General features: G+C 49.5%; 1 protein-coding gene across 1 annotated transcript; it reads right to left on the minus strand.

Moving 5' to 3' along the window:
* Window positions 1-16,181: 16,181 nt before the first annotated feature.
* LOC132079896 (gamma-aminobutyric acid receptor subunit gamma-4) lies at window positions 16,182-59,378 on the minus strand. The gene is made up of 9 exons (XM_059482764.1): window positions 59,237-59,378; window positions 53,292-53,440; window positions 53,021-53,088; window positions 30,667-30,887; window positions 30,173-30,255; window positions 28,498-28,635; window positions 26,904-27,056; window positions 22,641-22,843; window positions 16,182-21,582 (listed from the first exon to the last, which is right to left on the minus strand). The coding sequence occupies exons 1-9, from the start codon at window positions 59,290-59,292 to the stop codon at window positions 21,289-21,291; spliced, it is 1,365 nt and encodes a 454-aa protein (XP_059338747.1). The 5' UTR covers window positions 59,293-59,378; the 3' UTR covers window positions 16,182-21,288.
* Between the last annotated feature and the right edge of the window lie 1,570 nt (window positions 59,379-60,948).

A 60,948-nucleotide genomic window follows, 5' to 3' on the forward strand; every position in this document is an offset into this window, starting at 1 on the left:
ACCTGCAGCAGTGCCCCCATTCTGCAGGGATTTTACTGCAGAATTCCCAGGCTCAAGTCTCCACACCAAGCCCAACCAGCCCAGAAAAAGCCCCAGAGTTCCACAGAACCCCATTTTTGCTGGTGCTGCTGAACAGGGCAGGCTGTGGCTGTTTTACAAACGTCTCCCACCCTCCTACACTGCAGGGTGACCAAGTGACCTCCTTATGGTGAGGGAAGGGCTCTGCTGCAGAGACCATCCTGGACCCATACATGCACAAGGCACTGAGCAAGAAGTTGGGGATTTTCCCATGTTTTAAACAAGCCCAGCCTTGCAATGTCCAGCCAGCAGCAACCACTGAGGCAGAGCTGTGCTCTGAGCCTGACTGTGCAGGGGACAGAAGAAAAGCCTGTCGCAGGGATTTGGCTCCGAATTGGACGTGCTGATGTGGCCATCCAGGCTGGGGGTGAAAGGGTGGGTGGCTTGTAAACGTTCCCTGCATCTTTCTAAATCCCTTTTCATCCTGAGTCACACGCAGAAGAGCGTGGGTGAGCGTGAGTAGGCAGAGGGAGAGGGGTGGTGGGGCTGCATGAATTTGGATATGCACATCAGCTATCAAACACAGTGTAAAATTGCTGTGAAAGCAATGAAAAAAGATAAATTTCGTGTCACAGTATTCAGATGATGAGCTACTGCTGCTACTGCTTTCTGTGTTAGTGGAGTTAAAGTGGGATTTGCTTGTTGAGATTAGCAAGGAGTCTTTCCTCTTCTCTTCTCTTCTCTTCTCTTCTCTCCTCTCCTCTCCTCTCCTCTCCTCTCCTCTCCTCTCCTCTCCTCTCCTCTCCTCTCCTCTCCTCTCCTCTCCTCTCCTCTCCTCTCCTCTCCTCTCCTCTCCTCTCCTCTCCTCTCCTCTCCTCTCCTCTCCTCTCCTCTCCTCTCCTCTCCTCTCCTCTCCTCTCCTCTCCTCTCCTCTCCTCTCCTCTCCTCTCCTCTCCTCTCCTCTCCTCTCCTCTCCTCTCCTCTCCTCTCTCTTTTTTCCTCTTTCCCCTTTCTCTCCCCACTGCTCCACAGTTGCATTTCCCAGTGGATCTCAGCCAGGTGTGCAGGACTGCTGCTGCTGCCTCAAATCCTTTCAGATCAGTCATGGGTTTGGCTGTAGAAAGTTGAAACAAAGAAAACAAGACCTAGGTGACCTTTATGTCTGTCTGACTCCAGTTCATGCTTCAAAAACATTTTATGGCAACAGCTAATTCCACCTAGAGCTGGAACTGTGTGCTTAAAAACATCAGGAAAATGAAGAATCAAGGGAGAGACTTTATCAGTGGTCCTGTTGGCCTCACTTTGAGCTCAGCCCGAAATCAGACCTCAGAGATTTTCATCCCAGAAACTCCACAGCAACCCCAGCTTCTCTCACAAAGCAGCTCACTGCCTTTCCTGGGGCCACCTGGAATTGCAGCAGAGCCAGTCCCTGGCTGTTCCCTGTAAATCCCATTGCCTTTTCAGCCTGTGTGACAGTTTTCACAGAAAACAAGTCTAGTCCAAAGAGCCACTTCAGATTTAATCTATGAATAATGACTTGAATTAAAAACCAGCTCCAGCAGCCCAGCTAACACCAGGAAGGCTGGTCTATGGAAGCCCTGGTCTGGCTGTGTGAGACCTGCAGGGCTCTGCACACCTGCCCAGGGAGCCCTGTCCCAGCTAGAGAGCCCTGGGGAGGAGCCCTGCAGCCTCGTGGATCATCTAAAGAGTCATTCCATTCCAGACAGCAGGCAGCAGCTCCCGTGTGGGCTACACCTCAGCACTCATAATTCCTCCCAGTTTATAAATAAGATGCTTTTCCTGGACTGCCAGGTCCCAGTGACATCTACAAGGCAAGCTGTGATCTCTGTGGCCTGTGAATCATCCCTGATAATGGAGATCTGCTTCCTGACTCCTGCTTTTGTCAGCTGTGCAGAGTTTGTGGATGCACCCAGGGAGAGCTCCCTGGCACTATGGCAAAGGAAATGATTTCTTCCCTCTGGAGCAGAGCCCTGGAGGTGGAGGTCACCTGGGAGGGATGCTCTTAGGGTCAGAACAAGGTGGTACTGTTCACCTTTGCTTTCCCTGAGAGGGTTTCCCACCTCCCTGACCCAGCCTGGGGAAGATGCGGCCTTTTCCTTCCTCTCACCTCACTTTCATGCCTTTTCCTAGCACCAAGGCCATGTTAAGGCTGAATTTTCCCCTCCCTTGCCCTTGGAACTGTTCAATGCCTGGCTCATGTGCAATAGCCTCCAGCAATAAGGGGAAAACTTTGGATCTCAGCATCTATTGCTGCTTCTCCCTCTGGAGCATCAGCACCCTGGCCTCCATCCCTGGAATCAGTTCAGAGCCCAGATAAATCTGCTCTGTGCACCACTGTGCTCTTTACTGTGCTCACAGGAGTGGTGCCCTTTGTCAAAGTGAAGATGGCATCAAAAACTGGGGGAATCAGTAATTCCCACTAAAAACAGTGGGAATTAGGAATGGGCATGAGCTACACCCTGAGGGTGAGAGCCCTTGCTGGGAGCAGCTCTCAGTGATGGTGCTGGAGGCATTGCTGGTGGGTGAAGTGTCTGGGTGCTCTGCCTGCCTCCACCCGTCTGGCACAGCTGCCAGGGTGCTGCTTCCTCACTCTGCATCTCCTTTGCACCAGGATAACAACGCCTTGTGGGGGTGAGGTGCATGTTCTTTGGCATTTGTCATCCACTCGCCCTGGGGAGCCCTATAAATAAGTGAGGGGCTGTGATTCAGCAGCCACTGGAGGAGCAGCAGCTGCCACCGTGGCCATTTCATGATCAAAAGCCTCGAGTTTTTATTTGATTTGTGGTTTTGCATGGCATTTGCAAGAGCCCCCTGCAAGGTGCCCTGCTGGGAGGGTGGGGAGGATGCTGTGGAGGGAGCCCTGTGGTGACTCTGCAGCCCTGGCAGGGGTTGCAGGCTCCCTCCTCATTGATCTGCACCTGCTTTCATGTTTCTCTCCCCTTCTGTTTGCTCTGGTGGGTTTTCCTGATGGCTGTTATTGCTGGGCACAGAGAGGCAGTAAAAGAAATTGTTCAGGCCTGGATTGTGGAGAAACAAGCAGGTGTCTGGCTGTGTCATCGAGGTAACAACACTTTTGCATCTCAGTGATGGGACTAAAATGAGCCTGAGTGATCACAGCAAAAAGCACAACTGTGTTCACCTCGAGGCTCTGAGCAGCAAAATTGCAGCTTGGATTTAGGTTCAGGTTGCTGAGCTGAACTTTATTTATTTAATTCACCCAGTGCTTTGGGGCTTCATTGGCAGTCATGATTCTGTGGGGTTGTGTGGGGCTGCCCCTGCTGGGACATGCTGAGGTGAAGGTCCTTTCCTGGATGAAACTGAACTGAACTGAACGGAACTGAAGCTGTGACGGTCTTCACAGGGGTCTTAGGATGAAGGAAGAGATGAGGATTTGACTCCATATTTCAAAAGGCTTGATTTATTATTTTATGATATATATGACATTAAAACTAAACTAAAAGAATAGAAGAAAAGGTTTCATCTCAGAAGGCTGGCTAAGCTAAGAATAGAATAAGAAAATGATAACAAAGGCTTGTGGCTCGGACACTGTGTCCAAGCCAGCTGACTGTGATTGGCCATTAATTCCAAACAACCACATGAGACCAATCACAGATGCACCTGTTGCATTCCACAGCAGCAGATAATCATTGTTTACATTTTGTTCCTGAGGCCTCTCAGCTTCTCAGGAGGAAAAAAATCTGAAGGAAAGGATTTCTCATAAAAAGATGTCTGCGACAGAAGCAGCTCTATTTTCTGCAGGATTTCTGTGGTCTGCCCCGTGCTAAAACAGCCCTGATGGAGGCCGTGGCTCTGTGTCTGTTTGGGAGGGAGGGTGTTTGTCTGTCCCTTGTGTCAGGGTGGGTTACAGTGTGCTGAGCAGGGCTGTCCATCTCCACATTGATGTTGTGTGGCAAGGGGAATCAGCTGGCCCACAAGGGGAATCAGCTGGGAGGTGAACAGTGACCACAGGAGCATGCCTGCCCTAGGAGATCCCACTGAGTCCATGTCAGAGCTCCACTGTTGGCTCAGAGCCACCTGAGTGTCATTTCTGTGACGTGTGTGCAGCTCAGTGAGTGACAGCCCCCTGTGTGCCCTGGTGTCAGTGTGGCAACAGCCACAGAGGCACCACAGGCTGCTTGTGAAGCACAGCCAGCATGGAGGGGAGATCCCTGAGCCAGCTCACCCTGCAGCTCTCCCTGTTTCTAATGAAGCCTCCCTCCTGATGGCCACTCACCCCTTCTGCTTTCAAGTCAACAAATTAAAAAAATAAAAAAGAAAAAGTAAAAAGCAAAGAGGAGGAGAAAAAGACAGAATGATATATTTTTGTTCACTCTCCCTCTCCTTCCTCATTCCTTTGAGCCATTTTTAACCCAAGCTAATTCAGCTGGAAATATTAATAACCCCATAAGGACGCCACCTCCTTGTAATGAAGTGTAAAGGTCACTTCTGCTCAAATCACACAACTCTTTCATTTTGTTCTCTGCAAGGAACAGCTCCTCTCTTTAATTATTCAGTTTGCTTTTATATTGCAGCTGCTGCTCTCTCGTCTCTAATCCCTGACACTTCCCCATTATGCAAGTGCCCATGAGGCTGGGCAGTGTCACCTGCTGGTCACCCCCAGGGCCTGGATGTTGTGAGCAGCAGTTGGGGGGAGAGGGGCTGGATGTGGAGGAGAAGAAGAGCTCACTCTTGGGTTTCAGTGTTGTTTCTTTGCTGGTGTTTCTTCAGGGTGTGGGCATTGCAAAATGTGTTCATTTTTGGTGGAGTTGAAGCCCAGTGCATGAGGTGCCAGTTGATGGGATGGATGGCAGAGGGGCTGGAGGGGGTTTGGGGCATTCCTGTCCTCCTGATTTACCTGGTGGGTGGATGGAGGTGGGAGGCTGTGGGATGGGCAGTGGCCTCTGTGTGATCACTCCTCACTGAGGGAGGTAATTGCTTGTGAAGCCCTAAGGTGAAACAAAACCTCTTAAATCAGTGCAATGCCCTCCATTCTGAGATGTCTCTTGGTCCATGATGTCCACAGCCAGAGAGAAGAGAGGGAGAAATCACAGAGGGAGAAATCAGCATCCCGCTGCAAGTGTGAGCACTCCTGGGACAGCCCATGGGGGCACCAGCACAGAAATGGGCAGTGGATTTGGGGGAATCCATCCTCTAGGGATGAATTTGGGGTCACATGGAGGTTCTCCCTGGACAGAGAGAGGGCTGAGGAACAGAGCAGTAGGACCACACTGGGGAAGGGAAGGCTCAAGGGAGACTAGAGGGGCTCCAAAAGAGCTTGAGAGGGAATTTGGACAAGGATTTTTAGTGATGAGACAAGGGGTAATGGGTTTAAAATGGCAGAGGGCAGGTTTAGATTAGATTTGAGGAAGCAATTCTCCCTTGTGAGGGTGGGCAGGCCCTGGCACAGGGTGCCCAGAGCAGCTGTGGCTGCCCCTGGATCCCTGGCAGTGCCCAAGGCCAGGCTGGACAGGGCTTGGAGCAGCCTGGGATGGTGAAAAGTGTCCCTGCCCATGGCAGAGGGGTTGGACAAGATCATCTTTAAGGTCCCTCCCAACCCAGATAATTCTGTGATAATTCTACAATTTCAGTGGCTGAGGTGATTATAGCACTAATTATTACTTATTTATGTAACATCATAAATAATTAATAACCATAATTAATTGTATGGACCCAAGAGAACGGAAACAACTTCAGTGGTGGCTGTAACCCCTCCCTCCCTCGAGCACTGCTCACTCCAGACCCTCTCTGCAGTGTTTTATCTCCCCGAATGTTTAAATGACTGGAGCAATTTGGGGTTTCCTCTGTTTGCCCATGGGATCCTCCCTCTGTGCTCTATTTCTGACACCACAGCAGCTGCAAATGCCCACAAACAAACACAGCTCCTCAGGAGCTGCAAGGAGTTAAGGTTTATATAATCATGGGAAGATTTCAGAGCTGAAAAGCCTTTCTCTGTGCGCTGCATTAATCATTTAAAAGGAGACTGACTGATGATTTTTGCATGTGTGTGTGGTTATTTCCTTTTTTCCCCTGTGGAGTCCAGCTGTTGCTGGCTATACTTGGTGTGCTCATCACCAGCCAAACCACTGCCAAAGCCACCACGGCCTCTGAAAACTCCTGCTCATTATAGTTGTGAATATTTTACTAATAAGTTATAAAATGCACTTTAATTTATAAGGTTTTTAAGGTTAAATTATTTAATTAAGACATGACACTTAAATTATTTTTATTTTTAATTTAATAATTAGTTACTCAAAGTTTGCAATGTGGACTTTTTGGTTTAATTACAAAATATTACTGAAAATTATGAAGAAGGTGAAGAGGAAGGATTGGTTACTGCTTTAAGACTTTTATTTAAGTTTTATATATATTATTATATTCTAAAACTAAGATTTAGGTGTTTATTATTTTTTATTTATTTTATAAGTTGTGAGTTTTATAGTATTTTACTAATAAGTTATAAAATGGTTTACTATTTTTATCAGTTTTTTAAAGGTTAAATTATTTAAGAAATTATACTTAAATTATATTTATTTGTAATTTAATAATTAATTACTTAAAGTTTGTCATATGGACTTTTTTGTTTAATCACAAAAAATTACTTAAACTTATGAAGAAGACTGTGAAGAGGAAGGATCAGTTACTGCTTTAAAACTTTTATTTTAGTTTTATATATATGATTATACTCTAAAACGTTAAACTTTGAATTTTCTACTTTGTGATATTACACACTTCTAATTAACTACACACTTGTAATCTTAGTGTTATTCATTAAGTTTGGAAGTTTTCTCTATGGCTTTAGGTTAAATGTAGTGTTTCATTGGGAGTTAGAGTTTGTTAGCATAGAAAGTCTAAAATTCTCAACACCCAGAACTCCAACATCACAGAACTGACATGGTCATTTCCAAATTACAGCTGGCAAAGGCAGCACAGAGACGTGGGAGGTGTAACCAGGAGCACAGCACTGATCAGCTCTTGGGCCAAGCATGGAGAAATCCTTTTCCAAGCTGTGCCCATGCCCGGGGTTTTCCCTCTCAGAGCCCCTCTTGGACATGCTTTGGTGTGAAAACCCCCCTGAGGATCCCCTGATGTGGAGACCCCTAATTAGTTCTGTGCCAGGATTGAGAGATGAACAGACTTTGGGTTTTTTCAGTCTTCAGGTTGTTGTTTATTTTTTTCTCTTATCAACACTGTCTGCACACCAGACTTAGCGCACAAAGAGAGAGGCACCAAGAAGTCACAAGACGCACAGATTTAAGGTCTTTTAAAATTATTTTGTCCAACTAACTCTTAGAACTAATTTTATTTCTACCTTTCTACCAATAATTAATTATTTGTCTGTTCACACAACATCTGCATTGGGGCTCTTTCTAACAATCCCTCTGTGCCACCAGCACTGCAGAAAATGGAGCAGATGAAGAGCAAGAAGGAGATCAGACAACACCCAAAATCCTCCATCTTGTCTCCCAAAACTCACCCTGTGATGAACTACACCACTATCTATTTCACACACTCGTATATTCCAATTAATTCCAAAGCCTTGGAAGCTTTCTCCATGGGTGAAGGTTAAAAGCAGTTCTCCTGGGGGTCAGGACTTCTCAGAGAAACATTCCCCATGCCTTGGGTTCCAACACTTTGGGAGCAATGGGGCCAGGGTACCTGTTGCCGATTCCTCGACTTCTGGATCCCAGGCTGGGCCCTCCCTGGTGGCTCCCCTGTCTGGGGAGACCCTCCTGGAGTGGTTTTGTGTCAGGAAAGGAGTTGCACTGGATTTTTTTGGTCTTAACATTCTTGTTTATTATTACCTTATCTAGAGTTTTGCATGCTACCCACACCAGGCTCAGCATGCTGGAAAAGCACCTCAAAAATGGCCAACAATCTCTTGTTCCAAGGTATTTTAAAGCTAAACTGACACCTGGATTATTTCTCCTTTTAACCCAATAACTGATCCCAAAGAACTGCAATGGGGACTTTTCTGCCCAATTACAAAATGCCACCCAGACCCATGGAGAAGGAGGAAGAAGAAGCATGAAGAAGAAACCCAGGACAACACCCTGTGCCCTCCAACTTGCTTCCATCCACAACACATTAAAAATCCCAAAACCTCAATTTCTCACCAAGTGATTCACCTACACTGCTCTCTATAATCTATTTCACACTTTTGTGGATTCCAGTCTATCTTGCAGTCTAGGAAACTTTCTCCATGGATGAGGGTCAGAGTCAGTGCAGGGCACCCCAGAGCAGACACAGAAATATTCCCCGTGTGCCCTGGGTTTGCACACAATGGTATCATGGTTAAATCAAGCTACCAATTTCAGCTTTGAAGATGTTTGTTCTGATGTTTGCCTGAACACTGGGCAGCTGTCCCTCCCACAAGTGGCTCCAGAAGGAAACTGCTGTCCACAGTTCCTGTGCCAGAATCATCCCTCCCTCCCTCCCTCCCTCCCTCCCTCCCTCCCTCCCTCCCTCCCTCCCTCCCTCCCTTCTGTCCCTTCTCCCTCCCCTCCCCTCCACTCCAGTGGATCATTAGCAGCAGTGGCACAGTTTGCTCTGTGTGCAGCCACAGTTGTAGCTTGGTTCCAGCTGACAGGCTTATATGACCTCATATCTATCAAACCTGATCTTAAAACATTCATTTGAAAAGCTCACATGGACATAAAGCCCAGAGTTCAAAAGTTGCAAGTTTTCAGACACAGGGGAGGGGAAAAATAGCTGTGAGGTTTTAGGTTAAAAGGCAGAAACATTGGGCTGTGGCTTTGCAGACGTGATTTCCATGCTGCCACCATCAGTGGTGGGGACAGTTCAGCACCTCTGCTGCCACCATCCTCCTTACAAGCCCCTAAGCATGGCTCAAAGTAATGAGAATTAAGGATGTGAAAAATTTCTGGAAGAGCTAAGAAAAGACAATCAGGGCTAGTGTGCTGACAGTGAGGGAAAAGGCTGAAAGTGACAGGGGGCTATGGACTGGGTGGTTGAAATTTGTGAAAAACGCCAATCACTTGTTTTTAAAATTTTAAAAGTTTAATAGTAATACAATTGTTATAAAAATAGTAATACAATTAGAGTACTAATGATTTGGACAATTGTAATTAGGACAATATGAGACAATAGAGACAAAGAGTTATGGACAGTCTGGGTACCTCTTTCTGGGCAAAATAAGCCTGAAAAGGACCCACGTTAACAGAGGATCAACCCTTAAAAACAATAACCTGTTGCATATTCATACACCTCATACATGATGCATAAATTCCATTCAAACACAGGATTCTGTCTGGTCAGTGTCAACTTCTTCCTCTGAATCCTAACAGTGCCTTCGAGGCGGGAAGAAGTTTGCTTCTTCTGATAAGAGAGCAATAAATTCTCTTTCTCTGCAAGATTTGGGTATCCTGTGGCTGCCATCTCACTGTGAGTCCTTTCTTTAAAACAGCATAGTTTCTATTTTAACATTATGTTATAACCTAAAACTGTATTTAACAGACTACTTAAGAGAATTAATACAGCATTACTTTCTAACACAACACATATAATATTTATTTTAATATTTGCAAAAAGCCAATCATAAAATTCATGCATTTCCCACAAAATTCCACTTTCCAGAAGAATTAAGGCAAATCAAGTCTTCTGGCTGAAGATGTGGCTGCTTTAATAATTAGAAAGAGGAGCTAAGACAAGGAGGATTGCTCAGGCCTATAGGCAGCAGTGCTGTGAGTGGTTGCTGTCCCAGCCCTGTTTATTTGAGAGCATCTCTGCAGATACCAGCAGGAATTTATCATTGACCAGGTGTGGTGGAGCCTTCTGCCCCTAACCAAAGGCACTGGAATTAAGGAAAATAAATGCCAGGTATTTCTCCTGGCCTTCCTGAATCCCCGAGGTGCCTGGAGCAGGCTGTCCTGCCCTGTGGTGGATGCTGTGTGCTGCTCCTCACCTGGGAGCAGGCACTGAGCTCTCCGCAGCCCCGGGAACAGATGGCTCCCCTGACAAATGCACCCTTTCCCGCACTCCCCTGCTCCTTTCCTCTGCAAATTGAGGCCTTAAAAAGGATTGATGGTGCTAACAACAACCTCATCTAGGAGGACTTTGGGAGGGATTAATGAGGAGTCGCTGGGGAAAGGTTTAATGGTGCAAAGAGATCAGCAGTCTCAAGCCAGTTTATTAATCAGCTCAGGCCATTACCACTTAAAGGCTCAGCCTGGGAGGAGGAGGAGGAGGAGGAGGTGAGGGGTGGCACTGATCCATCTCTGCAGAGAAACACCAGAGAATGTGAGGAGATCCCTGGAACCCAGTGCACAAACTCACTGGTCTTTATTTGGGGTGGACTGGGGTTTAGCAAGGAAACGCAAAGAGGGAAGGGGAGTGATGGCCTTGCTTAATTTATTTCTGATAACTGGAGTGATGGCCTTGCTTCATTTATTTCTGATAACTGCACCCATCTCATGCTCCTGAGCAAGCCCAGGGCCTTCCAGCCAGCTCTGTCTCCACACACCCCTAGATTCTGTTCTGTGACCTGGCCAGTTGAGGACCACTGTGGTGAGAGGAAATTTCTTTCTAACACCTTGTTCAGAGATCATTTTTTTCTGCCCTGGAGCGTGAAAACTGAGGTTCTTATTATTTTTATCACAGCAAGTCAAAGTGCAGAAGCTATTCTTATTCATATAAATGTCTAATCCTACTCTGATTCCTTCTGAGCTGTTGCATTTGCCTTGATTACTTTTTCCAGTTTTAGCTAAGATAAAATTTGCACTAGAATAATCTGCCCATGCAATAAGCCATCCCTGAGATAAGGAGATGAGGAGATGAGGGTCCTGCCAGGGACCCTCTCCCATTTCAGGGTGCAGGAAGAGCTTGGCTGTGTCCTGGCTGCCCTGGATTGTATGGTGGAAAAGCAAAGTGCCTCTGTCTATTTATTTCCTCTTCACTTGAGACCCCTTGGGGGTCATCTGAGTGCAGTATGGCTGTAATGTCATTTTCTGGGGCCCAGTGAGGGAGAGCAGCAGGATTTCTGGGGAAGGAGACCAATTTTCACCTGTCACCATGCAGTGGGACCGTGTAGGGCCAGGCTGGGTCTGGGAAGTGTCACAGCAAGCTGCTGTGGGTGGCCTGGGGTCAGGAGGCTTTTTAGTTGCTTGAAAGTGAGGTCCTTGTGCTTTATCCTCACAGAGGCTGTTTTAGGCCACCAACAAAGAGCCTGGTCTTCTGAGGAGAGCTCTGGCTTTGCTCTAGAAGCTGATCACAGTGAGAAGTTGTTTCTGTTCCGATGCATTTTTAGGTGGCTGAAAATCTATATTATTTTTGGAATTTTTTTTCTTTCTTTTTTTTTCATTTTCCTCTCTGTGCTTGCTCCATCCAAAGTCATGAACTACATGTGAGGTCAGGTGACTCACCTGAGTTAAAACCTCTTCTGCTTTTGGAGTAAAACCCCTTCTAAAGTCACATCCTGCTTTTCTCCCTTCTTCCTGCAAACTCATGGATCAGCCAAATGGATTTCTGCTCCCTTGGGACACTGCTCCTGGAGAGCCTGGACCCCTGGCTGGCCCAGAATGGTAAAAACCAGCATGGTCCATACACTCCAGAGCTCCAGGACGTCAGGTCTCTCTTCCTGGCTCGGTATTTTCAAGAGTCAGCAGAAATACCAACCCCCCTGGAGAGGAGATGGGACAATCAGCAGGTGAAAGAGGTCTTGGTGTCAAAAAGTGTTTCTGTGTGTGGATGTGGCTTGGGGAACAAACAGGGTGAGCAGCCTCCTGTGTGCTGGGATGGTTTTTGCACATCACTTAGTACAGATTTTCCAGTTTGCAAGGGCAGCAGCCTCAGTGCAGGGAGTCACAGAGCAGAAAGGAGGTGGCAGACACACCAGGGATGAGCTGAGTTCATGGTGTTCCCTTCCTACACCTCCCTTCTCTCCATCCCCCTTTTCACAGGTGGGATGGTGTTTGTGGACCCAGTTTCCTGCACTTTTGGATTCCAAGAGTTCCAAGTTAGCTATTTCTATTGCTTTAACTAATGAAAGATGGGGATGGTTTCAGCCTGCCAAGTTTTCCCCTAATAGATACAAATACATTGGTAGTGAATTTGAATTCAGGTCCTAAACACTGCAGGAATGTTGGCCACCTATAGGTCCACAAGGCATGGTGACCCTATCACCCCTAAACCCAGCAACATTTATTAATGGCTTATCTAAAGTCTCTGGAGCAAACATTTCAGTCCCTTCAGCCAGGGAGAAGTGGGTTATTTTGTGAATATCAATGCAGATCAAATAGAAAGTATCTCAAGGACAAATGCATTTGTTCTGAAAATTTGGCCAAAGAAATCAGAAATGGTTCTTTAAAATACAGCAGCCTAGAGCAAGTTTTTATCTTTCTTTTTGAGCAGTGAAAGTTGATGATCAAGCTATAATTTGAAATATGTGGAAGGATACAGCAAAACCAATGCCACTGAAATTGCCTTGCAGTTTGAACACAGGGATCTGAGGATTTGACAAAAGCATTTTCTTTGTTCTACAGACATGAGACCATTTTCCTTCCTTTTATGTGCAGCACCCCTGGATTGTTGTGCACTGATCACAACAGCTCTGGTGCTCTCTTTGATTAATCCATTTGTTTGGGTTTGTTTCTTTTGTTGGTTGGGTGTTCCTTTTTTTGGGGATGGTGGGTGGGTAAGATCTTACTGGGCATGGTGGTAAAGGGACATTGAATTTATGTCATAGATTTGGCATAACTGGGCCATCAATCTCAGCAGAGCATGTACAGGATGTCTGAAATAGAGACACAAAGATCCAACTGCTGCTTTCTTCCTTCTCTTATGTGAAATGAAAGCTAAAAAAGAGCGGGAATGGTACCTTCTGGTTCCAGGCTTCATGGAGCAATCCTGGGGCTATTAGCAGTGCTGAAAAGGGAGAGGGGAAGGAGGGAAGATGATGACTCACAAGAAGTTTCCCTGTCTGTTATGATTTTGCTTCATTTTGTGTTCTCTGGATGACTTAGGGAGAGACGCCGCTCCCTCATCTCTAATTTGCTGCCAGATTAATACATTGAGAGGCAGGATATTGAGAAGTCATGGGAAACTAATGAGAAATGCCTGAATGAATTCAGCATGTTCTAACACTCGGCTGTTAGGCTTTAATATCCCAGTGGTGCTGGGCAGAGGGGGCACAGGGGCTGTGCAGCTCCTTTTGCTTTTGGGTTCAGTGCCAAAATGCAACAAGGAATAATGGTTTTAAACTCAAAGATGGTGAGTTCAGACTAGACACATGGATAATTTTTTTTAATAATTAGAGTGGTGAAAACCTGGTATAGGTTGCTCAGGTAGAAGCCCCATCTCTGAGAACATCCAGGGTCAGGTTCTGAGGCTCTGAGCAACCTGATATAGATGGACATTTCCCTGCTCATTGCAGGGAGGTTAGACTAGATTGAATTGAAAGATTCTTCCTAACCCAAACTATTCTTCAGTTCTGTGTTTCTACCTTTTTGGTCAGTGTGTGATCTTACTCAGACATCCAGTCACCTAGAATTGTTATCATACCTGTTATTTTGAGGTGTGACAGTTCTGGCTGACTAAAAATCTTTACTACAGCTTTTCCTTCTCACACATTGTCCTGACTTCCTTCCCTGAGCTCCTGATCTCTGCTGGATGCTGGGGGGGCCTGGCTGTGACAGAAGGTGAAGGATGTTCCTCATGGAATTTCCTCATGGCAAGGACCACAGCAGACACTGAGCATTTTCAAGGTGCTGACTGTAGACTCTTGGGCAGGGATTCCTTGTCTTTCTGGCCTGGTGGGGTTCTGCTGCTATATATATATTCTTTGAGGTTATTGGGATTTTCTGTGGCTAGAATGGGAGGAGACTATAGGCCCCTTTCTGCCTTAAAATGCCTTAAAATTCTGCCTTTCAGAGCTGCCTGAACCTGGCCCAGCAGTCAATATGGCAAAGGACTTTTTCCTTTCTGATCTTGAAAACCAGATTGCAGTGTGAAGGACTGAATTGCTGCCATGGGTATTTTTTGACCAGACCTAAAGTTATTTCTCCAGGAAGAGTGATCTATACCAGGAAACTTGTACTCCAGTCCCAGATGGGCAGCTCTGCCTGCAGCTCATCTCTGATTCAGGTAGTGTTTTACCCTGAGGAGGTGAAAGCACCCAGAGAAGCAGAATAAAGCTAGGGAGACATCTGTGTTTCACCACATATTTGGCAAGGGGAGGTGGCAGCAAAAGTTCCCGAGGAGGTTTGTCAGGGTCAGTAACACTCCAGAGATGCAAATCAGCCCAATGGCAGCCTGGCAGTGACTCAACCTCTCCCTGCAGCCTTATTTTTGCCCATGTGTGTGATACAGGCTGCTGCAAAGATGGGTTTCATTTTTACAGACTTATCACCTTCCTTGGGCCTCTCATGCAGCAGAATGATGAAAGGCAGGAACCTTATGGCAGCTGAATAAAAGTCATATCCCAGGAGCTGTGAAAATGCCCCTGCCTTGTTTTTCCAAGGAGTTCATGAAAGAGCATGGTGACACCTCCTGTCCATGGTGGCTGCTTGCTCTTGGAGCTCTTCAAACATCCATGGCATATGAATCATCCCAAAACCTCACCCAGGGGCACCCAGCATGTGCCCTGTGGGTTTCACACCCTCTGTGGGTTTCACACCCTGTGCAGTTTGTGTTGATGAGATGGGTCTGTGCCTCCTGAGCCCAGCAAAGCGTGGTGTGCACACAGGAAAGGGGCTGCAGAGCCATTCAGCAGCCAGGGTGGGGCCATTCCCTCAAAGATGGCTCTGCCATCTGATTTCCAAGTTGTATGCTGTGCCTTGAGAAGGAGGCAGTCAAGAGCCTTGAGTTCTCTTAGATAAATGGCTCAGCTCAGAGCACTGTGGCTTGATGCTCCTGAAGCTGCTAATCCTAATTAACAGGCTTTTTCTGAGTCCCTTTTATACCACTCCAGCAGCCCAAGTGGGCTTTAAAGGGAATGGAAATTACCCCATGGAGCGTTCTCCCTGGAGATGTTGCTATGCCGATCTGCTCAGAGCAGCTATTGAGGCTTCCCAGCTCCCCTCCATCCTGCATTGTTCTGACTCTCACCGAGGCTCAGATGGTGCCAGGAGTGTGGCTGGGACAGAGAAGGCCCAGACTCTATTATTTACTTTTTCTGGAAGATGTGGGTAGAAGGGGAAAAAACAAGTAGAGAGGGGTAAAATCGTGTCAAGCATCAACAACAAATCAACCTGAAAGACCTGAGAGTCCTTCAGAGAGAAAATTGAGTCAATTTTCTCATGCACAATCCTTAAAAAAAAAAAGAAGAAATAATTTTTTCCTTTTTTTTTTAATTGGAGTTCTGCAGGCAATGATGCATTTCCCCTGGGTTCCTGGGTTTCCAACACGGGGAGCAAGGTGTCTCCTACCCCAGCCCTTCACAGCAGGTACCTCCTGCCCTTCATGGGCTGCCGGAGGTTCTGTTGGGTGATGGGGCCATTTCTCCATGAGGGGAGGCAGGTCCCATCCCATCCCATCCCATCCCATCCCATCCCATCCCATCCCATCCCATCCCATCCCATCCCATCCCATCCCATCCCATCCTATCCAGCAGGAATGTTTGTGTCTCCCTCCTTACTCTGAGACACACAGTTTGGAACATTTTTGGCCACTCTCATTCTCCTTAAATTCAGTCTTCCCAAGGCCTACAAATCTGAGCCATTAAGGGGAAGACAAATTATAATGAATGTATATTAGGAATATAAAAAGTAACGACTTAATATAACTTGCCCTTCTCCCCTTTCCCTCCCCGTTCATGACCTCATGTTTTTAACATTTTGGGAAGTGCTAAATCCTGGAGGGATGCACAGTGTGCCAGGGAGAGGTGGAGGTGCTCCATTTGTGGGCTAGGGCCTCTGCCGCACGGCACCCAGAAAGCAGCACCTTCCCTCCCTGTGCCTCAGTGCTAAATAACAACACCTCCCCTGGCACCCAAAAGTGGGGAAGAAAGGGGGATAAAATGATTAAAAGGTTAAAGTGACACAGATGTGGCTGTGTGGGCCCAGGGACAGGAGGGTGGCTGTTGGGTGAGGCCTCCTCCAGAGCTGGGTTTGTCCTTTGGGTTGTGATTGCTCCAAAAGTCACCAGCATGAATGGAAATAGAGAAAGGCTGAAATAAACTCCACCAAATATTGCTGCCAAAGCCCCTCCACCCCAAGACACTGGGGGAAACATCAGTTATTTTATTTACAATGGCAACAGAGTGAGGGGTACAAGCAAGGCCTTCTCCTGCTTTACAAAGAATGTCTTTGAGTGGCTGAGACTGCTCCTGAGCAGCGCTGACTTGAAGCAACTTCTGCCTTTCTTAAAGCTAAACAACAAACCCAAAAATATCCCAACACCCATCAAAAACATCAGTGACATTTTCCCCTACTTTCCAACAAGATAGTTTTCTCTGGAAATAAATAACTTAACCAGCTCCAGTAACCGCATCAGGAGGGGGCCAGGGCACAATTTTTACCCCTCTTACAAGGTGTAGATAGACAGTGGTAAGGATGGGCAGTGTATAATGTTGTTTATTATGTATATTAAGAAGCATCCAGAAATCTCAGTTAAGGACCAAGCCCCAGAGTGCCAGCCCCTGTACAAACACACAGTAACAGAATCCCTGTCCTGAAGAGCACACAGGCTAAAAATGGTTCCTTATGTGGCATAATTTGGAGGGGAAGAATAGGAATTGGAGGCAGAGAAATGAAAAATCAACCTTCTTCCTGATTTCCTTTTATATTCCAAAGAAAGGCCACAAGACATGAATGCTGAGATCATAATTTCCAGTCCCCATCATTAGGTATGAGGCTAGTAGAGTGATAGAATCACAGAATCACTTAGGTTGGAAAAGACCTTTTATGATCATTGTGTCCAAATGTAAATCTAACACTGCCAAGAGCTCCATTAAACCATCTCCCCAGGTGCCACATCTCCACATCTTTTAAACACCTCCAGGAACAGTGACTCCTCCACTTTCCTGGTCAGCCTGTTCCACAGCCTGACCACCCTTCCAATGAAGAATTTTTCCCCAGTATCCAACCTAGACCTTCCCTGGCACAACTAGAGTATGTTTTCTCTTATGCTGTTTCTTGTTATCTGGGAGAAGTGACCGACCTACCCCTCATCACACCCTCCTGTCAGGGAGCTGTAGAGAGCAATAAGGTCTCTCCTGAGCCTCCTTTTCTCCAGGCTGAGCCCCCACAGCTCCCTCAGCTTCCCCTGTTCTGGATTTGCAAAAGCAGATTGTATTCTACTTGCCATCTGTATGGCAGTCCTCTTCTGTTCAGTGGGCAGTTTGCCTTATCTCTTCCACACCCACTCCTCCCTCGGAGGGGACATCTGCTGATAACAGACTATTGAATGTCACTGCATGGCTGATAAGAACTACAGCAGCCCATTGGGAGATGTGAGCCCAGGGGGAGGAGCCAAGCATTCCTACCTGGATATAATCTGGAGATTCTGGAACACCAGCACAGCTTCTCCACTGGATTGCCCAGAGGAACAGCAGCTGCCTCTCCTCCCACTGGATCTTCAGAGGAAGAATCCATCCTTCTCTACAGGATCCCTGCTCCAGCAGAACCACCCCTGACACTGCAGGAGGGCTGAGCCACAATTCCAATGGGACTGCTGCCAACACCCTGACCCACAGGGTGTCAGGCTGGGTTCTGACTCTGCCAGTGTTGTTCTAGTGTACTGAATTGTTTATTTTATCCTTTTATTTTCGTTCCCTATTAAAGAACTGTTATTTCCTGTTCCCATATTTTTACCTGAGAGCCCCTTAATTTAAAATTTATAGCAATTTGGAGGGAGCGGGTTTACATTCTCCATGTCAGGGGAGGCTCCTGCCTTCCTTAGCAGACTCCTGTCTTTCCAAACCAAGATATCCCCTCATCAGGCTTGTGCTCCAGACCCTCCAAAACTGACCTGAGGAGCTGAGGAGTGGCCTCACCATGCCCAGCAAAGAGGGACAGTCACTGCCCTGGTCCTGCTGCCCTGGGTGTGTTTGTCTTCCATGGCAGGGGTGGGAATGGGACTGGCTGCTCCCTGGGAAGGGGAGGCAGTAGGTGAGGGAAGGGTTTGGTCTGTGTCTAATGCCAGCCCAGGAGGGCACAGAGAGAGAGGGCACTCCCAGGGCCGTGCAGAGCAGGGCAGCTCACAGCTACTGGATGTCTCTGTGCCCTGAGTTCCCTCCTGATAGCTGGAAAAATCCATTCCAGAAGGAAACTGGAGCCTTGCAAAGTCATTCCAAAAGAATGGCAGATTTTTCTTTTTGGCTTTTCTTAGCGTTTCTTTTTTTTTTTTCCCTTTTTTTTGATACTATAGAAAATTAAAAACATGATTGAATTTGTGCATGCCTTTACTTATTGTGCTATGGATGATGGGCACAGACTTCCCTAAGCCAAAAAGCCCCCTCCCTCCTCCTTCCCCAGCCTTAGTAATCAGCTTCCTTGTGCTCCAGCCCACGCTAGACTATTTTCCTCTGTCAAATCCTCCATCATTGGTTCAATTACCTAGGTGTGTGTTGGCTTTATCTTTTTTTGGTGAAATCTTACAATCTTTCAAGTCTACTTTGTCCTCTTAGGTTTTTGCACACCCCGTTTCTCTCCTGGCTGATTTTGTAAAAGGTCTAATTTCAACAAGTTGCTGCTGTCAGGGCTGAGCTCGGTTCTCCAGTGCCCATGACAATCATTTGTGTTCACCAAGAGCTTCGAAGCCACAGCAAATTGCAGCTGTTCGGGCTCTGTCACACAGGGCTGTTAATTTTTCCCTTCGCCACTTTGCTCCCTGTGCTCAGCGCAGCCTCCAGTGCCTGCACACTGTTCAAGGCACCATCCTGTTGGGGAGGGATCTGGTTTGCCACCGGGGCGTCCCCTCCCACACAGCCCCGACAGCTGCCTGCCCAAATGTGAGGACGTGCTTCACTCAGAGCCTGCCGTGTGAGCCACTTCCAATCCAGGATGCTCTTTCCTTTTGGCTCCCCAAAGAGATCACAGGACCCTGTTTAATCCAGCTCCCTGGCGGTGTAGGGCTGAGTCATAGGAGGTTTTTCTGTTGCTACATCTAATAACGCTTTGCTACTGGGAGCAGAACATCATCCAGCTTGGCTGGGAGTCGGCACTGTCACCCAGCAGCTTCCCTTGTCTGCAAGTTGTTTTGATTCTTTTCTTAGACTTCTCCCTCTCTGTGTCTTTCTCTCTAAAACATTAATTTCCTCTAATTAGAGCCTCCTTAACAATTCTTTTTTTTCCCCCCTCTCCTCAGTTAATTTCCTCTAATTAGAACCTCCTTAATAATTCTTTTGCTAAATCAATTTCCTCAGTTAGAACCGCCCGCCACAATTTCTTTCCTCCCTTTCAAAAGCTGTCGGAGTAGCTAAGCAAATTATGCTTCTGAGTAACCTTTATCTCTTCCTTGGTATTTTAAAAGAACTGTAACAGGTTAGACAGGCGCAATTTCCCCTTTCAGAGCTCTGCTGGTCTGACCCCATTAGGTTATACTTAGCTGAGTGTTGTACTATTGTATACTTAATAAGATGCTCTAGCTGTTCATCTGGAACCCAGGTAAGGCTGCATTTGTGAATGAATTAAACATGACACTTCATTATTCAGATCAAATTTAACAGTGTCAAAATCCGTCTTTAAACCAGACCAAATTGCTCTCCAAGAATATATAAAACCTCCTGTCCCTGTTAGCTGTCCTGTGAGCCAGCCTTTCCTAACTTTTCCTCTGCAGCCATGCTGGCTTCCTTTTCCTGACAAGCCTTTTAAGTCCTAATTTTTTTTCTAAAACATGCTGTTTTTTAAAAAAAGATATTTTTGTTTATAATTTACACAGTAAGTAACTATTAACGGCCCACTGCTTCTCACAATCATGCTGTGGGCCACATCAGCAGCTGGTGTAAATGGGGAGGCAGCAAGTTAACACATTATGGACCTTGGGCCTCAGTTTCCTCTTCTTCATTAAGCAGTTTCTCCCCAGCTGAAACTGTGTAATGTACTTCTCCATCTCTTTAAGATGGGACCATCTCACTACGCTTGTCCTTCTTAAAATCCATCAAGGACAACTCACTCCCTTTCCTGATTTTATGAGGAAACAGGCCAAGTGATGATGGCAACTGGGAGGAGCCATCCAGTTAGAGTGAAAACTCTTGTTTTATGCAATTATGAAAAAAAAAAAAAAATAAAGAAGGGAACACATCTGAGCAGCAGGAATACACTGGAAGCTGTGTGTTCCCTTTCCTATACCCCTTCCTCAGGGTGCCACCGAGTACCCAGCACTGATCTGATGGCACCAGCGAGTGTCACTGCCAGGACAGCACTGCCCCTCTGTGATTCACAGCCCAAAGAGAACTACCTCACTACAGGCTCAGGAAGCTTCTTCTGGCCCTCCTCACAAGGACCTCCCCCCTCTTTTGCCTATGCCCAACTGCAGAGCCTGCTCTGAGTCCTGGTCCCACATCAGAAATGTCACCGTGGGCCCTGAAGAGCCTGCTCCAGCAAGGCAGGTGGGCCCTTCCAGCTTGGAAATGCTTTCCATCCCCGTGGGGTGGGAATGAGCAGTGCCTCAGTGGGAGGGTGTCCTGGAGTGATCTGTGAGGAATGAATGCTTCAGAGATGCTCTGCGGGGAGCTGGGGGAGGCTTGCAGCATCTCCATCCTCGTCAGTGCCACCATCAGATGTCTGGGCAGGCCCAGAACGTTTCAGCCAAGCCCAGCTACTGTGGGAGAGCTGCACTGCTGTCCTTGTCCACACTATTTCCTCCTGACCTTTCTGAGCTTCTGGCACCCCACAAAGTCTGCTCTGGTGGAAGTGGTGCAGAAGTCGTAAGATGTATTTTATTTCCTTTGCAGTCTTAATAACTATGCAGAAAACTCCATTTGCCATCGCTTGCCTTGAAATTTCAGAGTAGGACTGGATGGAAAAATGAAATGCATTAAGGGTTTTTTTTTGACAAAATCCCTAATGCTTGAGATGGAAATTTTGGGTAATTTTACAAGGAGTACAATGCTGGTGGTGTTGGAGAGAGGGCTGTCTGGGGAAGGGTAGATTCTCTAAAAAGATATGTTAGAAGGCTAAAAAAAAAAGCTGTTTGGTTCTTCTCAGAAGAGATGAGAGAGCAGGGAGAGGGAATCACCAGGTCGGGGTGCTCAGAATGACAGCTGACTACAGCAGGAGAGATGCTGTTCTCTATGCTCCTCGAGAAGCCCCTCTCGCTGGTGCCCTGCCCGTTCCAGCTGAGCACAAAGGAGGGCTAGAGATACAGATAGGCAATCCAGTAGACGATGTTGAAGAGCAGGAAGGCGGTGGGGAAGAAGACGCGGGAGTAGGAGTCCAGGCGGGATATGTGGATGCGCACCCGCCCCTCCCGCCACATCCCCGTCTGACAGTCCTCGATGCAGCAGAAGAACCGCTCACACTCCTTCCCCTCCAGGCACGGGGAGCCGGGCTCGTCATCCTCATCCTCCTCCATCTCCGGGGGCCAGTGCATGATGTGGTTGATGTTGATGGCGGTGAAGGTCGGCATCACCTGTGCGCCCGCAGGTGGCTGTGGGGGGGACAGGCAGGTTGAACGGGACGAAAAGGCAGCAAAATGTGTCCTGGACATCAATCCCCACCCATCTGGCAACAGATCAGATCACCAAGGGTGCAGTTCAGTGGAGGGGGATGACTGATCATCCCCAGTCTCTGCACCTGGCTGTGAATCACCGCGTTTGGGGAGCTGGCAGCTCCCTGCATGACTGTGAGTGTTCTCCCTGGCACCCCAGGGCACAGCCCTACTCAGCAAAGGTCTGATTGCACTGATTGCCCATCTGTGCCAGTAATAGTCACTGCAGGAACACGACCTGTTCGATCTGTTCTGGCCTCTTCCCTCATTTCCCTGAGCTCAGCTGTCTCTGAAGATACAGCACACAGCCCAGATGTGTCTGCTGGTTGCTGCCTGTTACTGGAGAAAAGCTGTATGTGACTCCTCTTGGCCCATCAGGAGCCTCATGGAACAGCTCTGTCCACCCTGGGATATGAGGATGGGATATCAGGTATATGGGGGATGTGCTGGGAAATAGCCTGGCTCAGAAGAGATATGTCTTTTTCTGTTTCAGTTCTGCCCCAGGGCAGAGGCCTCTTTCAGTTCATGTGCCAGAAGTACCTGCCACGAGCTAGGGCAGATCTCATGATAGAGGATGAGGATGAAGAGAATGATGACCACCATGGGCTCAGTATCCTCACACTCAGGGGAAGACACAAAGAAAAGTCAGTTTCTGCATCTCTGTGACCTGAGATACCTCTATAGAGATCAAACTGATACAGGTGTTTTAAAGTGTCATTTCCATTCAGTCATGTGAGTCATTCTAAACTGTTCTGATGAGCTCTCCAGCAGTTCTGAAGAGGGCACAGCATACCTGGCTCTGACAGGGGCTTCCTTGTTTTAAGGGAGTCTCAGCTGCTTTTTCTGGCTGTGTCTCACCTCTCAGACCCACTGGGTGAACTCAGTATGGGTCAGGCCCTAAACCACATCAGCAGTTTCCAATGCAGGCTCAGAAAGGACATTTTTTAACAGCTTGGGGTTGATAATAGCATCCAGCTCTGCTGGCCCCTGTGACCTACCAGCCTGGCTTTCCTGTGGCTGTGCTCCAGGGGTTTCTTGTTCCCCACCAGGTAGTTGAGCGTTGCGTACTCCATGAGAGCGGCGAAGACGAAGATGAAGCACACGGAGACAAAGAGGTCCATGGCAGTGATGTAGGACACACGGGGCAGGTGCTTGCGGGAGATGGTGCTCAGGGTGGTCATGGTGAGCACAGTCGTGATACCTGAGAGAGAAAACAGCTGGCTGAGTACTGACAGGGAGTACATCTGTCTTCTACACCCCTCAGAACAGCCCCATTTTCTCTCTGCCCTGGTTGTCTGGTCCCATTCTGGCTCTGCTCAGCCAGACTCTGGTCTTGAGGAACCCTCTGACAATGCTCTATGAGAAAGAATGATGTTCAAAACTCAGTATTGTCGCAGACATCTTTTATGAAAATCCTTTCCTTAGGACTTTTTCCTCCTGAGAAGCTGAGAGGTCTCAGGAACAGAATGTAAACAATGGTTATCTGCTGCTGTGGAATGCAACAGGTGCATCTGTGATTGGTCTCATAGAGTTGTTTCTAATTAATGGCCAATCACAGCACACCCGGCTCAGACAGAGAGTCTGGGACAGCTGCCTTTGTTATTCATTCCTTTCTATTCTTAGCTTAGCTAGCCTTCTGAGGAGAACCTTTTCTTCTATTCTTTTAGTACAGTTTTAATGTAATATATGTCATAAAATAATAAATCAAGCCTTCTGAAATATGGAGTCACATCCTCGTCTCTTCCCTCATCTGAAAACCCCTGTGAACACTGTCACACAGTATCACACAGACCATCAGTGTGGACTGGTAAATGAGCAGGAAAATCAGACTCTGCATGAGGCTGGGTAGGTCAGGCAGGGCTTGCCCACACCTCCTGTCCTCCATGTGCCTCAGCACAGCTTCTACAAGGATCCACAATCTTCCCAGGCACGGAGGGGAGGCTGACAGGTCTGTAGCTCCTGGGATCCTCCTTTCTACCCTTTGAAGAAATGGGTGCAACATTTCCCCTTTTCTGGTTACAACCATGACTTTTCAAGTATCCCAGAGAGTGGCTTGGAAACTACATCAGCCATGCACTGGGATGTATCTTGTCAGGTCCCATAGACTTATGGATGTTCAGGTTCTTCAGGTGTCTCAAAGCTGATCTCTTGCAGTGAGAGGGTTTTGCTGCTCCAGTTCCTATCTTGCAGTCCACCCACTGTGGCATGTGGGGAGAGAGGCTGCCAGTGGAGACTGAGGCAAAAAAGTACCCCAGCCTCCTCCTCATCCATTTTTACCAGTTTTCCAGCTGTATTCAACTTGCTTTGACCTTCCTTTTCTGGCTGACAAACCTGGAGAAGCCCGTGTTAGTATCCTCTGCATGCCTAACCCCATCCCTACAACTGGCAGTGTCCCTGTGCTCCTTCCAGGATACCTGGCCCTGCTTCCACTGCCTGTGCATTTCCTTCTCACCCTTTAGTCTGACCAGAAGCTCCTGGCATATCCATGCTGGTCTCTTGCCTTCCTTTCCTGTCTTCTTACACCTGGGGATTGAGAGCCCTTGTGCTCTTTGGAAAATGTCCTGAAAAATCTGCCAGTGCTGTTCTGCTCCCTGCTCATCAGGCTGCCCTGTAGTAGATACCAACCACAAGGTTCCCTTTATTGCCTTGGTCTGATTTCATAAATTTCCAATCTGCTCCTGGCTATTCTTCAGAGACAGCTCTTCACAATCTATCCATCCCTTGATGCAGAGGGCAAGTGTGTAGGAGGTGATAAGGAATTTCTTTTGACATGAGTGGAGCTTGGAATCGTTTTTGCAGGAGCAGCAGCGCTCACGTTTCTGCTTCCAGAGATGAAGTGTCAGGAGCCAACAAAGGATCAGCTACAGGAGCTGGTCCTGTGATCTCATCCACTGATTTTCAGGATGTGGGGAAGAATGAGGAAGTCCACCTGTTTTTCCTTCTCTAGCATCCACCTAAATCCACCTGCCACCCTTTCCTGAGGTCACCTCAGTGGCTCTGGGGTGTCAGAACCCAGAACATCCCTCTGCTGTCCAGGATGGCCAGGACCCCTGCCAGGGGGCTCAGAGACCCTGGCACAGAGCCCAGAACACCTGTGGGTTTGATTATGATCCGTGGAGCAAATTACCAACCTTATATGAAGGTCAGCAAGCCACAACAGTTTAGGTAGAATAATAGTGAAGTTATCACAGAGTGGAAAAGTAGATTTTGGGGTTTCTGGAATGGGGGCTCAGGAGGCAAGATGGAGGGAACTGGGCATGTCCAGCCTTTCTCCTTCTTCTTCTTGGCCTCCATCTTCTGCTGTGATGGTGACACTTACAGATTGGTTTAGAGGAGAAGCTCACTGTCTAACATAGGTGATAGGTATTGGAAGGTAATTGTAAACATTGTACAGGCTGTTTTTAGTATAAAGACATAACACTGCCCTGGGGGCAGGCAGAGTGCCTGTAACTGTCCTGCTGGATGGACCTGGGCAGGACAGGAGAAAGAATTTTATAGATAAGATACAATAAACAACCTTGAGACTGAGAAATGAAGAGCCCTGACTCCTTCTTCAAGCACTGGGCTTGGAAAAGAGACTTTCCAACTCTTCTTGGGGTCACTGTGACAAGGTAAAGATCCTGACACTGGGGGTGAGCATGGCAAAAGATTTTCATGTTTTCCTGCTGTACTTGCAATAGCAGATGTGATGTGACTTCCCACGTTTTTGCAGTGCCAGTGGAACTGGTCCAGTTCACATCTCCCTGATGTAGGCTGGCAGGCTCAAAATGTGCTGGGGATGATTTGTGTAAAGCACAAGAGGGGCTGTGGAGAGAATACATTATTCTTCATGGGCTCTAGTCCTTTCCCATAGAGGGGGGCCCCTCTCCTGGGGAAACCTGCCTTTGTTTTTTGAGACAGTCACTAGAGCCGTGCACATTTTCCTCTTGCTGTTCACTCCTTTACCAGCCACAGACTACAGCACACCCTCACCTTCATTGGGAATGACACCCTCCTCCTCCTCCTCCCTCCAGGAGCACCAAAGTAATTAATTTTGAGAGGGAGGTGGGGAGACATGGCCATCATGGATGGGCTCTGAATAGCTGATGGCCCCTCCTCTCCCCTCCATCCCCAGGCAGGGCTGGGAATGCTGCCTCCAATTAAAGGCAAAGTCAGCAGGGCTGATAGGAAGGACAGCACTGGGAATCACAGCTTGCTGCAAAATGCAGATACAGCCAAAACCTACTGAACACTGCAAAGATGTCCCCAGCACCCATCAGAGCTGCATTCAATCAACAGAAGCGTTTCTCCTGCCTCAAGGAGACACTGCAGTTTGCTAAGAAAATCTCAACAATAGGCAGAGCTGCTGTCACTCCCTGGGTCCTGTGGGGTGACTGACAGAAAAAGGTTTTACCTACAGGGCTCCCAGCTCCTGCCAGAGCCTGGGGCCCTGTGGGTGCAGCCAAGCAACTTTGCCCATTAACCCTACAACCTTCCTGTCAGCAGCCCTGCACAGAAGCCTTGAGAAGTTGTGAGGAATTGTGGAAAATGTGCATGTGACAGAAGCCCTTTGGGCAGCCCTGCAATGCCACAGCTCAGCCCCTTTCTCCCCCTTTTGGTGCATGAGAATTTCCCATTGTCAGCTTGGAAAAGTGTTGCAATGTATTTGCAAGGGTTAGGCACCAGCTAACCTACTTCTGTTATCAAAACCTCAAGAATTTGTCAAGACTATTAGAACAAAAATTGTGCTAAATTAAGAAAGAAGAGGCTGAGAAACCAAATACCAAGACCACAAGAACTAGATAACCGAAGACTAAAACACCTAGATTGTAACCAATCATATACTCCAGGAAATACAAACAGAAAACGAGTGAACAAGAACAAAAGCACCAATAAAAAGTGTGTGCTTAGTAGTTTATAAAATCTAAAAATATATGTATAATGTAAACAATAAACAGCTCCTACTTAATAATATTAATCAATTGTTCAAAAGTCCTAGATCTCCCACAGAAAAGGCTGTGCTTGGGTTTCAGATGAAGCCATAAGAGAAGAGTGAGGTGCTCTCCTGAGATAATCCAGCAGCCCAAACCAGCACAGCTGGAGATTTGGTTGAGCTGTGGAATGTTACACACAGGAAGCTGAAGGAGTGAAATATTCTCTGGTAAGCTCAAAAATGCCAGAAAATGGCAAAGTGCTTCGGGAGGCTTTGTAGTCCAACACTGGCAGTCTGCTTGCCTGGCAGGGTTTGACAAGCATCAGACATGCATCATCCTGTCTCTTACCCAGAGATGTCCTGGCTGGCGTAGAGTCTCTCTTGATCCAGAAGGAAACCCAGGAAAGAACAACAGTCAGGATGCAGGGAATGTAGGTCTGAATGGCAAAGTAACCCATACGTCTGCTTAGGTCAAAAGAAACTGTCATCACCATGTACTCCCCTAGGAAAAAGCAACAGACATTGGCATCACAACACGAGGCTTCCTAGAGCAGAACAATCAGCAAAGTTTCAGAATTTAGGAGTTTCTGATGAGGATTTTTGTTGCTTTAAGTGCCTGTCCATCTGGTTTTGTAGCTGCCCAGACTGTTAACTTCACATGGCTGGCTGAGCAGGTTTGGTGAGTCTCTGGTTTTGTTGGCACTGGATTCTGTGGCTACATGGCTGGCTCTGTAGCTGTCTTTGTGACTAATTTAGGAGCTGACTTTGTGGTTGCCCAACTGGCTGTTTGCCTGGCTGTCCATATGGCCACGAGGCTGCATTCATACTGGCCTGGCTAAGGACAGTGAAAAGCACACAGTCTGGAAAAATTTCAGGGAAGGAGCTGCAGAGAGCATTTATCTTCAGCTGATTGCTGCAAGGGTTTCTTTTCTATAGAAGCTCTTTGGCTGTAACAGGCTGCATGGCCTGGCTTGCTAACGATCTACCTGAGCTGTGACAAAGGAGGTGTCCTTCAATCACTTCCACTGGGACTCTGCTCCTGCCTCTGGAAAAGGCATGTGGTGCTGCACATCCTAATTGCTCATTTGGCAACTTACAGTGGTGGCTCTTCCTTTTTTCTCACAGTGAGTATTGGAAAAAAGCCACCTGACAGCTCTGGGGTTAAGATGGAGCTTGCAAGCAATTACCAAAAAAAAGAGAATTACAAACATCAGAGGGCCACTGGTGCATTCAAGACACTTTCACTTCTTGTCCCAGTCTGTGCTGCCTTTCTACCCTGGCTGCCACTGTTGAGAGCAGCAGCTTCCTGCAGAGTGGGAGAAGCTACTGGCTGCTTCAGAGGGCTGAAAAGTATGAGCTCAGCCCACCTTCAGCAATCCAGAGGCTTCCCTCAGTTGTCTGTGGGAAGGAATGGGGATGTGAGCTATTATGAGGAGGAGGAGGAGGAGGAAGAGCTGAAGGGCTTCCATTATTTAGATACACATTATTTAGTTTCTTCACACATGCAGCCTTGTCCCTGTCTCTTAAAGCACAGTTCAGGTGTTCATCAGCCTGACACGAGTTCACAGAAGGATAGATTGAGGCCTGCAAGTTCTGATTTCTCCAGCCCTGTTCGAATTGTAAGCATCACCCAGAGATTACACAGCATGCACACTCTGCAACAAGAGGGGATTTAAGCTCCCTCTCCTCTCCCTCCTGACCCTTCAGTTAGGGATAGCTTCATTCACACTATAATTGTCACCCCACAGTTCACAGATGTCAGTGGTTCTGGTTTCTCCTTGCACCCTTCATCCCCATCACTTTGCTCCCTCAGGCCAAGCTCCATCTTTTCATTTCTAGGTTTTTCCTCTGACCATGCTGTTGTAACCTCCCTTCCCCACTGCTCTGCCTCCCACCAAAGCCCAGCCCAGTGGTGCTCCATGGGCTGCCTCCCCTTGGCTCACCTGCCCCAGTCCTGAGGACTTCTGAGGTGTTCCTCAGCCCTGTGAAGTCGAACTGGTAGAGCCTCCATGTGCGCTGGTCGGACACCTCGATGGAGTAGCGCCTCCAGCGATAGATGATCTCCTCCCGAGGGTATCCATCTGGGAAAAGCCATCAGACAACACAATGCCACCCATCCCCACCCTGGGTACCACCCTGAATGCAGAAACATGGGCATCTCACCAGAACTGCTCTGCAAACACCCTTCAGCAGGTGTTTCTGGTGCCTTTTGTTTAAAACCCTGAGGCATTCCCACATGGAATGGGAGTAGGGACTGAACCTCCCCTCGTGGGCTGCTTCAGATCCTGGGGATGGGGAAGGCACTGCCAGAAACAGGGCACTGCCAGAAACACAGCCTTTCTAAGGACTGCACTGGATGTGGGTTGGTCCAAGAGGACTCTGCTGGTTTGGGGAAGAACTCGATTGAGGGTGGCAGAGCAATGGAACAGTGTGCTCAGGGAGGTTGTGGAGTGTCCCTCCCACGATTCTGGAGTCAAAACTCGGGATTCAAGCCCCACCTGGCTGCATTCCTGTGTAACCTGCTCTAGGTGATGCTGCCTGCCAGTGAGGCTGTTCCAGAAGATCTCCAAAGGCCCCTTCCAGCCCTGACTCTTCTGCGATTCTGTGACTACACCAGCCTGAAATCTTTAAGGGTTTTATCTCCCTGGGGCAGCTGGCACCTCATGAGTGCCATCCCAGCCATGAGTATACCAGGAATACAAAGCTGCCAGCATGGCTCTGGCTGCTCTGTGTGCTCCCTGGGAACTGATCTATGGAAAAGAAGGGATGCACTCTCCATGGAGAAGAAAACCTGGCCCTGCAGGCTGCAGCACAGCTTCTCCTGCCTCTGGCTTTCTTGATAAAGAAGCAAGCCTGCAGTGAAGCTGGGACCTAGGAGAAAGTCCCTGGGAGGAGGATGGAGTAAGAGCTTGGCAGCTAACTAACAGTGTGTTTCTAATTATCAAGCATGTACGGCATGCAGCACTAATTAGCAAAGATGAGGGGTGGTGGGAGATGAAGGGATGAGATCTCCTCAGCATGCTGCCTCCCTCTGAAGCACCTCAGAGCTCTGAGTTGCATCTCTTCAGTGGCAGGGGAAGCAGGAGAACCCGAGCTCAGATGATTAAATCACATTTCACACCCACGCACAAGGAGGACAGGGATCTCTTGGTGCAGAAAGGCTCCCTGCAAAATTAACATCAGAAGCCTTCTCTGCTGAAGAGTCTGGATGAGTAGTGACTGAGAGGAGAGGTCTGAGTAACCCTCCTTTGGAGCAGAACGTTTCCAGACCTCACTCAGGGAGCGGGAGAAGATGCAAGGCAGGATGGTGCCATTTGTCCACCAAAATACATCCATGTTCTGTCTGGAGTGACCAGAAGGTTAGTGAAATAATCTCCTCCAACCATCCACCCAAATTAAGGAGAAATTCAGAAATGTTGTGAATCTGTCCCTGATGATCTCTGCCAGCCCAGGAGTAGAAGGATGCTTCAGGCCATGAAGGGTAATGGCTCAAGAAGGGTGCCATAGAAATTAGGTGAAAAAATGTAGCTAAAAGGGAGGGTGGCTTCCCCAGAAAAGAAACCTCCACTGAGGTTTCTGCTTGCCTTCTAAAGCTATCTTTGAAATATGTATACTCACAACTGGAAAAAACCAAAGGGCAGGAGTGAGTGTCCATTGGGAAATTCTGCAGCTGGAGCAGACATTCAGCCTCGATTGTCAGCCTGAGACAGGGGGAGAGAGAGAAAGAGATTTTGAGCTGGTGAAGATGGTTTGATTCCAGCACCTAAATGTGACAGAGGCATTCTCACTTCCTTGAGAGCTAATTTGCTGAAGATCAGCCTGTTTGCGGGAACATTCCAAACCAAAAATACATGTTTGGATATTTTCAAGGTGAGGAAAAACATGTAAATTCCACCTTCAAAAAGCCCTTCTGTTTAGTCAACTTTTCAGATCCGTTTATGAAAGTGAGAAGTTATGGGAACAAAGAGCCAAATTCTCTTTTTATTTATCTATCAAACATCTATTAACAGAATAAAACAGCTGGACTGACCAAGTCAACATTTTAAAGTATTTTAGTTTAGGGAACCACTTGACCATCTCTTTGTCATCAGACCAGAGGCTGCTGGATGTACCTGAGAGTGTAGAGCACTTTTCCATCATTCCAGATGCGGAGGAGCTGATTGGGAGTGGTTATCCAGTGGGAATCAGCCCGTTTGGAGTTCCTGAAGAAGGTGTCAGGGATCCAGATGCGGCTCACCATGTTGGTGTTCAGGGTCAGAGCCTTGAGCGTGCTGTTGAACCGCAGGCGCCGGTCGTACCACGTCTGGGCAAAGAAGATGTCAATGGTGTATTCCTGGGGAGGACAGGGGAGAATGGGATGTTCTGAGAGGAATTCAGGCCAAGCAGAGCCTGCTCCTCTGCTCTGCAGGCAGAACATTGATTTTCCCAGTCTGGGAGCAGGTGCTGGTGGCCTCTGACACCTTTCCAGGCTCACCAGTAGCTCACAGCCACGACATCCATGGTGTAGCCCCACATTTCTGTTCACAGAGAAAAGCAAGGCACAATTCTTCCCAAGAATTTTCTGGGATTCACATTCTCTGAACCTCAGAGAAAGAAAACAGAATTCTTATCATTTGCTGTGCCTGTGTTTGTGCCAAAGCAGAATACAATGTGGAGATTGTTTACCCAGAGTGATGGTGTTTTGTTTCCTTGGCCTGTCAGGGCCAGGGGTGTGTGTGTGTGTGTGTGTTTGTGTGTTTGTGTTGGGACTGTTGGGGGACAGTCACCAGACTCAGTGCAGTGTGTGCAGGGTTGAGTGCTTGGCAGATACACTTTTAGACGTATAGGATAATAAAGTATAATAAAGTATTTCATTAGCCCTCACAGCATTGCTATACCATGACTTAGGAAGAGCCAAAGACTCTGTGTTCACTGCTGGGCTGAGCCTGGCCCTCTCCTGGAAAACCAGGACCATACAAACAAGACCTGAGCTTCCTCTTGGCAGACAGCTCAATACTCATTTTAAGCACAGGCATGAAGGGGCAGTGTGGACATTGGCTGAATTCAGCCTTAAGTTCAGCTCCTCTTTTCAATCACAGGCAGGGAAAGCTGCTCCCCAGCTGAGCAGGGAAGGCAAGCAGACAGCTCTTTTTGTTATTTACTGGGGTACAGCCCAGCCCTGTTCCACACACCTCATTTGTACAGAGAACAATGGTGGTGCTGTGCTAAAAAAAAGTTTATAAAAATGTAAAAATTAAAAAAAATGTAAATAAATCTAGTGGTAATCCACCCCTTGCTACAGGACTGAAAAGGGTTTATCTGAAAACTCAGAGCACTCTGGGTCCTTGGGTGGATACCCCTTGCTGGAGATTAGAAAAGAAAGCTGGGGTTGCATGGTCCAAGCTCTGAGTGAAACCAGTTAAAAATCCTGAGTATTTCACTGAAAAGAGATTTTCCACTATAATAAGGACTCCACTTTTGATGAGAGAGTGTGTCCTAGCTTTGGATAACTGGCAGATCTGAGAGGCAGCTCCTGCCTGGGTTGGACTGGCAGTAGCCCACACCATTAGCCCACCACTCTGCTGCTTGCTGCTGCAGCTCAGTTTGCTCCTTAAACTCCTTTTCAGCCTGCCTGAGAAGGTGCTAATTAATGCCATGCAGGAACAAGTCTGGCACTCAGCAGCTGTCTGAAGCAGACCCAGATCCAGTCCCACCAGTGCATGCTGCAGTCAGTCACCTGCTCCTGGGGTGACTTTTGATCCCTGTCACTGCTGCTGAACCCACACGACCCCCAGTGCCTCCCTCTCTTTTGTGTGCAGAGATGAAGAAAGTCTGACTTTGCCATCCCTCCCTCTCACTCTCCTCCTCCCTCTATTGATTTCTCTCGGTGGAATTTTTATGACTGCAGCACATCCTCCCCTGGCTGCCGGTTCAGAGGCGGCTCCTCCAGCCGTGCTGCTGCCTGGGACAGCGTGTCCTGTGGGGGACAGCTCCATCCTCCTCCCCTGGCAGCCAGCAGAGAGGAGTGATGGGTCCCCAGCATGTCCCCAGCACAGGAATGACATGGTGAGGGAAGAGATTTTGCCATCCCCGAGTCGCTCTCTGGGCTGATGCTTCACCCTGGTTAGGGGATGAGCAAAGGGGACAGGGACAGGGTCCCAAAGGATGTCCAAGGAGGGGAGAATGGGGACAGGTGCAGCACGTTCAGAGGGTGGCTTTGCCTCCACAGCTCACTCAAAGCAAACACAGAGTTAAGGACAGCAGCTCTCAGAGGGAAGTGCACAGGCAGGGCCACAGCCCAGAGCCAGGGGATGGGAGAGCCCATCCCAGCACCTGAATGTGCTCGATCTTATAGGAAATGCCCATCCCAGCACCCGAATCTGCTGGGTCTTATAGGAAATGCCCATCCCAGCACCTGAATGTGCTCGATCTTATAGGAAATGCCCATCCCAGCACCTGAATGTGCTGGATCTTATAGGAAATGCCCATCCCAGCACCTGAATGTGCTGGATCTTATAGGAAATGCCCATCCCAGCACCCGAATGTGCTGGATCTTATAGGAAATGCCCATCCCAGCACCTGAATCTGCTGGATCTTACAGGAAATGCAGGGCAACCCCAGCAAGGGGAGAATGATGCATCGAACTCCACTGATATCAGAAGGCTAATTAATTACTTTATTATACTGTATTATTCTATACACTATTACACTGAATCTGCACAAGCACCCAACTAAATTCAACTGCCCCGAATTCTGTCACTGTCTGCTGACCCACAGTGTGCACACACACCTGGCCCTGACAGGCCAAGGAAACAAAACACCATCATTCTTGGTAAACAATCTCCATATTGCATTCTACTTTGGCACAAATACAGGAGCAGCAACTGAGATAAGAATTGTTTTTTTCTTTCTCTAAGGTTCCTTGCTGTGATTCCCAGAAAATCCTTGGGAAGTTGTGCCTTGCTTTTCTCTGTGAAGGAGAAATGTGGCCACAGGATCACACTGGGTACTGCTCAGGTATAGGGTATGTGGTGATGGAGACATGTAAAAATGTGAAATAAAAGCAGCATTGGTGCAGCGTTGGGGCCAAAATAGCACAATATTTGACATATTCTCCCCCATCACTGCACGCCCTGTTTGAGTTCATGTGAGTTTACATAGCTCCTCCTAAGTAATATCTCTGGTGTAGGAGAAAGCAACCAAAACTGCAGAGATAAATTAATGTTTGATGTCACTATCAGTGTTTTAACTCCCAACTGGAGGCACTGGTGACATCTCACTTCTGGGCTGGCTGCTCAGTTGTGTCCTGCCTTCAAGTTCAGCATTCTAGTCTGGGATAATCAACGCTAACACTCTGCAAGAGTGGAGGGTCAGCTATCCCAGGGGCTTAGCATTTGTTCCCAAGCCCAGATTTTCAGGAGGGATCAGCATTAAAGAGCTCCTCCTGTGCCATTCATAGCCAGCCTTTGCAAAAGGTGTGGTGCACAAGTCATTCAGCTCTTGTGAAGCATCTGAGCTGTTACTGTCACTGTCCTGTGGTTTGATCTCATTTCAGTGGCTATTATTAGCACAGCTACTCACGAGGCAGAACTTGGGAGCTGAGCTGGCTCCCTTGCCTCCCTGTAGGGAGCCCATTGGGGGTTTTTGGCATTTACTAATGTATTTTCTTACAGAATTATCTGAGGCAAGATTTATACAAAAGTGCTGTGGCCTTTGGGACGACTTTTACCCTTCCAACTTCCTCCCCTGTGCTGTTGAGTGAGGAGCACTGTGTGTCCCCACTGGGGCTAAACCACAACAGCTCCTGAAGAATTCAGCACCCATTCCCACCAGGAACCCCCAGTGATGCTGAGGAGCTTGCATGGCTGGAGTTCTGCACTGATCAGATGTGGGATGGTGCTCAGACCCCTCTTTGGGTGTTATTTTGATCCCACTTAGCTGCAGGCATCTGCCAAGGTGATAAAGACAGGAGGTGCTTGCCCATGGGGTTCCTACAGCTTTTAGGGACTGCTGGAGGGGGATCTCAATGTGAAGCAGTCCAGGTTGTGTTATGGAAATTGCTCTTAATAATATATTAAGAATAAACTCTTCATGACCTTGGGAGAGTCCACTGATCAAAGCTGAGTAGCTGGAGTTTGGCAGGATGAGCTCAGCCCCTAAAACTCGGGGCACTGTAGTTTTTCTCTGCCCCTGTAGTTTTTCTCTGCCCCTGACACTCAGCCATCAGAAAGAGACTTCTCAATGCCTCGATTTCCCCATGTGGAAAAGGGTTATTGTAAAATACGCCCCCACCATTACTGCACCATCTGCTGTGCAGCACATGGAGGTTGTTAGCTCCTCTGTGAAGGCACAGGCATTTTTAGTGGCTTTAACAGAAGGAGCTAACGAAGGAAGGAGGAATTGCTTTAACAGTTTGGCCACACCATTTGGATCACACACGTGGGGTAGCACACACATGTTGGCACGCATGCAATATTACATCAAATTTCAGTCATGGAATAATAAACCCAACTCCCCACGAGGCAAACCCAGAGGGCTGCCTACCCCAAATGCTGTCACATGAGTTTATTCTGTGCTAAGGGATGCCCTGCAGCGTGTCCTCTGCTGGCTGAGTGTGCTCCAGCCCAGCCTTGCTGGCCCTGGGGCACTGTCATCACCTGGCACTGCTGCACACCCCCCCATCAGCCCTGGTTTTCCTCATGTGGGCAGCACAGATGCTGGTGGAAACACAGTTCCAGAGAATGGCATGACCTGAAAACATTCAATGGAAAGAATGGCGTTGGGTAAAAGAACATTTGTGAGAAATAAAAGGATGGGGAGCTGATGGGGGTATTTCATATTGGAAGAAAAAAAATAACAACAAAAAGATTTTTATTGTGCTTTCAAAGCCTTTCAGTTTTCAAAAGCGATGGCCTTGATGTGTGAAAAGTAATTTCTAAGAAAACCCCAAACATTTTCAATCCAAAAGAAAAGAGACTTGTTCAGAAATCAGCCTGTCCCCAGCACAGAGGAGCTGGGAGCTGGCCTTGTGTGCTACCCTGAGGCTTGTTCCTTGGGTTATCTCTGCTCCTTGGGCTGTCTCTGCTGCTCTGCCCTCACAGATGGGGAATCAGCCCACATTCCCAGTAAGATCTGACTTTAGGAACTCTGCTCTGGACCAAGTTCCACACCGGGTTCAGAGCAAATGTAATTTAGGGCTGCTGAGTTTCCGAACAACAGCTTAAACTCACAGGGTTTGCAGGAGAAGATTTGAAGTGAACAGTGTGTGTTTTCAGGTTACCTTACATACCAAACAAACACAGCTGGGCTCTGCCAAAGCATCCTTTCCAAGTGGCTTTTATCAAGTTTGTGTGTTCAGTTCAGCTGACCCCTCTCAAGAGTGCAATTAGTGGGAACCAGAGGGGCTGAGACCTTGTGGTTCCTCTGCTCCATTTATGAGTTGCTTTTTCCGTATTAAGAGCTCAGCTTTCTGCTAAATGCCAAAGAGAGGAGCAATGCCATAAGATGAACATGTCCATTTAAGTGGATGGCCTCCTAAATTAGGATAAAATGAAGTTTTAAATGTGGTTTTTGCAACTTCACTTGTATTCAACAGCAACAAGAAAAGCTCTGAACAGAGGGCTCAGAGACCTGGAAACACCTTCCTCAATTTTCCTCTGCTGGAGAGATAGTTTAGTCTCTTCCAACTCAGAATACTCTGTGAAAAATCCTAAATAACAGTGGGGCTGAGAGATTAATCTCCTAGACAGTCACTTTCTAGCTTTCATTGTTCTGATATTTGTTTTTACTCACAGAGCTCCCTTCCCTCTTCACCTCCGAGCAAATCCCTCGCTGCAGTCCAATAAAGCAGGGACAGCATTTCAGGTGCTCTGACGTGAGTGTGATGTGGCCATGCTGCCAATCACACAGCCAAGCAAAGCAAATGTCACAGGCATCTCAGGGATGCTGAAATTCAGGGAATTCTCAGAAGTTCTTTCTTAGAGGACACCCAGGAATGGGGTGAGTTTTTTTCAAGGGCTGGTAGGACACTCTGTGCTCACCATGTCCAGCCCTGCCCAGGTGAGCATTTTCCTCTCCAGGATGCCCCAAACACTTTTCCAGCCTGCAAACATCTCAGACAAATCCTGGCTTGCACCACACATGTGTCTCCACATCTCAGGGAACACATTCTACAATAGTAAAAAGTCTGGAGATGCCTTCAAGAGTAAATAAACAACCTAAATAAGATAACTGTATGTTGAAGATTGCAATGCAAGATGTTTTCAATTACCATCTACCATGGCAGATTATCTTTGTCAAGGGGGCAGTTTGCCTTATCTCTTTGAGTGACCACATTCACTCCTCCCTTGGGAGGGGGCATCTGCTGATAACAGCTATTGAATGTCACTGCATGGCTGATAAGAACTGCAGCATCCCACTGGGAGATGTGAGCCCAGAGGGAGGAGCCAAGCATTCCTACCTGGATATAATCTGGAGATTCTGGAACACCAGCACAGCTTCTCCACTGGATTGCCCAGAGGAACAGCAGCTGCCTCCTCTTCCCCTGGATCTTCAGAGGAAGAATCCATCCTTCTCTACAGGATCCCTGCTCCAGCAGAACCACCCCTGACACTGCAGGAGGGCTGAGCCACAATTCCAATGGGACTGCCACCAACACCCTGACCCACAGGGTGTCAGGTTGGGTTCTGACTCTGCCAGTGTTGTTCATGTGTACTGCATTGTTTATTTTATTCTTTCTTTTTTTCTTTTCCCTATTAAAGAACTGCTATTTCCTGCTCCCATATTTTTGCCTGAGAGCCCCTTAATTTAAAATTTATAGTAATTGGGAGGGGTGGGGGGGGTTTACATTCTCCATGTCAGGGGAGGCTTCTGCCTTCCTTAGCAGACTCCTGTCTGTCCAAACCAAGACACTGTAGTTTAGAATAATCTTGATATCTGAATGCACCCCTTGTTGTCCCCCCAACTGGTGGGCAGGGATGTGCTGCTGGGCATGACATGTGTGGGCAGCCAGCAGAGGGGACAGGCATCAACAGCACGTGCTGTTTCCAACACTGAGCACTGCAGGGACTGCCTGGGCAGTGCCAGGCTTGTCCCAGCTCTCCCATTAGCAGTGTGGGACACCTCACTTGTGGCCACCTCCATGGCCCTGCTCTGGGTGAGATCTGTCTCTCCAACACAACGATCAGAATAATGCGAATATAAATTTAATTCCACCTCCAAGGTCCTCTTCCCCTGAAATCAGACCCCAGAGAGATTTCTGGACATGGTGCTGGAGTGGCTGGGGGAGCTCTCAAGTACAGCAGGAGCAGAGTTGTGATGATCTGTGCTTTCAAGGTGACACACTGAACTTCCCATCTGTTTCACTTCTGCAGCAGCACTGGCAGCGCTGTCCTTGCCTGAATGTCTTTTGCCTCTGTCCAGGGAATCTCAGATGAAACAGAGTTCTTTTTTTAATACAAACGTGCTATTAAAAACCATCTCCATGTCCTGTGCTCATGCCAGGAGCTGTCAAACAAGTCATGCTATAAATGCTGCTCTGTCAATTGCAAACTCCCCCAGTCACGGCTTGCTCACCCCTGGAGCTGGCAGATGGGAACTGGACAGGGCTTTCAAACCTGTGCTGCCTCCTGAGAGCCCCATCTGCCTGCTCCCTGCACCTCTGCTCCTTCCCGCTGCCGTGGATGTGCAGGTGGGGACATCTAAAAGGCAGGTTTTACCCTCCTGACAGCCAATCACCCCAAATCCTTTCTTCAGAGATGTTCTCTCCTGCCCTGCAGTGATGTTACCTCCTCCCAGGCAGCCCCAGAGTGCCCATTCCTCCTTCCATGGGCTCTCCCTGTGAGCCCCAGGGGCACAGGACCTGCACGTGTGTGTGTGTGTGTGTGTGTGTGTGTGTGTGTTTTAGCATCTGTTAGCAGCCATCACCCAGAGGACTGAGGAAAGTCCTTGAGGCCAGACATGACATCAGCCAGGCTCTGCTCTGCAGAAGCACAAGTCTGTCTGCACTGCCCCTGATGAGGTTATTTCTGAAAAGGCAGAGATGTGGACATGGGATGCTCTATGCAGGTGGGGCAGAAATGATTAAAGGGGAAGGTACTGAACACTGAAATATTATGCAAAGCACCTCAGGGAAGGAGCCACCTCCTTTTAGCTTGATTTTTTTTCCTCCACACTCAGGAGAGGACCTGCTCTGGGTGCAAAGTCACGTGGAAATTCTGATGCAAATAAACATGCAGCCCAGTTTCCACGATCTCTGGAAAATACCTGGGCAAAGCCAGGTTTGTGCAAAGTCTTGTCTTCATGTCACACCTCACTGCTAAAAGCTTAACTACTCCCTACAATGTTAAAGGAACTTTGTGCAAAAGGAGAAAGCAGGTGGGGAAAGAGAAGAGGGGAGGATGGAAGATGTGAGTGCAGAGCAGCAGAGATAACATAGGATAATTGGAGGAGAATATTTTACACTTTGGGCCGGTGCTGTTGTTCATCTGTCCTTCTGGCTTATGGGATGTTTGAGAAGGCAAAAGGAAATTTTCTTGGGAAGGGCTGGAACACAAAACTTCTCACTGCATACAATTAACTCCCCGGGACTGCTCCCCCAGAACAGCTTGACAAGATTCAGATGAGAAGCTGGAATTTCCTTAATTGCATTTCCCATTCCCGTGCCACCCACTGTGACTAAAATGAAACTCTGGGATGGGCAGTGCAGAACTGCCCAGGAGTGGGGAGCAGCTGCTGCAGCCCTGCTCTGTGAGAAACACTCACTCACTCCCAACAAACACTGGTGTGGGATTGATGTGGGTAGCACGGTCAGGACGGATGGAGAAGAGAGATCTCTGCAGCCAGGGCTGGGATTTGGGGTTCATTGCAAAGGGCCTGGGTGCAGGGCCCTGCTGGGATTTGGGGTTCATTGCAAAGGGCCTGGGTGCAGGGCCCTGCTGGGAGCTGCCAAACACAGCTCAGAGCAGCAAAGAGAGAAGAGAGGGGGAGAGGATGAGAGGGTGAGAGAGTAAAAGGGTAAAAGGGGTGAGAGAGTAAAAGGGTAAAAGGAGTAAGAGCGTAAAAGGCAAGAGCTAAGAGACAAGAGGTAAGAGTGCGAAGTTCTCATCACAATACCATAAATCTTCTTCTGTGTTGAATATTCTGATTCTCACTAACCAATCTAGTACAAGATACAAATCCTACAGCATTTCCATACAGTCTATAAGAATCATTGCATTACCATACTGTGTTACATTTTAAACCCTAAAAACTCCTCTTTGGGCCCCTTCTGCCAAGCTGGCAGGGTCTGCTCTGACCCTTGACCTGTCTGCAAGCAGAGGGTGTTGTTTCATAAAAGGGGATCACCTTCAGCCAGGCACACCATTGTTTTCCAGTTGTTCAGTAACTGAGGGATCTCAAAGCTTGCTTTCATTTCAATCTCACTTATAGTTTCCATATTCTCCAAATCTTTTGCCAGGCAATCATATTTATAAGGCTTTCCTGTTTCATCTTCCCCAAAACACTGAGCTCTGGCAAACCACCTCTGCTGGCAGCACGTTCAGAGGGTGGAGGATCCAGCAGAGCCCAGGCCTGGCCTGAGAAAGGTCAGTGCACCCCAAGTCCCTGGGATGCCACCCATGCTATGGAAATGCTGGCACTGGCCAGGAGAAAAACCACCTGTAAAAATCGCTGTCTCATTCTCACCATCAAGGTAAAAAAAGGACATTCAAACCACCTGAAAAAGATCTGTTTTCACAAAAGGGGATCAGTTTGTACCCTCTGCAGTGATCCTCACTGCTGACCCCATTCTTTCCCAGCCCCAGGTGAAGGAAGAGATGGGAAAGTGTACTCTACTTCACCAGCTCTTTCAAGGAATCTGTTTCATGTTGTCTCTCATGCCCCCTTGCTGTGCTTACCACCTCTCTCTTCCTGCCCTGCCAGTTCCTTGATATTCCTTCTCTCTGCCTCATTTTGTTTTTCCCTTTGCAGTTCTTTTCAAGCCACCACACGATCACAGCCCAGCCCTAATGAGATTTGAAGGGAGCACCAGGCTGTGGAAAGCAGCTGGGAGAAACTAATCAGGTTACAAAAAAAGAACACTTTCTCTGTGCTCCCCTGTTGGGCACTGGGAGGGCAGAGCAGCAGGAGTGCAGTTGCAGAAGGGTTACCAGGGAAGCTGATTCCCTTCTCCAGGCACAAATCCACACTCCAGGCCAAGTGGGGAGGCCATCTGGCACTCAGGTCACCAGCCCTGGGCCTGCTGAGCTCTGCTCCTGAGGGCTGCTCACTTCCCATGGCACCTGGTGGGTGCAAACCACTCTCCTCAGAAATGAGGGATTGATATTCCCAGCCTTTTTTTTTTTTCCTTCTCCCAACTGCTTTGTACACTCTCTGCCTGCTGTAGATGCCTCCTTTGAGACTCAACCACTTGACCTTCCCCAGCTCCCCTCAATGACTTCAGAACATCTTTGGGAAGTGGTGAAAAACATAAAGGCTCTGTTTTCTACACAGCAGTGTAAGAAATACTCTGGCAGATCTTGTATATCCCAGAATTATACACAGAAAGAAACCAAACAAAATTATACACAGAAAGAATTGTACACAGAAAGAAACCAAACAAAATCCAGGAGCTGGACAGCACATCTTTAATGCTCCTTACCAAATTCCAGCACCTGGACTTGGCTTTGGCTTTTTGTGAGAGCAGAAATACTGAGGTATTTTCATCTTGCTGGTCCAGAGAGAGGAACCAGGGTCCATTGAGCCTTCTCACAAGAAACAGAGTCATGTGAGAGACTAAGGCTGCAGTCCCTGGACATGCCAGCTCATGGAAGGAAATGGTTCATCCTGAATGTTACAGGTCTCCCTGCCTTCAGCTTTTCAAGAACCAAACGAAGATCACCCATTTGTCATCTGAACTTCACCCCTATGGCTGTGAGAGCAGAAATACTAAGGTATGGCTGAACAACCAACCCAACTCCCTGAAGCTTTCCCCACTCCTCTACCCTGCTGCTCTGCTTCCTCTCCTTGCCTTTACCACACTGCTGAGGTGGCTCTGGGTGGCTGTGGAGGAGAATGACAGACTAAAGGCCACCCTCTGCTGTGGGAGGCATCACAGGTGGCAAATGTGGAGGGAGAGAGGAGCTGATTGAGGGGAACTGTCAGAAACAAAGCTTCCAGCATTTGGAGAATCCCCAGTGTGACCTCCCCTGCTCCCCAGCCACATGGAGACAAGGTGTTCCCCCACCCACACTCCCCAGTGTTTTGGTTCACACCTCCCACGGGCATCTGCCTTCAGGGGGGAGCCTCCAGCACCACCTGCAATTCCCCTGTGGAACAAAGCTGATCAGATGGCTGGAGCCATTCCTGGTCAGGGAACAAGCACACGAATTCCAACTGCAGCTCAGGGAACAAACACACAAATCCTCACCACGGAGTTCTCTGGAGTGGAGATGGACACACAAGGCTTTTGCCAGGGTCTCCAGCCATCATGCCCCTTTATTTCCCCACCCACAGTGCCCCAAGCAGCCAGCAGGATCCCTCTGGGGCCGTGCAAAGCTGGGAACTGGGAGCTGCTGGGGCAGTGCTGGTGTGAAATGGCAGCAGCGTCCACCTGCCCACCCACTGACCGCATCTCACCAAGCTGGAGCCACAGAGACACCAAAGCAACTTGAAAAGATGTGAGGAGAAGCAAAGCCCCAGGAAGGCTCACACTGGCTTCTCACTTCCAATCTGTACCACGGGCAATTAAACCCTTCCTGTGCATGGAGATGGGATGCAATAATCGGAATATTCTGCTTTTAGCAGCGAGGCATGAAGAGGTCCTTGAAGCATATTGATTATGGTCACCCACAAGCACTGAATTCTGAGAAATGGTCTCCATTTTGTGACACATTTAGAGCAGGCAGATTTCACAACAGCCTTTTAAGGGAAATGGTAGGATGGCTTCATCTGGGAATGCATGGAAATAAATAGAACTGATTTGTACTGGAAAAAAAAAAAAAGGTGTTTTGCTCAAAATAAATTAAAATTGTCAAACCCCAAAATGAATTACCTCAACCTTATAATTTCATTCAAAAACTTCTTTTTCTTCAGCAAGCTAACAAAATATTTCGTTTTACTCTTATCTAGTTGATGCACTTCACTTTGACGTTTATTTCCAAATACTCATTTTCTTGCTTTACTTATGCAGGACAGAATTTATCACCATATGAAGAGCAAATCAAAACAATCTGATGAAACCAAATGTAAATGTTTTGATTGTCCCTGAACCCATTTCTCCTTGGAAATGCTGAAGAATTCTGGCTGTTTGTCCCAAGTGGGAGGGGAGAATGAGCGGATCTCTCCTATGATGCTGCTGTTTGTCCTAGACCAGAAACCTTGCCCTCAAACCCTGGCCTCTAACCAGCTCTGGGGCTTGATTCTCACACACCTGAAATATCCTATCCTCTCCTGCAGAGATTTCTAAGGCCTTCAGTTCAAATAAATCAACTCTGCCTAAAAATCATTCAGCCCAGCGAGTGACAACTATTGGTACAGCTCACAGTCCATATATCTGTCAAGTTTGACACAGCAGCGCTCTCCCTTTGACTTGCAAGAATCAATTTAATGAGGGTCAGAGCACAGATCAGTAGCTGGATCACACACAGCCTCCTGCCCTGTCCATGAGCATAGCCTGGGGATCTGCAGGGCAGCTCCTTTGGGGTGGCTGAGGTGGAACCAGCCATGTTTTGCATCCCCTGCAGTGCAGTGGGCACGGCCGAGTGCCCACCCTGCAGCAATGCAGCCCCTGCATCACAGCAGAGCCTCTTTGAATGGCCTGCCAAGCTGAGAGCCAGCAGCAGGGACATCCCTCCAGCCTGGGTCAGACCCCAGCAAGGACACTCCCCTCGTCACTGAAAAGTGTCCCTGTGGCCCTTTACCAAGCAGGAAGCCCCACTGCTGGCAGAAACATGTGGAAAGGGGGACTGGGTGCAGCTGCTACGACCCCAGACTGTAGGAAAGGTTTCCTGTGGGTAAGGGTGAGGAGGCTTTTCAGCCTTTGCTTTCCTTCTTCGCCTCTGAATCTGTTACATGATTATTGGAGAATGTTCAGGTTCCCCTGAATGTTAGAGACCATCTTTCTGGTATTTAATCTGGTAAATTTCTCCAATCCACTCTGCATCTTCTCTAGAATGAGGGCTGACATTTCTAGAGGGACTGATGAGACCCCTGACCCAGGAGTAGACCCAGGCATGGAAAATCCTGAGTGGTGTGGGAAATGGGAGGGTATGGGCCAAATCCTGCAGGAATTCTCTGACCCCATAGCCATTATGCTCTCGGGTCAGGCACAGTGAGCACAGCAGCTCCTTGGGTGCCACCGGCGCATCCTTCCCAGGCTGCCTGCAGAGGTTCAGGGCCAGCAAATCCCCTCTGCATTCAGCCCAGCTGAGGAAATGCGAGTTTTCTCCAGAGGCTGGCACGAAATGAATGAGGGATTGAGTCATTGCTGCCAGCAGAAGGGCGGAAATGGGATCCGTGAAGGAATTTACAAGAGCCGATTACTTCATTATGGATGTTGATTTATCCGTGCTGCCCCAGGGCCAGAGGCTGGCCCGGCTGTGGCTGCGGGAGGCACCTGTGTGCCAGCACTGATGCTGCAGTTTAAGAAACCTTTAAGTACAGCCACATTCCCCATTTAGCACCAGGCTGCGAGCGCAGATGTTAATTAACTTTAGGGCTTTGCTCTCCAGAAATGTCTCCGAGGAAAAGAGGAAAAGCTCTTTCCCTGCCCCCAGGAGGCCACTGTCCAGATTTTCAGGTTTTATTTAGCTCCAAATTTCAGATGCAAACCTCCAGCTTTTCACTGATAACAGACTCCTTGAGTTTTCTGCACAGCCTGTAAATAAAATACCAACATGGATGTCACACAGAAAATATCTGGAGGGGATTAGTGTATGTTCTGGATAATAAAAGGAGCTGGCTGAATTATTCATAGTGAATAAATCAGCTCTTTTCCATTTTGGAAGCAAACTTTGACAATTCTGGAAGCTCTTGGGATATGTTTAGGATGGCAGCAGCTTATTTATTCCATTAGACCTTTAGTTGCAGCCCGTGGTTTGTCCCACACAAGTCACACGTGGTTGGTGTCATTTCTCAATGGCCTAAGGGGGGTTTTGTACGGAAAGACAAACTTTTCATGAGGAGAGATGCTGCCCTTCTGTACCTGTGAACACCAGCATGAGGGACAGTGCCTGCTCCTGAGCATCAGGGAACCAGGAGATGTGAGCCCTCTCCAAGCACACGAGGATTTTGAAGATGCAATAAATGCGGCACAGCTCCGAGCCATCACTCAGGCACGGAGAACAACAGCCAGAAAAAGCACTGGGGCTGTTAGTGAGCAACACCACCTCCCAACACTTTAAATTTCTGTGATCTACATCCTTATCAGGGACCAAAACCCAGGCTAGCCCATGAGTGTGTCCTGCAGAACCCCAGCAGGTTCGTGCTGATGGCCAGCCCTCGGCAGAGCACTGCAGTGTGCTTTAGGCACTGCAATCCACCCTAAAGTGGGTGCATCTGGGCTGTTGCCTCCCAGACAGATGATTTGTGAAGGATTTTTAAGTCCTTTCAGTTGAGAAGTGCTGTGCAACTGCTGGAACCTATTATTATCAGGGAAGGAGGGGGGAGGTAGCAGATTTCCTTTACCTATAGGCTTATCTTGTGCTCCAGAGCAACACAGTGGAGCATTTTAAACAGCGTGCCATTTTCAAGTCATTTCCTTCCTACTTATTCCAAAGCAGCCAAAGCTAAGTATAATCAAGACTTAAGTGTTCCTCAGAGCCATACAATTATTACTGGTCTTGGTTTCCCTGTCTTTTAGGGGAGAAAGGAAGGAATTAACCCAAGCCTTGCAGCGGGACAGTCACAGGAGCTGCTTTAACAGAGCACTTTTTGGGATGTGGCTCAGCTTCCCCAGGCTCTAGCTGCCCCAGGGCTCTCTGCAACGCTGGCTTAAGTTCTGTAGATCTCTGGTCCCCTCTCAGGGGTCTCTGGGGGAGCTCAGCCCTTCCCAAGCAGCTGCTGCCTCGGATTGTGATCCGGAGCTCAGCCACCCGCAGCTCTGAGTGGAGCATCAGTCCTTGGAGAAGGGCTCTGCAGACACCCACTGCCGCCCTGGCCCGCTCAGCCATCTCCCCACGAGCCAGGGTGAAGTGCCCCAGGTCCCCAAGCTCTCTCTGGAAGTGCCCCAGGTCCCCAGGCTCTCTCTGTCACATCATCCCCTTGCTAAGCACCAGCCCTTGTCAGCTTTAACTTGGAGAGCCAAGCCTCCCTGCCTGCCTCCTCGGGATTTACATGAAAGGAGTCAGTGGGGGGTTCTCTTCATTCATGCTGGGCTTATACTTCTAAATTATGAAGTGTGTCAAATGAGGATTCAATTTATATTTAACAAGACAATGTTTGTAAATTAATTATTCATCAGCTGATAACGAATAAACTTTTCCCTCTTCCCTTCCCTCCTCCTTTTTCGCAGCATCTCCACAAATGCACCCTACGTGCAAATCTATTAAATGCTTTCTGCAGTACTCCAGATGTGGGAAAATATGTTTTTCACCCTCAATTTTGTGAGTGTGTAACTAATGTAGTCAAGCAGAGCATTATGAATTTAAGAGTGTGCAGCTTCTCCTTCATAAAGAGGCAAGGAGGGAAAGCCAACACTTTTATTTGGACATATCACCTTCAGGTTCCAGCCCCCCACTCACAGGCAGAGATAAGAAAACAATTTGCTGTAACAATGGAGATAGGAGCTCAGAACCCCCACTGGAAATCACAGGCACTTCCGAGGCAGCAGAACCTGGCCCCTGCTGAATGATGGAGGCAAATTTTGCTCTTTCCATCTTTATTATCGTTAAGTAATGAGATTGAGGTGGTGTACAACACCAGCAGAAGGGCTGTCATTCTGTTTTGCTACAGAATTTGGCACACAAGGGCATCTCCTCCTCACACAGCAAACAGAGGAGCCCCCAGCACCCAAACCAGCCCTTGGTGCAGTGCCTCTGATCCCACACACCTGAGGCAGGTAACCAAGGATGACTGAAATGTCTCCATCCACCTTTGCCAGGAGGCTGCCACAGTGTCTGGACCATGCTCTCAGTCTGGCTCCTTGAGCCTCACGCCTGGTTTTGTGTAAGAAAAGAAGAAAAGGACATTCAGCTCTGGCCTCTGGGAGGAATCTGAGAAGCTCTGGGCAAGATTTGCTCCATCCCCAGGCTCAGAACAGAAGCACTTCTCCCCCTCTCACTCATTCTGTCCCTCACGGACACTTCAGGGACGTCCTCAGGACTGAGAGACACTCAGCCCCAATAGCTGGCACCTGCTTTACTTTCATTTTCTGAGAGTTAAGCATCCCTAAAGGAAGGTGATCCAGAGCTCTAGGTGCCCTTGACACCAGTTAAAGCTATAATCTATAGCAATAAAGCCATTACAAAACAAAACCAGGAACAAATCCCTCCAGCAAACAACCAGTCAGCGAAAAATCTGAACCCAGAGTCTCCTCCCTGGCACCTCTCCCCACAAACATGCTCAGAGAACGAAGGCAGGGCTTTGCATCAGGCTGAGCTTCTGATAAGCTAGAGACACCTCAGCACTGTGTAAATGGGAATCTAATTGGGCATCCAGCTGAAGACATAGCTGCAGCACCGTGGGTGATAACTCATTTGGCTCCAGGGGCTGCTGGCCAGTGCTCAGTAGCTGCAGAGCTCTGGAGGGGCTCATGGCCAGTGCATCCTTCCCCTGATGGTGTAAACGCAGCTTCATACCATCCTGAGAGGTGCTGAGTGCCCCAATCCCACCCAAAGATCCACGGGGCTGGGGAGGAAATGCCAGTCCATGCAGTGATTGGGGTAAAGAGCTGTGGGACTTGATGGTCTCACTTTTTCCCCTGTCCCACCTCCTGTCCTTGAACCACCTTCTAGCTCTGCTTCTGGTCACTGCCACATTGTCCTTGGAGAGCACAGAGGGTCCTTTCCCTCAGAAAGAGGGAATACAATCTGATAGAATATTCTGAATATTTTTCAGAATAAAATCTGCTCAGCCACCTAAACTGGAGACAAGACTGCCATTCTGGTGTACAAAAGATATCAGGAAATCACTTTCCATTTCTTCCTGCTCCAAAGCTGCCCACCTTCTGCTGACTCCTGAATGTTAATGTTATTTATGACAAGTGATTGATGAGGGAATGCAGAATTCACACCCAGCACAGGGCATTTTCAAATCACCTATTCATTTTTAAGGACCGGAATCAGTTTTGTATCCTGACGTGATTTATCATTTGGAGGCTGGGCAGTGGCTATGCAGGACCAGCTCCCAGTCCCTGACAGAGCACCAGCAGGATGAAGACAGCAGTGAGACATTAACCCTTTGAGGGTGAGCATCACAGGAGACCAGGATTTAAACCAGATAAGTTGGAGCCTGTTGCAGACAACTTTTAGGAAAAATCCTTTCCTTAGGACTTTTCCTCCTGAGAAGCCGTGAGGCCTCAGGAACAAAATGTAAACAATGGTTATCTGCTGCTGTGGAATGCAACAGGTGAATCTGTGATTGGTCTCGTGTGGTTGTTTCTAATTAATGGCCAATCACAGTCAGCTGGCTTGTCCAAGACAGAAGCTTTTGTTATCATTCCTTTCTATTCTATTCTTAGCTAGCCTTCTGATGAAACCTTTTCTTCTATTCTTTAATATAGTTTTAATGCAATATATATCATAAAATAATAAATCAAGCCTTCTGAAACATGGAGTCAGATCCTCGTCTCTTCCCCAATCTGAAAACTCCTGTGAACACAGTCACAGGAGCCTTCTACTCTAGCAGCATGTCAGGCCATCCTGTGGCCTCCAGCTGCAGATTTATAGGCCACAGTGGTCCAGGCAAACAGCCACAGCAATGCTGCTGTGTCTCTGAAAAGCAGAACTTGGTTTTTTGTCTTCTACACAGCCTATGTGAGAGAGAAATATTTACATAAGGCACTGTCACGGCAATGCACGTAAAGGAGATCAATGGGACATTTCCCCTCCAGTGGCCCTTCCAGCCTACACAAGCCTCTCTGTCTGTGGCACAGTGAAATGTCAACCATGGGCTCAAGAGAGATCTAGCTCTGAGACAAATTCTAGGTCCCTTCCCTTGGAAATGTGCATTTCCTCAGGTTGTGCATGGGGAAAAGGCAAGATGGGGCACTGGGATGGGCCTGCCCCTGGGAGAGGGCACAGCTTCTCAGGTTGGGAGAAGCTGTACTGTTGGGGAAGATGAAACAGGAAAGCCTTATAAATATGATTGCCTGGCAAAAGATTTGGAGAATATGGAAACTATAAGTGAGATTGAAATGAAAGCAAGCTTTGAGATCCCTCAGTTACTGAACAACTGGAAAACAATGGCATGGCCAGCTGAAGGGAATCCCCTTTTGATGGAACAACACCCTCTGCTTGCAGACAGGCCCAAGGCTCAGAGCAGACCCTGCCAGTTTGGCAGAAGGGGCCCAAAGAGGAGTTTTTAGGGTTTAAAATGTAACACAGTGTGGTAATGTAGTGATTCTTATAGGTTATATGTAAATGCTATAGGATTTGTATCATCTTGTACTAGATTGGTTAGTGAGAATCAGAATATTCAACACAGAAGAAGATTTATTGTATTGTAGCAGGAACCTTGCTCCCTTACCTTTTTTACTCCCTTACTCTCTCACCCTCTCTCCCCCTCTCTTCTCTCTTTGCTGCTCTGAGCTGTGTTTGGCAGCTCCCAGCAGGGCCCTGCCCCCAGGCCCTTTGCAATAAACCCCAAGTTCCAGCCCTGGCTGCAGAGATCTCTGTCTCTGTCCAGCCTGACCATCCTACCCCTCAACACTCCTACACTGTACCAACAGGGACAGAGTGGGAATGACATGTCCCCAGCACAGACCATCCATCATGTGTTTGATGCCAGCCTGCCAGGGCCTGGCAGGACCCACAGAATGACTTAATTCACTGCATCAGCATGGGAAAGCAAACAAACACCAAAGAACTGGGTGAAGCAGCCAAGTCTAGAGGTGACACTGTGGCAGCTTTGTCACTGCCCTTTCCTCTTGCTTCAGGACACCACAGAGCAGGATGCAGCCTCTCCCAAGAGCAGGGGGAAATATACAGGGTACAGATAGCAGAAATCTGAGGCATTAAGACTTGGGCCTAGCTGCTTTCAGTATCTTTAATATCACCTCAATCTCGCGGGAAAAGGTTTCACAGTACAAGGGCATCACAGGTTCAAGCTTAAGAAGATACCTAAGGGAACAAGGAAGGAGAGATATCCCTGGAGATGTCATATGGAGGTGTCTCAAGACCACAGGTGAATTCTGGGACCCTGGGGAGACCCCTGGACTGGTCCCTCAAAACTGTCCACGCTGAGCAGTTTCCTCCCTGCCTGAGCAGCTCCTGGCTGTTCCTACAAACAGCAATCCCCTCCTCAGGTGGGAAGGCTGCAGAGGGGTGCGTCAGGCCCATGGCAGCAGTTCCCCCAGCACAGTCCTGCAGATGCTGGCAGTTCCAGGGGTCCTATGCACTAGTGGAGCCCCATTTCACAAAGAGAAAAAGCTTCTTCTGACTCTCAGAGAGAGCTGAACACATGGGCTGAGCTCCCCCACATGATTTCCTGGTCTCTAGTAAGGGCTGAGTTCACACAACAGCTTTTCCCCTTGGTGGGGGTGGCTGTTGTCATTGCCTGGAATCTTGTTTCCCCAAAAATACCAGAGATACTGAATGTGCCTGGAGCTGCTGTACCTGCAGCCATTTCTGGCTGGTGCTAGCCCAGCAGATCCAAAATCCTACAAGCCTGGGATGGACACACACACATTCCCACATCCCCATCACCATGGCAGAAGCTGTGTTTCTTAGGAAACCAGCCTAGCAGCAGCATCCCTGTTTAGGAGGAGAGATGAACTCTGGATGCAGAGTGGATTTTAGAAACCACTCTCTGCTGCTAGCACCTGCCTGGCTCTGCAGTGCTCCCATGGCAGAGAGGGCTGGAAAAGAGTGGTGAGGGAAGGATGAGAGGGAAAGGGAAGGATGAAGATGTGCTCTGGGTTTTGTGGGGGTTTCTTGGCAAAGCAGGTAGAGCAGCCAGCTGTGACATGACCCTTGTGCTCTACATGCAGGCTCTCCTGAAGGGGTGAGCACACCCTGCCCCTGCACTGCTGCTCTTGTGCCACCTTGGCCTCACACCCCCATGGGCTGCAGGGGCTCGTGGCAGGGTGTCAAAACCCAGGACATCCCTCAGGCTGTCCTGGATTGCCCAAATCCCTGCCAGGGGGCTCAGACACCCTGGCACAGAGCCCAAGACCCCTGTGCCTTTGATCATGACCCATGGAAAAAACTGCCAACCTTATATGAGGATCTGCAAGCCACGAAAGTTTGAGTAGAATAATAGTTAGTTTGTCACGGGGTAAAAAATAGATTTTTGGGGTTTTTAGAATGTGAAAAATACATTTTTGGGGTTTTTAGAATAGGGGTTCAGGGGGCAAGATGGAGGGATCTGGGTATGTCCAGCCTTTCTCCTTCTTCTTCTTGGCCTCCATCTTCTGCTGTGATGGTGGCACTTTTGGATTGGTTTAAGGTAGAAGCTCACTGTCTAACATAGGTGATAGGTATTGGGAAGTTGTGGTAAATAATGTACATGTAGTTTTTAGTATAAAAAGATAACACTGCCCTGGGAGCAGGCAGAGTGCCTGGAACTGTCCTGCTGGACAGACCTCAGCAGGCCAGAGACAGAATTTTATAGATAAGAAACAATAAACAACCTTGAGAACAAGAACAGAAGAATCCTGACTCCTTCTTCAACTGCTGGGCTGGGAAAAGAGACTTTCTAACACATCTTGGGGTCATTGTGAGCAGCAGAAGTCCCAAGAGCAGGGGGTGACACCCACCCAACTCAGGCTGTGGTTCTGCACCTTGAGCTGGGCATGCTGCAGCAATGCAAGGAAATTCTGAGCCTCGAGGCTGTCCCTGCTGGGCCTCCTGTTGGGCCCTCATGGTGTGAGCTGGTGCCCAGGCAGTGCCCATCTGGTGGCTCGTGAGCAGGAGCTGCCAGGGGCACATCCTTGTGGTGGTGAGCAGCCAGAAGGGCTGCTTCAAAATGCTTCTTGGAGTGGAACTGGTACCTCAGCTACTGTACCATCCCTCTATCCCCAGAGGGGTTTGTTCCTTGGAGATGTTGTACTTTGGAAGGTAAAAATAACTTGCCTATCATGGGAACTTGGTGTTTTTTGGGGTTTTTTTTTTGGTGTTTTTTTTTTTTTTTTTTTGTTTTTGTTTTGGTTTTTGGTTTTTGTTTTTTTTTTTTTTTTAGTTTAAGGGGGATGGTTTTGTTCCTGCTCTGTTTTGCATTGGGAAAAAATAAAAAATAAACAACCAAATTATCCTGGCTGTATCTTGCTTTTGTCCCCTCAACCTCACTGCCCAATGGACTGGAGAAGTCTTTCAAAACCTGACAACAGTCAGGTTTGCTCCTTGCTAGAAAAGGGAAAAAAGATGACTTTGCAGGGAAAATAGTAATAATAATAATAATAAAGGAAGTTTCCTGTGAAAATTAAATAGCCAACAGTTGCTCTTCTGATCAAAGAGTGTCTGTGTTAGGTGTTTTCACAGCTCTTGGTACAGCTGGGTCCTGAGCCATAAGGAGAAATTGTCACAGTCCTGGTGGCATCTCTCTAAAGTGCTAGACTATGAAGAAGAAACATTGGACCTGAAGACCCCCTGCTTTCCCCTTGCCCAGCACCACAGGCTAGGCCTGGGCACTCAGGTTTCACACTGCCATGGAAACCATCTCCAGGTACCCCTCTCAGCCCTCCTGGTTCCACCTTGCCCTGAACATCCTGGTGCCCACACACTTCCCAGGGAGGAGAGGGCAAAGCCACCAGGCAGGAGTGTCTGCCACCCCTTCCAGCAGAGACCAGAGAGGGCATCACCCACAGTGGAAGGGTTGTGGGCTCACCAAGGCCACTCGAGAACCTTGCTCCTCACCAGGGATGGTGCTCAGGGCTCTCCAGCTCCCAGCAGGTCAGAGCACCTTCACCAAAGGAAAAGAAATCTTCTCTCATGCCAACACCACCTTCACACTGCCATGGGGAGGGGACACCGTGCCCTGCAGGCACATGAGCAATCACCATCGATGGTGTTCAGATCTTTCCAGCTCCAGCTCCCAGCAGGTCAGAGCACCCTCACTAAGGGAAAGGAAACTTCCAATGATGCCAACATCACCTTCACACCATGTCTAGGCAGCAGGACACAACCTGCCCCAGCTGGGCCAGCCCTGCAGTGGGAAGGTGACACGCAAGCAATCACCATCGATGGTGCCCAGGGCTCTCCAGCTCCAGCTCCCAGCAGGTCAGAGCACCCTCACCAAGGGAAAGGAAACCTCTCATGTCAACACCACCTTCACACTGCCACGGGGAGGGGACACTGTGCCCTGCAGGCACCGTGAGGAGGGGACACCGTGCCCTGCATGCACACCAGCACTCACCATCTGGATGACAGACACCGGCCCGATGCTGTTCACGTAGATATCCACATCAATGAAGGTGGGCTTGACTGGAAAGACAAGAAAACAGGCACCATCAGCTGGGCCAGGAGCATTGGCAGAGGGATTAGACAAAGAATGATCCCATCTGGGATGAGCGTGGCTCTACCACAACAAAAATCCCAGCTCCAGCAAGCACCAAAGCATGGAAAACACAGGACATGGCCAGGCCAGGTCACACCTGTGGCCACAGGGAGCTTCAGGGAACACTTACTGCCAATGTCAGGCCTCAGCTTGTTGTCATAGTTCTTGAGCAGCGAGTTGAGGATCTGCGTGGCATCGGTCTCCTGTGCCTTGGGCGTGAGGACCCAGGTTTTATTGATGCTGAGGTAATCATAATCGTATTCCTCTGTGCTCTCACACCTGCAGAGGAGAGACAGAGGGCAGGGACGTGGCTGTGGCAGCTCTCTGGCACTCCCTGGGAGTGGGGGCACAGCTGTGTTCCAGAGATACCAAAGGAGGAGGATGCAGTGCAGCTAAAAGGCACAGCATGAGGAGCTCAGGGATCTCCTCTCAGCCACACTACTAAGAAGGCACAACTCACCTGGCACCTCTGCTCACTTCAGGGTCACCAGACATGCTGGGGACTTGCCACCAGTGAGAAAAACTAGCATGGAGTGCTTCACCTCCTCCTCAGCTCCCTTTGGAGGCACACTGCTCATCCCCGAGGTGTGGGAGGCAGTCCCTGCTTTCCCTGCCTTCCTGCTCATCCCACCCAGCAGCTCCTGCTGCCAGAGCTGCCTGTTCACCTCAAATACCTCCACTGCTCTGCCTGCTGCTGACACCTGAAGCAGGCTTCCTCTGAGGGAAGAGACAGTGACAAAACAGTGGTTTTGGGGAGCAAGACATTTGCAATGAATGCATTTCAGAGAAAAGAGGTCCTTATCTACCACACAGGCATCCTGCATGCCAGGAAGCCAGCCATCTGCCCTGCACGGATCCCTGGAAATTAAAGCCTTATGCAAACTCCTCTGTCTCCAGGCCACGACCTGCCACAACCCATTCCCTGCACTCACCAACCCTTCCTCCCCAGCCTGTGGCATGAGCTCCCATTTAAGGATGCCCCATCTTCCCAATCTCCCAGCCAGGCAAGAAAAGCTCATATCCATCCTCTTTTGGACACCATCCACTCAGCAACAGCTTCTCTCGCTGCCTTTCAACCCTGCCCTCTCTAAACCTTTCACACTCCTCCCTTTTCCTAGAGGAGTTTTCCTAAAGCATCTAATTAGATTAGGTTCACATGGTCACCCGGGAAATTGCAACCACCTGCCACTGCTCTGGGCAGCTCATCCACATGGCTGTCCCTGGAATGCCACAGCCATGTGTGGGAGAGGATGCCAGCACAGCCCCCTCCACGTCTGCCATGGCAGTGTGTCACCTGCTCCAGTGACAGCGAGGGTCTCTCAGTGGGAGCTGTCACCGTGCTGACACTTCTCAGCTGGAGCCTCACAGCTCCGAGGTGTAGCCAGGCACCACGGGGCTGTTAAAAATAGGTTAGAAACTGTTGTAAAATAGTTGTTAGATCGTTAAGCATGTGCTGTTAGTTTGGTTATTATATTGTAAAAAGGGTTAAAAGGGTGGTTGTAAGAAATCTGGTACACAATGTGCCATAACACACCTCAGTAAAGTGCAGCACCAGCCAGCCTGGACAGAACTGTAATGGCCAATCGAGTGCAAATGCAAATGAAGGATCCAAAAAGAAACCTTCATGCAAGTGAAGGATCCAAAAGAAACCAATCCAAAGGGACAAAAAGCAGGATCAAAAGGGGCTTTGACCCACTGAATCTGTGCTGCTCCATCTGGGACATCGGGGCCATTGCCCCAGCACCAGTGCTGCTCCATCTTCAACGGGAATGCTCCTGCTTGGGCCGGAGCCCCCTTGCTTTGGGCCTTTCTTTTCTTACAATAAATGCTGAAATCACTTTAGCACCGAGAGCCTGCTCTCGTTTTGAACAGATCCCACCTCCCTCCAGCGCCTGCGGAGGCACAGCCTGGCCGATGCACTCGGAGGGGTCGAAAAAGCATTAAATTGACACGTTGCGGCCGATTTGTCAGATGCCCCTCTCCCAAAACTCCAGCCAAAACTCGGTTTTAAAACTCTTTGCATCTCTGGGGCGCCGGGACGTGTCCCCCGGCCGGGCCGGGCTGCCTGCCGCCGCGCATTAGGTGTTGCTACATCAGCGCATTGTCTCCCGTCTGATTGCGCTGCGCTTGCTAACCACGCTCAAGGAGTGTTAAGCAGCGCTGGCAGGATGCTCTTCCCCATCCCAGCAGCGCCCTGGCCGGGCTCTCGCCGTGGCCTTGGCTCCCAAAGGCGGGCGGGCAGGGAGCTCCAAGCAGCCAGCAGCTCTAGGGGCACGGGGCACAGTGCCAGGGTGGCACAGGGCACACTGCCAGCCCACCCCAGAGGGTGGCATGGGGCACACTGCCAGGGTAGCACAGGGGACACTGCCAACCCACCCCAGGGTGGCACAGGGGCACAGGGTATACTGCCAGCCCAGCCCAGAGGGCACAGAGCACACTGGAACATGTGCCCACAGCACAGCTCAGGGCGAGGGAAAGCAATCCAAAATGCAATCCAAACTGCAATCTGAACTGCTTCCCTTCTGCCAGAGTATTGGGTGATGGAGGCTGCCTCATGCACTGAAATGTTTTCTCCGTGTTCCCTTCCTCTGACTTTCTTGAAGTCACCTGCCAGTGCTGAACTCTGCACATCTCCCTGCCCTGCCAAAATTCCCGGTCCTCTGAGAAACTGTCAGGCTACAGCAGAAATTGAAATATCCCTCTGTGGGCTGAGCAAACCCCATCTGAGCTTGCCCTGCTCTCAGACTTCTGGTTTCCCCCCATTTAGTGTCACTGATTAACACACTGAGGCTTGGGGTAGCATTTCCAGGGAGTCACATCCCTATTACGGATGCAGGGACACTACAAAAAATATGCTTTTTGCTAATGCAGCTAATCCCAGCCGACTAAACCATACTAAGCCATCTTAGCATAAGCAAGCCAGCTTTTGCTGGAGAAAATATGATTTTTCTGAGTGCCTGTGCACACACAGACACACATCAGCCCTTGCTGGTTAAGAGTGTAACTCTCATGCCACCCTATTGCAAGCCACTGCCTCCTCCCTGGTTTCTCTTCTTGGTGGCCCCACTTTAAACTGAGAAGGCAAGAGCCCGAGATCTATTGCAGAGAAGAGGTGTTAAGGTGACATGAGCATCCCCCCTCCAGCTGCTAATGGAAATGTCACACTGCAGACCTGAGAGATCCCCAACATGCTGTGAACACTGCCTGGCCTGGCAGCTCCGTCTCCAGGCACAAAGCAGCTGGCTTGGTGACAGGGGACAGCCACTTCTCATATGTCTCTGTGCAGCTAGGGGGAAAGGCAGAGCTGTGTTTCCTCACCTCTGCACGTTGAGATGCCAGAACACCCTCCTCAGAGCAGGGCCATGGGCTGGGACACAGCCACAGTGTGGGCAGGGGGTGACAGCAGGGCAGAACGGGGGCATTGCAAGGAAACCCTTGGTGCTGACAGAGGAGCTGGGGCCATGGCAGCTCCTGCTGGTGCCCCGAGCAGGAGGCTGGCACGGCAGGGAGGTGTCCTTTCGGATGCGCTCACATGCATGGATGAGGTTGGACAATTCTCCCTGGGCAGCCTGTGGCATTACAGCAGGACAGAGCCGTGCCTCACTCCGATTCCCTGTTCCTCAGGCAGACACCTGTTTGGCTGAGGCTTCCAAACACTCACTGCTGGGGAAACTCACCTGAGGAGCTGTGCCTGGCTCCCTCCCCTGTGCCCAAGGTGTTCCCTTGGCAGGAGCAGGGGAAGAACAACAAGAGCCACGAAGAAACTTCTGCTCCGTGCCTGCTGGGGCGGCTGGTGGTGCTTGGCTGGGCTGCACACCCACTGTCACTGCTGCTGCTGGTGGCCCTGAGGCAGGAGCCTCCCAGCACAGATGCAGATCCCCGGGCTGTATCCAGCCCTGCTGCAAGCACAGCGGAAAGCATTCCCTGCTCCCAAGAAAAAGAGAGCAGCAAAATGCAACAACAACGTTTCCCTTGGTCAAAAAGCACTGTGGTCAGTTCTAATTACCACATGCTAATGTGTCCTTACTCACCCAGCCCAATGCCCCCTAGGGTTGTAGGCACAGGGGTGAGGACTCTGAATTAAAAGCAGGCAGAGGATTTAAGGATGGGGGCTCTAACTGCCCCTACCCATCTCACATCTCTTCCCACCTCTGACAACACACTCCATGAAGCCCCAGTGCTCCAATCTGCATGGTTTGAGGCACCTGCCCAGCCCAGCATCGGGTGTGATGCTGTGCAGGGATCCTGCCTTCCTGCCCTCAGGGCTCAGAGCTGGCTGCCCTGGTCCCAGCCGAGGCAGTGCCCTGGGAGAGGCTGGTGAAGGAGCCTCTGTGCTGGGGGCACCCTCTGGGGAGTGCTAAATCACCTGGCAAAAAGCACCCAGCCCCTGCAGTGCCAGGGGAAGGGTGCTGCTGCTTGTACCAGGAGAAGAGCTCACATGCACAGCTCTGTTTGCAGAGCTCCTCACCCCAGCACCCACCATGAGGAACAGGGAAGAGGAGATTTTAAACCCTCCACAACTGCACCCAGGAAAAACGCAGCAGATGCAGAGCAAGACCCTGATGTAACTTGCTCTTTTTTCTCCTCTAACAGGATTCCTCTCCCACTCCATCATGCCCACCCTCCGCAAACCTCCACTGCTCCTGGCAAAGCAGGGCTCAGGCTTGAGGCACTGGGCAGAGGAGAGCCTGGGCCAGCTGTAGGGTGAGCATTCCTGCCCAAGGGGATGTGAATACATTAATACAACACATTTAATTACTCCTCCGTGTGATCCTGCAGCTCACAACTCACCCTCTGGAGATGCAGGGCTCGTGGCAATGCTCTGCAGGGATGGTGGGGCACAGGAACCGGGACCACCACGGATCCACCCCCTCTCAGCCCCCCAGTGCCCCTGGCACCTGCAGGGATCTCCTCCCGGGAGGTTTTGTGCCAGGGCACGGCAGAGAATGGGTGTCAGGGCATGACCAGCGGGGCAGCTCCTGCTCCTCGACCCTGGGAAGGCCAAACCACGCAGGACCATGGCAGGGATGGAGTTTGTGCCCACCCCCGGGGTCGGGAAGCATTGGCAGGGCAGGCCATTAGTGGCAGGATTCATGCTCTCTGTCCCTGGCTGCATCTGTAATGGGATTTGATCGGCTTTAAGGCGGCTTATTCTGCCAATTAGCTTCAGCCAGTGAAATCCCTCTTCCCCCAAGCCCTGGGGGTAACAATCTGCTGACAACATGTTCTTTCCCCATCTAGCCATTAAACTCATCAGCCGGGCTAGGAATCGTAAAAAAAAAAAAAAAAAAAAAAAAAAGAAAAAGAAAAAAACGGAAAGAGAAACTTGAAACCCCCTTGTGCGTGGGCCCTTTCATCGCTGTTTACAGAAAAGCCTACGATACGAAGGGCTGGCCCTGGGAGAGCACTGCCACCTGCCCGCCCCTGCCTCCGCTCGCTCGCCTCCTTGGGGGCACCGGGCTGGCACCGGGCTGGCACCGGGCTGGCAGCGGGCACCCAGAGCCGCGACCCGCGGCCAACCTGTGGAGCAGGGCAGGAGCCCGCACACCCTGCGGGGGCTTCGGGGTCCCGGGATGGAGTGCAAGGAAGGGGACCCAGGCTCCTTCCCAGCCAGCCCTACTGCACGTGGGAATGCCCCGGGGGTGGATGGAGCTCCCGGAGGTGCCCGGCTCGCTCCGGTCCTGCTCCGGGCACCCCCGAAGGAGCTCGGCCCCCGGCAGGGTCAGCCAGCGGGGTGACGGCAGGGTCCCCCGGCAGGGTTATCCAGGGGGTGACGGCAGGGTCCCCCGGCAGGGTCCCCCGGCAGGATCAGCCAGCGGGGCGATGCCAGGGTGGAAAGCGAGCTGCCCTCTCCATTCCGGCATGCGGAGCGGGAGCCCGGGGTGCGGAGGACATGCGGGCACTCGGTGCTGCCGCGACGGGACCCGCTGGAAGGGACAGCCGGAGGTGCCAAATCCCCGCTGGAGCCGGGCTGGCGAGCTAGGGGAGAAGCGCTGCCACTCCAACCCCCTCCTCTCGCATTGCCCCGACGGGTAAACTGAGGCAGGGAGGGGGCGTGAGGGGGGCGGCACTCACCTGGCGCGCAGGACCGGCCCGAGGGCCAGGCAGAGCAGCAGCACCGTCCGGGGCATCTCTGCGAGGCGAGGGCGGCCCCGGGGGCGGCGCGGGGCCGTGCGGGGCTCAGCGCGGGGCCGGGCCGGGGGCGGCGACCGGGCCCCCCCGCTGCCCGCAGCGCCGCGCTCCGGCCCCGCCGCCGCCCCCCCCCGCTCCGGCCGCGCTCCGCGAACTTGGGCATCGCTGCTGCTGCTGCTCCGGGCGGCGGCGGCGGCGGGGAGGGGCTGGCGGCGGCTCCTGCCTCCCCGCAACGGGGCCGGCCTCCCCCGCAGCCCCGGGGCTGAGCGCCGCCGCCGGGGGGGCTGAGCAGCACCGAGAGGCGCATCTGCCGCGGAGCGAGCATCGTCAGCTGCTGCCAGCAGCGCCCGCTCCCCCTCTGCGGAACGAGGCGGTGGATTTCTCGATTTCTCTTAATACTCCTCGCCCTTTTTTTTTTTTTTTCTTCTTCTTTTGCATGTACAACAGTTAGGGTGTTTGTCTAAAAAAACAAAGAGTGGGTAATTATTGCTGCAAGGCGGCAGGCCGCGCTGGGCTGAGGTGCAGCCCGGAGAGGGTCCTTTCCCACCTGTTGGGGCTGCTGCCCCGCAAAGCAGCCGTGAGGGTGTGTGGGGAGGAGCTGAGGGACAGCTGGGGGCTCCCAGCCTGTCGCTCTTTGCCTTCAGAGCTTGCCAAGATGCACTGGGGCATTCCTGTACTGACACCCGAGTGGCAAACAGGAGGAGCAGATTCCTTCCTGGGGAGCTGTGGGTGAGAGTTGCTCAGAACAAAGTTTGTCAGACCTACACGAGGTACCAAGAATTGTCCTTTAGTGTTTAGCTGCAGGCTGAGGTGCAGGAGCTGGTCCCCAGAGCTGGCCTTGCATCTCTGGTAATTCTGATGGCAAATCCAGCTCCTCTGGACCAGAGTAGAACCATCCCTTTTACTGAGAGCTGACTCTCCTCTCACTCCTGGGCCTGGCACACGAGGAGAGGGCAAATCCCTGCTCTGCTCTCCATTTGAAGTGTTCTGGTGCTGCTGCTTGGCTTGCCCATTCCCCAGGCACAGCCAGGACCAGTCTGGGTGGTGATGGGGACACCACAGGAGGACAAGCAGCAATAACAGCAGCACACCTGGGTGGTTTTTCCAGGCTCTCTCCCTTGCTGGTTACTGCAATGATCCCCTTAAGCTCGAGCTGAGATCTGAGCAGCCCCAAAGCCACAAGAGGCAGCTGTAGGCATCAGGGCTCCGAGATGGCATTTTCCTGGAATGAAGCAGCTACAGATGATGTTGCCTTTGCTTCATGCAAAGAAGCCAGCTCTGGATGGCAGAGTTTACAGGAAGCACATGTCAAAAGAGTAAATAATGAATATCAAAGCAGCACTGAAGGTGGAAAGAGCTCTTTAAGCTTCAAAGCAAGCCACTGGATTGTTCTAGAAGTTCTTCGGGGATCCAGATGAAGCTGAAGTTGGGAAAGGTGCAAGAATAGCTGCAGGGAAGATGTAGCTGTCAAGGATTCTGGCCACGAGCAGACCACAGAAAATCCAGGGGTTCATATATGTGCTCTCAGCTCCCCCTCAAGACGCAGGATGTGAAGTGGTATGTGGGGAAATTCACAGGACTCATTTCTTCTGACTGCCCCGTTCTGCTGCCTGAAAGCTGAGAGATCTGGGGAGGGCTGTGCTCAGAGCAGTGGA

The sequence above is a fragment of the Ammospiza nelsoni genome, chromosome 15, assembly GCF_027579445.1.
Source record: "Ammospiza nelsoni isolate bAmmNel1 chromosome 15, bAmmNel1.pri, whole genome shotgun sequence".
Taxonomy (NCBI): domain Eukaryota; kingdom Metazoa; phylum Chordata; class Aves; order Passeriformes; family Passerellidae; genus Ammospiza; species Ammospiza nelsoni.

Excerpts from the sequence above, each read along its gene's own strand:
- LOC132079896 (XM_059482764.1), bottom strand. The coding sequence starts at position 59,292 with ATGCCCCGGACGGTGCTGCTGCTCTGCCTGGCCCTCGGGCCGGTCCTG. Across the intron at positions 30,256-30,666 it reads AAAGTGCTCTACACTCTCAG|GCTGACAATCGAGGCTGAAT; the intron begins GTACATCCAGCA and ends CCCCTGTCTCAG. Across the intron at positions 27,057-28,497 it reads AGTCCTCAGGACTGGGGCAG|GGGAGTACATGGTGATGACA; the intron begins GTGAGCCAAGGG and ends GCTTTTTCCTAG.